General features: G+C 51.1%; 3 protein-coding genes and 1 long non-coding RNA gene across 10 annotated transcripts; 1 reads left to right on the top strand and 3 right to left on the bottom strand.

Moving 5' to 3' along the window:
• Positions 1–8,875: 8,875 nt before the first annotated feature.
• LOC143441541 (uncharacterized) lies at positions 8,876–14,629 on the bottom strand. Its single transcript, XR_013109089.1, has 2 exons — positions 12,124–14,629; positions 8,876–9,522 (listed from the first exon to the last, which is right to left on the bottom strand). It is a non-coding gene; the product is annotated as an uncharacterized LOC143441541 (long non-coding RNA).
• On the top strand, positions 14,529–15,660 carry Rps21 (ribosomal protein S21). Its single transcript, XM_034495502.2, has 6 exons — positions 14,529–14,672; positions 14,838–14,899; positions 15,003–15,066; positions 15,217–15,288; positions 15,451–15,506; positions 15,598–15,660. The coding sequence occupies exons 2-6, from the start codon at positions 14,850–14,852 to the stop codon at positions 15,605–15,607; spliced, it is 252 nt and encodes an 83-aa protein (XP_034351393.1). The 5' UTR covers positions 14,529–14,672; positions 14,838–14,849; the 3' UTR covers positions 15,608–15,660.
• Positions 15,661–15,736: 76 nt separating this feature from the next.
• On the bottom strand, positions 15,737–30,207 carry Cables2 (Cdk5 and Abl enzyme substrate 2). Of its 5 annotated transcripts, none has more exons than XM_034495501.2 (10): positions 29,832–30,207; positions 21,726–21,797; positions 21,522–21,614; positions 20,388–20,465; positions 19,305–19,413; positions 18,759–18,924; positions 18,280–18,383; positions 17,811–17,917; positions 17,440–17,644; positions 15,737–17,332 (listed from the first exon to the last, which is right to left on the bottom strand). In XM_034495501.2, exons 1-10 carry the CDS (start codon positions 30,188–30,190, stop codon positions 17,192–17,194), a joined length of 1,434 nt encoding a protein of 477 aa, XP_034351392.1. In that variant the 5' UTR covers positions 30,191–30,207; the 3' UTR covers positions 15,737–17,191. The 5 variants fall into 5 exon arrangements, with proteins under 5 accessions (XP_034351392.1, XP_076786477.1, XP_076786476.1 ...); XM_076930362.1 differs by having other exon boundaries at positions 18,750–18,924; XM_076930361.1 differs by having other exon boundaries at positions 17,429–17,644; positions 18,750–18,924.
• A 1,861-nt stretch (positions 30,208–32,068) lies between these two features.
• On the bottom strand, positions 32,069–47,399 carry Rbbp8nl (RBBP8 N-terminal like). 3 transcript variants are annotated; one of them, XM_076930365.1, is made up of 14 exons: positions 47,278–47,399; positions 42,097–42,231; positions 40,584–40,626; positions 39,768–39,863; positions 39,387–39,499; positions 38,966–39,038; positions 38,688–38,758; positions 38,498–38,580; positions 38,115–38,281; positions 36,375–37,101; positions 35,683–35,809; positions 35,303–35,373; positions 35,103–35,220; positions 32,069–33,430 (listed from the first exon to the last, which is right to left on the bottom strand). In XM_076930365.1, exons 2-14 carry the CDS (start codon positions 42,155–42,157, stop codon positions 33,303–33,305), a joined length of 1,878 nt encoding a protein of 625 aa, XP_076786480.1. In that variant the 5' UTR covers positions 42,158–42,231; positions 47,278–47,399; the 3' UTR covers positions 32,069–33,302. The 3 variants fall into 3 exon arrangements, with proteins under 3 accessions (XP_076786480.1, XP_034351384.1, XP_076786482.1); XM_034495493.2 differs by having other exon boundaries at positions 38,688–38,830; XM_076930367.1 differs by lacking the exons at positions 42,097–42,231; positions 47,278–47,399 and having other exon boundaries at positions 38,688–38,830; positions 40,452–40,586.
• Positions 47,400–68,828: the final 21,429 nt, after the last annotated feature.

The following is a 68,828-nucleotide window of genomic DNA, read 5'->3' on the forward strand; positions in this document are numbered from 1 at the left end:
TCACTGTCTTCCTCACACAGGAACTCCACCTTTTCCAGCTAAAGTCTTGTTAATACAGAGCACTTTCTTAGGATTAAGTTGCTAATCCATTCCCTGGACAGCGTTCCAATCAAAAAGGAATCTTTTCTGCTTGTAATGGGTTACTTTTACTTGCTACAATCTACAGTTTTATTAACCATTGACCACCAGAACAAGACTCAGTTGATATTGGTTGCTATTTGGTTTCGAGGTTTGAATTAACCTGGGGCTCCCTGAGACACTTATATACCATTTATATAAATATGGGAGTCAGATGAGTCTCCTGGAGTTAACGGATCCCTCTTCTTGCAGGAGGGACCTTTAGGCAGGCGGGGCATCTGAATGCTGTAATGAAAGAGGTAGCCAATGGGACTAAAGGACTAGTCACTGGCAGGATTTCAAATAAGGATCTTCCACACTACACTAGACATCTCATTGTGTGATTGGTCATCTCTTCAATAGATTGCTCGATACTAAACCCATTACACTGCCCACAGGACTCAAAGTCTAGGAGTCTCTCCACCTAAAGATGCCTGAGATGCAACTACTCCTGGGGGTGGGGGCTCTGTGGCAGCCAGGGCCTCACAGGAGACAACAAGACCCCTCAGGCTTGGAAAAGGAACATCATGCAGTGCATACCACTTGGATCGAAGGACCGCCCCAACAGGAAGGGGACTGTCTGAGTCTTGGGCCACCCAGTCACACACAAATAATAACCACTCTTTATCAAGTGTATGGACTGAGTGTTTTATCCATTCTAACCAGGCATCTGTGTCTCTGCATCCTGTCTCAGTGGCAAAGGTCTGTCTTCAGTCTTGGGCTTCCGTTATGGCTAGGTGGGGATATTGGTCAGTAGCAGATAATTTTGGGATCTAAGTGATGGAAAATTGGGAGCGGGTTTGGACTTTAGCAAGGGGGTAGTAAGGACATGATTTAAAGATTTGTTAGAAATGGTCTGAGGCAGGTGACCTCCCCTTTACCTGTTTTCAGTAGATTTCCCTATGGGCTCTCCTCCTACATCTGCCTCAAGTCCCTAAGGTCTGAATACTGAGGATTCCTGGCACGGGGACTTAGTGTTACGGTGCATTATAGGAGACACTGTGGATGCTGACAGTTTGGGGTAGCGGGCATGTTTCTTACCTGTAACTCCTCCATTAGGGCTTTCATAGTGGATGCGGAGAGTGGGTTGTAAGTCCATCCCTAGGAGGGTGGGTTGTAAATCCATTCCTAATCCTGAGTGGTCCACCAAGTGTCACTCCAGTCACTATGGGCTCTTCAGAGCACTGTGGTTATGTACTTAACCATCCCAGAGAACTGTCTTTGGCTTTCTGTATTCCCACGGGGTTTCACCAAGCATGCATCAAACTGAACAGACAGAGTATGTCGGCTGTGGTCACATGGTTACATTAATAGTAAGAGATACTCTCTGTTATCTACATTAGAAGCAAGAGTGTCACTAATGTCTTTTTAAAGTGAGCCTGCGACAAGAAATTAATAGGTTTGCCTTTTGGAGTATCCTGAGTTAAAAACCACCTCAGAGAGTTAAGGCCCAAGAGAGGAGCAGGAACACAAGGCTTTTCTGCATGATCCTGGCAAACACACCACCAAGGCACATGATAGCAGGCTGAGATGTCATGGGATGAAAGTGTAGGGTGGTTTAGTAGGGGGTGTCGAGAACCGCACTAGCCCCATGTTTGGGCGACAAAAAAAATGTTGCGGCCCGAGCAAAATGTTGAGGCCTGGGCTCCCCCCCGTTTGGCAGCCACTGTATCCTGGCTCAAGCTGCCGCTCTGGCCCGTGGGTCGGGGTTCAGCAAGAGAGTGAGGATGGACTTGAAGAATGGAGACCAGACAGAGTGTGTTTCAATCCTGTTTATTCTTCAGTCTCTCTTTCTAGTCCAAGTCCCAAGTCTTGAGTTCCTAGTTCCTAGTTGTACTCCTTGAAATATCTGATTCTCTGTTACTCCAAATTGTTCTCCTGTACTGTCCTAATTGTTCTGACTAGAGCCAAGTGTCTTCTATCTAATGTCAAGTAATCTGTTGCTTTCTCTGTCTGCCTCTAGCCTTTTATTTTATTTTATTTTATTTTATTTTATTTTATTTTCGAGACAGGGTTTCTCTGTGTAGTCCTGGCTGTCCTGGAACTCACTTTGTAGACCAGGCTGGCCTTGAACTCAGAAATCCACCTGCCTCTGCCTCCCAAGTGCTGGGATTAAAGGCGTGCGCCACCACCGCCTGGCTTGCCTCTAGCCTTTTATATGTCTCACTTCTAAGCCACAACTTCAGGTCACGCCTTTAATCATGCCCTTAGGTCTTGTCTCTAAATCTGATCTCTACACTTCTAAATTATACTCTTAAATTACACACCTTTAATCTCACACACCTTTAATCTCAAGGTATCTAAACCAAGATTATGGGAGTGTGCTCAGCTGTTGTAGGCTATTGTAATCCAAGTCTCATGTCAGGGTATATGGCTCAAGATGGCTGCAAAGCTGATAGCTGCTTTCTGCTAAAAGTTGGCCCCCAACAAAGGGGTGTTGAATATTTCCTGGGAATTGGCTTTAAAGACTGGTCCAGTGCTTCCTTCATGTTCAGATGAGATTTGGTAGGCATCTCTTCAATTGCAGGTCACTTCTTGGTCTGAGTGTATGTTCCCAGACCCTTCAGGCAGTGTGTGGCCAAGTAGGACTTGGTAAGGTCCTACCGAGAGGGTTCAATTCTCATAAGGATTTGACACTATTTGAGAAGGATTAGGAGGTGCGGCTTTGTTGATAGAAGTGTGTCACTGGGTAAGCTTACAAATGAGGATGTAGCTCTCAACTACCACTTCAGTGCCGTGTCTGCCTTCATGCTGCCATGCTCCCTCTCATGATGGTAACTAACTAAACCTCTGAAACTGTAAACAACTTAGATGCTTTCTCTTATAAGAGTGGTCTTGGTCGTGATGTGTCTTTGCAGCAAAAGAAGAGCGACTAAGAGTGTCCTCTATCAGAGGAAGGCAGGGTGCCAGGGGAAATGATGGTCCCAACGCGGCATTTCAAGAGTCTGGGTGAACCTTCTGACAAAAGGCTGTGATCCAATGGCTCCCATTGTCTGAGTTGGTTATTCAAACCTAGGAAATTTACTTTCGAAGCACATTTTGATTACATTATTAAGGGTAGCCCCAGGTAGAGGTGTAGCCTCATCCTAGTAAGTTAAGTGGTCAGCTATTATAGTATCTCAACTGGCCTGCTTTCGGCATCTCCATGCAGACAACCTACACTCTCTGAAAAGGCTTAACCCCTGGGTTCCCCTGCAGAAGGTTGTGGTGTCAGGCTTGCTTATTTATTTTAGAACAAGGGAGACATCCTTGCTATGGTATAAAGGCCATGTACCCATAAATTCTAAGGTAGCAACATACACTTGGAGTCTCAGTGACTGTGTATATGATGTAATAACTCACACATGGGGCTTAAGCTGCAAGTTCTGTCTGTCTGGGTAAAAGCCATTTCCTGTCTTTTCTTTAAAAAAAAAAAAAAAAAAAAGATTTACTTTTAAATTATATGCCCATGAAAACCAGGACTTACAGGCGGTTGTGGGAACTGGGAATTGGGCTTACGCTTTCTGTAAGAGCAGTTGGTGCTGTTACCCACTGAGCCCTCTCTCTAGAACCTCTCCCCGACCCTTCTCTTTGGAGGTCCTACGTTGTTTTACCTTGGGGGTAAACGCAGGACAGGAGAGAGGTGTGGGTGAGATAGAAAAGGACAATTTCTACTATTGCCTCCTTAGCAAAGTCACCTGCCAGATCTGTCCCCTTGACCTCAGGAGTTTGTCCCTCTGGGAGCCCAGGGACATATCTTGCTGCAATGTCTTCAGGCAGCATAGGATACCGAGGTCCTGAGTTCAATTCCCAGCAACCACATGGTGGCTCACAACCATCTGTAATAGGATCAGATGCTCTCTTCTGGTGTGTCTGAAGACAGCTACAGTGTACTCATATACATTAAATAAATAATATTTTAAAAAGTGAAAATAAAAAAATAAAAGATATCTGGAATCTGAATGGTAATTTCCTGTAGACAAGGCAACCTTCCTGTCAGTTATACCCTGTGATCCCAGATCTCACCAAATGTGTGCTACACTAAAGACTTATTTAGAATCAGAGTCAAGGTTTAAAGCACACAGTTCACAGATCTGGGCTAACCAGTTACCTGGTACTCTCCTTACTTGATGGTGCTGCTGTATTTGTCAATACACCCATCAACTGCAGCACCTAAGCATCTACTGTTCAATTGTTCGTCTATAAAGAATGTAAGCCCAGTCATTCGTGTGAGTGTGTGTGTGTGTGTGTGTGTGTGTGTGTGTGTAGTATGTTGTATGAATGCTTTGCCTTGCATGGATGTTCATTCACCATGTTTGTTCCTGGACTCTGTGGCAGTCAAAAGACACCAAATCCTCTGGAACAGGAATTAAAGGCAGCTGTAAGGTATTGTGGGACTGACAGGCATTGAACCTAGGTCCTCTGCAAGAGGCTCTCAACCACTGAGCGGTCTCTGTAGCTCCCACTCCAAGTCCAATCTTAAAGTCAGTTTCTCTTATGCCAGCTGAGACCTCAGCTTGATATTCTATGTTGTCCAAACAATGTGCTCAATATAGGCTTAGAACAGCCAACAAAAATTGGGCTGCATTAAAGGACTTGTCAGAATCAAGTAATCTCTTTGTATTATGATAGCTCCATACCTCAGGATCAATGAGCCATCTCCCTGGTTTCTTTCTTTTGTTAAAAGAAGGGTGGCTATGACCTAGTGGATACATTTGGCCAGTCCAGAGTAATGGTGTGAGTACTTTGGGCAGTGTGCCACAGGTGGTTGTCAGTGTCCTCTGTTCTTGTGTGGGGACACCAAGTGCTGTCCTTTTATTAGCACTGATAAGTAAATGAAATGGTCTTTCTAAGTATGGCAGGACTAATACACTAATATAAGGCTGTAATAGGGTTGCTGCTGCCTCTTCTTCTTTCTTCAGTTTCTCTTCTTCCTCCTCCTCCTCTTCCTCCTCCTCCTCCTCCACTTCTTTTTGGTTTTTGAGATAGGGTTTCTCTGTGTAGCCTTGGCTACCCTAGAACTTATTCTGTAGATCAGGATAGCCTCAAATTCAGAGATCCCCGTGCCTCTGCCTCCTGAGTGCTGAGATTAAAGGTGTGTACCACCACCACCACCAGGCTTCAGTGAGGCCTTTTTAATGTCCTCTACTAACCTAGTTTCTCCTGGTTTCCGAGATGAGGGATCTGGTTCTTATAGTTGTCTCTGACTTCATCATGAACATGATAACTTCAGTGTTCATGTTCAATGTCCTGACTTCATCATGAGTGGAACATTCACAAACCCAATCCCTGCCCCCTTCCTAGGAGAGCTTTGCTAAGTGGGTACAGCAGTTGAAAGACGGTCTCAGGTTGTTGGGGTCATATTTCTTGGTAACCCAGAATGGAAGAGTCTTAATTTCCCTCTCATGTTGTTCCCCTGAGGCCAATGTTTGTTGAGCTCTTGGGTCCAGGAACAGGAGCTTGACTTTTACATTTGTTGTGTCTTCTTGCATTTACTGTGGGTGTTTTCTGCTCAATATTTAAGCACAAGCTTCAAAGAGCTATTTGGGGAAGTTACAGGCCACCATGCCCAAGTTATGGTCACCCTTTCCTATGGAGATTTCTTCTTCCTTCAATTCCTCTTCCTCCTCCTCCACTTCTTTTTGGTTTTTGAGACAGGGTTTCTCTGTGTATGGAGGCTTCTTACACTCTCGTAGTTGATGAGAGGTTCAACAGTCACCTCTTCTATGTAGGTTTCTTGTACCCCAATTCTGAATGCTTAGTCTCCAACTGATTCTTTTTTTTTTCCAAAAGATTTATTTATTTTATGTGTATGAGAACACTGCCACTCTCTTCAGACACACCAGAAGAGAACATCAGATCCCATTACAGATGGTTGTGAGCCACCATGTGGTTGCTGGGAATTGAACTCAAGATCTCTGGAAGAGCAGTCAGTGCTCTTAACTGCTGAGGCACCTCTCCAGCTCCAACTGATTCTTTATGGGATAGTTTTCTGTGTTTGGTGCTTCTTAGCAATGGGCATGTTGGCATAAAGTCCTGAGAAGATCCAAAGGGACAGCCAAAAGGCTGGAGTCACCAGGATACCCATGGAACTTCAGACTAGGCTCCACACTCAGCACCATCTTCCTCTCAGTCTCCAGGATGACCCAGCACACACACCACCACACCACAGATTTTGTATATATATATATATATATATATATATATATTTGTATATATATACAAATATATATATATATATTTGTATATATATACAAATATATATATATTTATGTATATATAATATATAAAAATATATTTTATAAAATATATATAAATATATAAAATATAAAATATATATAATATATATATAACATATTATATATATTATATAATATACATATATATAGTGTGTGCATGTGTGCTGTGTGTGTGTGTGTGTGCGTGTGTGTGTGTGTGTGCATGTGAATGCCTATAGAAGTCAAAAGACAGTAGTGCTGTTTTCCCTGGCTCTGGAATTCTGGGTGGTTGTGAGCCACTGTGTGGGTGGTGGATAATCCAAACCTGGATTATCTAGAAGAGCCATCTTTCCAGATTCCAGTCCTGGGTTTGTTTCTTCACTAGCCAAGAGAGTACTAAAGACTTAGGGCCCAAGGACCACTGCAAACAGGCCTGGGATACACTTCCCTGAGAAGGGAACTGTGCACCCCCTCAGGAAGGCTAGAATCCTGACTAAGCCCTCATGTTATTACAGACAAGAATGGAGTCACAATTTAAGAAATTATCACTGAGCGGAGTGGTGGTGGCACATGCCTTTGATCCCAGCACTTATGTGGCAGAGGCAGGCAGATCTCTATGAATTCCAGGCCAAGACTGGTCTACAGAATGAATTCCAAGACAGCCAAGGCTACATAGAGACCCTATCTTGAAAAGACCAAAACCAAAAACATTCCCTGCAAAATAAATAAATAAATAAATAAATAAATAACCAACCACTCAAATTAAGGGTCACAGCAAGGACAACTTCACTTGTGGGCAAGAGTAAGTATCCCTCAAACGCTGGAGAACAAGAGCATCCATTCTAAACTGGCTATGGCTGCCCCTCACTGGCTGAGACTCAGCCTCACAATCTACACACATTAGCTAAGTTGAAAACTGTCAATAAAGGAGACAGACAGGGTACAAGGACAGGGTACAAGGAAAGAGGTGTATGTTAACCATTCCAGGAAATTGTGTCAGTGAGTCAGGGTGTCAGACATATGGACATTCCAAGAAGCAGATTACATCTGAGTGAACATGCAGTCCTTGACATGAGAGCCAAGGGGGAGAACCTGAGAGGAAACAGGCACACAACTACTAAACTTGTTTGATAGAAAAGATTAAGTCTCTCAGAACACTGGGGATATATTCTTGAGGGGCCCTGTGGGGGCAGGTCCCCGCTCTTCCCGATGCCTAAATCTGCCTGCTAGCTCCTACATGCTGTTCCTGTACCCAAGGGAAGACCTGGGGGTGGTGACAGTCCAGAAATGAGCCCTGGGCTTCACATTCTGCTCTACCTGGGGACAAGGAGATCTAAAGTCTGGGGCCATCTGTGCTGGGGGTGAGCCTGGGGTTGGGTACGACTCGGGATCTGATTGCTTTCTTCCCTTCAGCCTGACGTGCACCTTGGTTGGAGGGAGTTGTTGGCCATTGTTGGAGATAGTGGACTGCTGGGCTGCAAAGGTTCTTTTCCTGTTGCTTGGCTCACAGCTGGGTACCCAGTTCCTTGAGACCTAGACAGTGGGGCCAACTCTCTGTTGGCACTGCCTAATGGGGCCTTGCTTGAGCTCTGTGTACCTAGGGAAGAGAGAGAGTTATATGCCTGTCTGTGTGATGCAGACCATGGCTGGGAAGCAGAGGCACCAGGAGCTGCTCTCTGAGTTGACTGTCAGAGCCTTTACCTAGGGGGGCCCTGAGGGAGAGGGGTCTGAAGCTCCTGGTCAGACCTGTTCTAGAAGAAGGCCTGCCCCTTCATCCTGTCATTCATCCTGACCAAAGCTCAGGCCTGTGAGGAAGGTCTCCTTGCCCTGAACTGAATCCTCTTCTCACTGGCTCTTTTGATGCTGGCCTAGCTCTATCCCTTGGCCTGCACACAGGTGCTCCATCAAACTACACAGTCTCAGTTTACATGTATGGGAGCTGGGCCTTCAGGAGCTATAGAGAGCCCAGTGGGGTGTGCTGTACACAGAGACCCAGACAATTCAGATTGGAGCTGTACAGGACGGAGGCTTCCAGAGTAAACAACCCAGGACTGAAGATCTATCCACCCAGTTTTTGAATTAGAAAATCGATGATGGTGATCATAATGATGGTAATGATAATGGTGGTGATGATAATGGTGATGGTGGTGAGAGCTGGTACACAAGGACCCTCTGAATGCACACCTTACCTGAGGTACTGTGTGTATGCTGACCAACTGAATATAGATAACTCCAGGCCTTAAATATAATCGCTCTGCATTGTAGTTAGAAGAAATGACAACATGATTTGTCCTAGGTCACACAATTAAAGCAAAGGTGAGGGTCTGGAGAGATGGCTAGGCAGCTGAGTGCACAAGCTGTTTTTATAGAGGACCCAGGTTCGATTCCCAGCACCTGTATGATGGCTCACAATTCTTTGTAGCTCTAGTTCCAGGGGGTCTGGTGCTTTCTTCTCATCTCTGTGGGTACTGGATGTGCACATGGTACGCATACCCACATGGCAAAACATGTGAACTAAAAATGAGTGATTCTTTAAAAATAAGATGAAGATGAGGCAGGCATACAAAGCTGACCAACAATTCTTATGTGATATTAGCTGCCAAGATAATACAGGGTTCTGATGAAGAGTCTGTGTTAGTCAGGGTTCTCCAGAGTCACAGAACTTATGGAATGTCTCTATATTGAGGGAATTTATTGTGATGACTTACAGTCTGTAGTTCAACTGACCCAACAATGGGAAGTCCAGGAATCTAGTAGTTGCTCAGGCCCATGAGGCTAGTTGTTTCAGCTGCTCTTCTGTAGACGTGGGTTCCAACAGATGTGCTGGCAAGTAAGTGCAAGCAGACAAAGAGTGACTCTTCCTTCTTCCAATGTCCTTATGTGTGGCCTCCAGCAGAAGGTGTGGCCCAGATTAAAGGTGTGTACCACCATGCCTGGAACTGTCAGATCAGAAACTTGTGTCTTCCAGCCTCGAGGTCTAGAATCACGAGCTCTCCACTTCTAGATTATAGTTCATTCCAGATGTAGTCAAGTTGACAAGCAGGAAGAGCCGTCCATTACAGTCAGAAGAAATCCAGCAAAATGGCTCAGCGGATGGATGACGACATCTGCCACCAACACTGATGTCCTGATTCAGATCCCTGGCCCCACATGGTGGAAGGAGAGAACTGACTCTTCAAGTTGTCCCCCAGCCTTCACAGGCACACCACTGTGCTCCACATGTGTGCACATGCCCACCAAGGAATGAAAAGCAAAATGAAATAAATCAGAATAAAAAAAGCATCCTCTTTACAACAACTAAAAAGCAACAGTGAATACAAGACAGTTCACACTCCCTACATGGTGTGAGCGGTCGACATCATATAAGACACATGGGGTACACTGAGGCAGAGCAGGTGTGACCATGTTCTTGGGGAAGAGACCCAGGGCCCTTCAGGAACCCTGACAAGACTGCCTTGCAGAAGCAGTTTGAACTCTGAGGCCTGAGATTCTGCAGGAAAGCATCTGCCTAACAATGTCTAAAGTTTGGGGTCCTTACTTGGCCTCTGACCCCATTCCCACTCTAGAGGTCTTACGAGGTTCTGTCCAGAGGTGACTGCATGATTTGGGGTGGGGGGGTTCAGCTAGCCTGGAAGCAGCCAAGCTGAACCCTGTAAGCTTGCTCTTGTTCCAGAATGGTTCTTGGATGCCCCCCAGTGGCAACTAGGAACAGTACCAGGGGATGTGAGGTGACCTTTCAGGATGGCGCCTGCTCTGAGCAGTTTCCTCTCCTGCAGATCCTTGGGGTCTTGAGGAAACTGTGGCTTCTCCAGTGGGGGTACTCACTTCTTTACTTTGGGGGTCTTGAATTTTGTGCATAAAATTATTTTACAGAAAGGGTCACCCAGATCTCATGAGCCCTGAAGGTGGGATTGCAATCCCATGCTGGGGTGCTGGAGAGGTGGAGACAGATGAACCCCTGGGGTTCACTGGCTAAATCAGCTGAGACACAGACTAATGAGAGACTCTGTCTCAACAACACCCAGAGCTGACCTCTGGCCTACATGTGTTTGTGTATGTGTATGTATAGGCCAGAGGTGTGTGTTTGTGTGTATAGGCCAATGTGTGTGTGTATAAGTGTGTATATAGGCCAGAGAGGTGTGTGTGTATGTATGTATGTGTAGGTCAGAGGTGTGTGTGTGTTTGTGTGTGTAGGCCAGAGGTTGGTGGCTTTTTTCAATCACTTTCCAACTCGCTTTTTGAGACAAAGCCTCCTGCTAAACCTGGAATGTGCTGATTCACTAGATTAATTTACTAGAAAGCTGCAGGAATTCTCCTGTCTCTGCCTCTGGGCCCTTAGCCCTGGTATTACAAGTATGTGTTGCCACACGTGGCTTCTAAGGATTGAACTCGGGTCCCCATGCTTGCACAGAAAGCATTTTGCTGACGCAGTCTTCTTCCTGGCACCACCTTCAACCCTCAGCAATTAATTAATTAATTAATTAATTGAGACAGGATTTCACTATGTAGGCTTGTTTAGTCTGGAACTCACTATGTTCAAGGCAGGCCTTGAACTCACAAAGATCCACCTGCATCTTATCGTTGAGTGCTGGGATTAAAGATATGTGTCTCCACTCCTAGACTCCCCCCACACACTTTTTTTTTTTTTTTTCGAGACAGGGTTTCTCTGTGTAGCCCTGGCTGTCCTGAAACTTACTCTGGCCGGGCGGTGGTGGCGCACGCCTTTAATCCCAGCACTTGGGAGGAAGAGGCAGGCGGATTTCTGAGTTCAAGGCCAGCCTGGTCTACAAAGTGAGTTCCAGGACAGCCAGGACTACACAGAGAAACCCTGTCTCGAAAAACAAAACAAACAAACAAAAAAAGAAACTCACTCTGTAGACCAGGCTGGCCTCGAACTCAGAAATCCACCTGACTCTGCCTCCCAAGGGCTGGGATTAAAGACATGTGGTACCACTGCCCTGCTCCTCTTCTTCTTTTTTTTTTAAAAAAACAAAAACAAAACAAAAAACAAACAAAAACCCCACCAAGTCTGTTTTGCTAGCCTGGTGTCGAGGACCTATGATCCCAACTACCTGGGAGGCTGAGGGAGTAGAATGTCAAGTTTGAGACTGGCCTTGGCTGCAGAATTGAGTTCAAAGCCAGTCTGGGAAACTTAAGTGAGACGCTGTCTCAAAATGAAAAGCAAAGTAGGGGCTGTGGGTGTGTGGTGAGCTGGCTCAGGTTAAGAGTGCTTCCCAGAGGACCACGCTGGGCAGCTTACAACTGCTTGTAACTCCAGCTCCAGGGGATTCAGCTCCTTCTGGCCTCTGTGGGTTACAGCACTCACATACACACAATACACATCCGGGTCGCAGGTGTGCCCACCATTTCTGGACTGCAGTTTATTCCAGATGTAGTCAAGCTGACAACTGAGAACAGTCATCACCATATGGATGCAGTTATGCAATCATTATGAGATATCCATTTTTGTGTTTGCCTTTTGAAAACAGGGTCTCACCAGATAGTGCTGGTGTCCTGGAATGCTACTAGACCAGGCTTGAACTCACAGAAACCAGCCTGACCCCACCTCTGGAGTGGGAGTGCTGGGATCAAAGGCATGCACGCCACCTCCTGACCGGTGCATATGCCTTTTATCCTTGGCTCTGACTTTCCTCAGACTTTCTTTTAAGATTTGTTTTCACTGTCTTCAGACAGTTTTTTCTCAGCGAGGTCAGGGTGGGAACCCTGCTGTACCAGGAACAAAACAGCATGGTGAGCTAGGATGACTCAGCCTTTACACTGTTTTACTTAATGAGAGCATTGTGCTTACCTGTGAGTGACTTCACTGTCATTGGACTAGGACTTGGTAAGTGCTGGCAGCCACATGTGGCCCAGTATGGGTGATGCTGAGAAAGGTACAGGGTCTCCCTGTGCAGCCCTGGCTGTCCTGGAACTCATTCTGTACACTGGGCTGAACTCAGAGATCTATCTGCCTGCTTCTGTGTCTTAAGTGCTGGGATCAAAGGTGTGTGCTGCCCCGCAGCCTGCACTGCTAAGGATGCTTATTCAATACTTTAGACTTTTTCCTACTAAAGTTTGAGCTCTCCTACTCACTTCTTATAGCTTTTTGAGACAAGGTCTTACTTTGTGTCCTAAGCTCAAACTCTTGGTCTTCCTGCCTATACCTGCCTAGTGCGAGCTGCTTTTCTGTCTCTCCCAAAGGTCTGGGACAGATGGTGTGCATTCTGTGAAAGCCCTTATCACAACCCTGTCTGCTAATTCTAGCATCTGAGTGAGTTCTGGATCGATGTCTTTCTCTCAGACATCAGAGTGACTGTCTGGCAGTCATTGAGTGGACACCAGACGAGATGTGAATTTTCATTGTTGTGGGCTTCATGCAGCCTTCCTGCTCCATTTTTTTCTTTTTTGAGGTGCAGTGGAGTTATTTACTACTACTTTGATCCTTGCAAGTCCTGCTTTTATTATGTTAGGTGGGCCCAAGGCATTGTTTTGGGCAGTTACCAGAAGCTACACCTTTCTGAATGTTCTGCCCAGCCCTATGTGCATCAAGCTTTTCTACTTGATTCCAGTCCCTACCCTTTCTAGGACTGCTGAACTTGCCAAGTGGAGTCTACTGCACATTTCTGGGGTTTCCCTTTGGCTATGGTCTCCTTCCTGGAACACTGGCTGCTTTATCTGTGGCCACTAAGGAGGCCTTAAGAGATCCACGTGGGAAGAAACATACACATACAACATACACAGATGTAGCCAGAGCTGCTGCAGATCTCAAAACCGAAACAAATAGACCACCCTGTCCACGTGCCTTATGGAATATATGTATAATATATATGTATGCCTTATGGATATTTTCCTTAGGGTTGGTGGCTCTGGTGTCCTCACTTCTGATACACAGAAAAGATCTAGTGCAAATTCCAGCCGCAATGCGGGAAAGGACTCTGGACAGCTTGAACGTGGCAAATGTGACTCTGGCAGGCTTTGCCCTTCTCCCCAATTCCCTCTGCCTTGCTAAAACCCGCTGGATTCCATTCCTAAAGCTAGTCACCAAGGTCTATTCCCTTATTTGGCCACTTCCTCCTCCTGAGGCTGACTACCAAGGTCCAGCTATTAAAAGCCATATCCAATCAAAACATACCACCGTGTCCTAGCCCATTCTAACACAGAACTCCCCCTTTTCTCTTATTAAAAGTTACACCTGCAAGGTCATTTGCTGGTATTTTTCTGCCCGAGTCAGAAAGCAGCCACTTTTAACTTTTCTTTCCCCCACTTAATAAAGGATCTCTCTGTGAAAACTGTTGCTTGGGTGTGGTTTGTGCCTGACAAGAGAACCACTGCTGCTCGGGGAATCCTAATGCATATGTGACTACTTGACTACTTGCTTTCTAGGCGTGTGGAGTAAAGTGTAGCGTCGGCTTCACCAGACCCCGTGCCTGGAAGGTGATCACCGCTCAGGGTGCACATGACAGAGAGGCTCTCTCCAAGACCATGTAACTGGGTGTATGTCCCAGCTCCAGACTGCAGCTCCTGTCCCAGAGAGATGACATCAGGCATGCAATTCTACAGATGAGTGAGAAACGTGGATCCACATGGGAAGAAATGTAATCGTAGGAAAGTTGTCAACAGCGTAGACAGTCTTCTGTCCGGGCTCTGTAGCCTCGTCAACGAGGGGCTTACTGCGCATTATGGTGGCTGTGGTCATGGGAACTTTCTTTTTTGGAAGCAGAAAATAACTGTGTAGGCCAGAGTGGCCTCAAACAGATATCCACCTGCCTCGGTATCCCGAATGCTGAGATTAAAGGCGTGCACTCTCTGGCCAGGCTCCCTTCCCTAGGCGTGTGGACCGCGTGGTGGCTAAAGCCGAAGTAGGGCAGGGCCTGGGGAGAGGAGCAGAGCTTCGGGGAAGGGGAGCAGGATAGGTAGGGGGTTCTTAAACATTGGGCTTCCCGTTCCCGCCTCCCTCCGCCAGGCTCGGCCGTTCCTCTCCGAGGCCCTGGCGGCGGCTTCCCGGAAACGCTTCAGGTCTGTGGCATCAACGTTCCAGAAGAGCGACCCGGCTCCGTCCGACACCTTTCCAATCCTCGAGGGGAGCGGGATTACGTATAAAGGCGGAGTCTGAGGAAAGAGGCGTGTCTTTGTTGGAGGCGGAGCCAGAGACCTATGCTTGTGCTTTGTGTGAAAGAACCAGGGCTTTTTTTTTTTTTGCACCGGAAGCGGAAGTAAAACTTACAAGCAGGCCCTCGGGATGGTGGATACAGGCAGCCTGACCCGGAAGCATTTACGGATGACCCGCCCCTCCTGCCCAATAGTGCTGCGGAGGAACGCGCCACTTCCTTTCCGCGCTCTCACTAGACCGGTGAGCAGGTAGGCCGCGCGGCGGGCAGTGGGCGCGAGCTGGGCTGGGCCGGGAGCGGTTGGGCAGGTCGCGGTCGCATGGCCGGGAGAGCTCGGGGGACATGGGTCTGGCTGGGGCCACAGGCTCGGAGTGCGGGCCCGACCTGACTCATGACCCGCGTGGTGACTCCGTAGGACGGCCTCAGAATGCAGAACGACGCCGGCGAGTTTGTGGACTTGTACGTGCCGCGGAAATGGTGAGCATCTGCCGCCCCATCCTTCCTGCGCCCGTTTTCCCCGTTCCCTTTCACCCGCTGTTCTCCCGTGACCTGTTACACGCACTGTGCTTTTCTTACCCAGCTCCGCGAGCAACCGCATCATTGCTGCCAAGGACCACGCGTCCATCCAGATGAATGTGGCCGAGGTGAGCTGGGCACCCGACGGTGAGGCTGGTCCTCGAGGGAAGGAAGGGCTTATGAGGCAGCTAGGCCCGAGTGCCTGGTTCTTCCCACTGGTGTTTTCTAATAGCATCGGGGGTGGGGTCAAATCTCCCATCCTCTTTTTATTTTTCCAGGTTGACAGGACCACAGGCCGGTTTAACGGCCAGTTTAAAACCTACGGCATCTGCGGGGCCATTCGCAGGATGGTGAGTTTTACCACACCGGCCTCTGCCTTGTAGTTCTGTTTATGTTGTGGTGGTGTCCATTTCTTCCTGTGGGTATAGATTTGGGTCTGATAGTGCATGCTCTGCCTTGCTAAGCAGGAAGCCAACTCTGGGATACTCAGGTATTTATTTTTAATTTTAAAGGGCGAGTCAGATGATTCTATTCTCCGATTGGCTAAGGCTGATGGAATCGTATCAAAGTAAGTGGGGGTAAATCTGACATCTGGTTTGAGTTGGCTTGGGACTTTCCAAGAGATCGAGCTTTTAATACTACTTTTTTTCCTTCATTAGGAACTTTTGAGCAGAAGAAATCGGAAATAATTTGTTAAAAATAAAAGTGATAAGTTCCTGTAACAGTTGAGTCTGCTTTTACTGTGTTTTTATTATGTAGGGCTGGTGTTACTTACCTGAAAGGAGACAAGCAAGGAACTATGTTGCAAAAACAAGTTTTACTTTAACAAAAAAAATTTAACACCTTCCATTCAAAACCTACTTGGACACACCATTCTGGTCAGCCACTCTGAGACAGTGGTGTCCTGTTCAGTGCTGAGGGTACAGCACCAGGTCTGTGGCGTTGGGTCACAGTCCAGCTGGACACCATGGGTATACCTCAAGTTTCTGGGCTTGGTCTGTGGGGACTCTGGTTTAAGAGATGGCTTTGCTGTGACAGTGCTCACTCAGTACCACACAGCAGCAGCTCCTGGCCTTGTTGAGGGCATGGAGGGAAGGACTAAGAGACCAGCTTGGTAAAATGAATACACCTTACCACATAACATAAATATAAAAGCTTAAATTATTACTGTTTGCCATTCAGCCGTATCTACGTTCATTTTAAACAAGGTGATGGGGCTGCCCCAAAGATGGCCTATCTGCAGGAGCCACTGTCTTGTACCCAAAGGTGCTCTGAGGACTGGCATGCTTACACCAGCATAAGCATGGACAGGATAAAAGACTATTTACTATCCTTCAAGGTTCCTGTTTAAGCTATTAGTGATTCACTAGGCCTAGGTGGTTGAATGGTGTCAGGTGATGAGGCTGTGGAACCAAGCACTTGGGAGCAGTGGGACTGGTGTCTGTCAGGCTGGTGACCAGTTTCTAGGGAAGGTGGAAGGTGGCTCTTGTCTGTTGTCAGCAGGGAGAGGTGGCACAGGCAAGTTGGCCTAGATGGTATCTACTCACTGTGCTGTTTGTCAGTTCCTTCCTGCTTGGGGATCAGGTGTGGTTCAGAGTCAGCAGTAGGCCTTAATGGGCCACTTTGTTCCCATAGAGACCAAGTCTCAAGTTATAATACCTTTTCTCCATCATGATATTGCTTAGTAAAGTCAAGAGCCCGCAGTCAGCGGTTGTCTTAAAACAGTCCAGTAACACGGGGAAAAGTTGTGCTGGCAGGGGTTGGGTGGTGTTGGCCAAACACTGCTGTGCGTGTGATGGCACAGGGGTTTCACAGTGGCAGATACTTTAACAAGGTCCAGTGTGAGCAGACTCAGAATGGTCAAGGTGTCTGCCCTTTTCTGTATTTCAAAAAACAAAAAATGTGCTGATGGGGTCTCTGCTGGCAATTGGGTCTGGACACCTAGGTCTCTACAGGAATCGTTTCATGGCTAGGCAAAATGAAGGCTGGACCTCAGAGTTCACAACATAAACCAGGCTGGTCTCAGGCACATGAAAAGCAAGCCAAGCCCCACACTTCATTTGCTTCAGGAAAATCCTCAACAGGGCCTCAAGGTGGAGGTGTGGTACACCCCAAAATAAAAGCAGTGTCTTTTCCCAAGGAAGCCAAGAGCTGCCGTGGGCCGTGAGGGGCAAGTGCAGTTACTGGAGGAGGGACAGGGACACTTGTCAGTGCTCTAGCCAAAGCAGCCTCCCTGTGGGTTGCAGCGTTGGGCTAGAACTGCTGGGTGAGGCGTCTGTAGTGAGGTAATACTTGGTTCTCGGGGAGGTACAGGGCCAGTTCCAAAGCCACAAGCACTGTGAACTCAAATCCAATGAGGTCTCTCCTGTTGAACCGGAACCTTTCCTCCAGCTTCTGCAGTGAAGGAAGCAAAGGGTCAGTGGGGAAGCTCCATCTGTGTCCCCATCTAAGGCCCAGTGCCAAGCACTGGGTGGCTCGTGCTGTGCACACCTCGCACTCACGTCAATGAGCTGCTTCACTTCACTCTTGCGGAGGTCACTGCTGATCTTGGCAGCCAGCAGAACACAGGCGCCAGCACACAGTTTGCGGTTCTGTTTGTTGAGCTTGCCCTGCAGTACGAGCTTCTCAAAGTACACATAGGCCATGGACACGGTCACAGGCTCCAAGCTGCATTCTTCAGAAAGGTTCCGCATCTCCCGCTTTAAACTGTGGGTGGGATGGGAGCCATGTCCCTGGGGCAAATCTATGTCATGAGACTATGACGAAGCAGCAGCCACCCTTCCATGGCTATGCCATGGGCTGTCAGCACACACAGAAAGCTCAGAGCCAGGTTAGGTGGCTGGGTACGGGTATCTGCCTAGCCCGCCCTTACCTCCTAATCTTGCTCAAGGTCAGTTTGATATGAGGAAACTTCTCCCTGAAGGTCTCGTTCATGTCCTTCTTGAGGTCCGCAGGCTTCACGTACTCTATAACAGTGGTCTATAACAGAAGCAGAGGTAAGTGGAGGAGATGCTTGGGAGTAGATGCCCTGTAGCCTGGATTTACAGACATGAGCATGTGGGGCTTCAGAGAGATGCCTGCATTTCTGAGGATAACATGGCTCAGTTTGTCCTCTGTGGATAGGCCCAGCCTGCCAGGCATTCGGAATTGACCTCAGGAGATGTCCAGCATGGCTGGCTATCCTGCTTTGGCACACTACCCTTGGCTATGACCCTTCCCACTACTTGTTAGTGCTGGGTGGGGACAAGGCACGCTGGAATGGCTGTTCTGAGTTTCTGTTGTGGAGGGGTTCTCACTCAGTGTATTCCCTGAATCCTGAACGTTGGGGTTATGGAACTCACCATGTATGAAGCAAAGATGAGTACACGCTTGTGCTTCCCACATGGCCACTGTGGGTCGTCCAGGAGGTTGGGGTTGTATTCTACTGCATCTCCCCCGTCGCTTCCTGTAGGCAGAAGCAGCTATTGACACCCTAAATCCTGATCAAAACCCACACCACTCCTTTCCCACTGCAGCCAATGAAGAGGCATGACAGCAAGGCTCCCTGGTCTGAGAGTGGCTCCAGGTCAAAGGCCAGGGAAGTCCTTTTCCAGGTAGTCCTGGGAAGTGATGTCTGGACAAAGCCCTCTTCCACACTGACCCTCTCTTCTGTCTGACTCAGGCAGAACCTAGGGCCACATTATCTGGAATCCTTTCCTCTGAGAAGCCTCAGTGCAGAGGCATTGAGTGTAGCTTATATGCTGTCTGCCCCATCACTGTGCCACGTGCCTAGCCCAGTGCTACTGCCTCCCTTGTGCCACGGTGAAGTCACCTCGGCTACCTAGTTCTGTGCCAGCTGGTGTTGACTTGGTAGGCACAGGTTTGTGTCTTGAACCTGGTGGAGCCCGGGAGATGCTGGACCGAGGCTGGGGCAGCAAGCCATGGCTGTCATTCTTGTGTATAACCAGGGCATTAGTAGGGTACAGGAACTTTGCATAAGACACGACCTGGAAAAGCAATCACATTAGAGCTCAGTCCCGCTCCCCATTCCCTCTGCCCTCCAGTGAGGAGCCTGGAGCCATGCTGCCACCCAGCTGGAGTGAGTACTCTCAGGTCAGAGTACTAGCTTCCATCCTAATCTGTGGTCTGTAGTCGGGCTAGTCTGTTTTCTACTGGTCCAGAAGCAAGGCTGTACGTGAAGAACCCAAGGGGAAACAGTTCGGTTACCCACAGCTGGCAGTGGCCATGTATGGTGTACTCTTAGGCCCTTTCTTGGGGTGGCATGAGCCAGCTAGTGACAGGTGTAATGGGGGGTGTGGCTTGCTCTTAATGTGCAGCACCTGTCTGCCTAACTCTGCTGGCCACTGGCTGGCCACGGGGCTCTTGCCTTTCCATCTGCTCCCAGCTCAACGCCTTCCAATTCAAAGACCATCTCAGAAGAAACAGAAACGCCGCCGGATGGGTGCCTCTGCTTCTGGCTGTCCACCCTCAGGTCACTGCAATGTAGGAGAGGGAGGCTGTAGTCCCTCTGCCTGTAGTCAGTGGGTGAACGCAGCTTAGTCTGCTCATCCACCCACAGAGTACTCCTGCCACAAGTCCTCAGCACAGGAGACGGAGGTGGGCATGACCTTGGAGGTACATGACAGAAGGTTTAACCTGAGGGCAGCCTGTATTTCACTCCTGCCCTGTGGATGACAGGGCAGATGTCATCTGTCATAGCACCTGGGAGCCACCACTCTGGAACATCCCTGAACACTTACCTGAACTTTGGCATAAATTTGCTTCCCAGGTGCCTCAATCCCTTCAACTGCAGTCACACAGCTCAGCAGCTGGCCTGAGATCCTGAGAACTGGCTATCTCCCACTCTGGACAGGAGGTTTCTCTGTGCCGACTATTGTTCTGTGGGGTCACACACAACACTGCCCCACCCCAACAGCTGTTTCCTTCTTCCCTGAATTACACTCAGGACACAATTGCCTGGGCTGGTCACAAGGTTTTAGGAGCTTATTTGAGAGAGGTTCAAGAATATTTCAGTCAACCTATATATAGTTTGGCTTTATATAGCCTACCTATACATACCTGTATTCAGCCAACCTATATGTAGCCAGACTGCTGTCTGTCTGTCTGTCTGTCTGTCTGTCTATCTATCTATCTATCTATCTATCTATCTATCTATCTATCTATCTATCTATCTACACACATATAGATAGTTTGAACAGATCTATCTATCTATCTATCTATCTATCTATCTATCTATCTATCTATCTATCTATCTACACACATATAGATAGTTTGAACAGAACCCGTGGCTCTGGAGAATAAGAGCCTGGAATGCACATTCCTGGCTGTGGTGGGAGATGATGTGCTGAGCCCATGAGTCTAAGGCCCCAGCCTACACTCAGAGGCAGGCTGCACTGACTGCGCTCAGCAGAACCAGGGCTTACCCATGTCCGCAGCATGGGTCTCTTACCTGATCCGCAGGCCCTCTCCGTAGGGCAGGACTGAGAATGCCGCACACAGGGACCGCTTGGCACAGATGAGCACAATCCTGTGGGAGGCTCAGGTCAAGAGCGGGCAGCAACTCTGTCTTGTCTACATGTGGCTGAGGGGAAACTGCCAGAGCCACTGAGGGGACTTGGAGTCCAGAAGCCAGGCCTGGCATCTTAGCACTTAGGCCAGATTCACTGGAGTTGCTTAGGAAGCTCCCTGTTCCCAGGCGCAGGGCCACAGAGCTCATATTTTTTGGGAGCATAGGTTACCTAGGAAAGGGCAGACTCATTTGCACTAAGAGAGGGCACAGGAATGTGCCAAAGGTCATCAGCAACAGGCTGCAGAGTCCAGACAAACCAAGGCCTACTGCTACTAGAGAGCACCTGGGTCTAATCCAGAACTCAGCTATCCAGGGGGTTAGGCCTCTGGATGCTCAAAGCTGTAACTCTACTGTCTCAGTGCTCAGGATTTGCAGGGAGCTACTTCTGGCCAGAACCTGCAGCATTTCCTGGGGACACTTACTAGGGTGACCTACAGTGGGGAAGGGGGACTCAGATCAGAGTGCCAGGTAATGTGTTACCAAGGGACAGGCCCGAAGCACTGCTCCTGCACCAGCGCAGGCATATGCAGCTGCTAGATTCTGGCCTAGTACTGTTCTGGGGAGCCAAATACCAGTTTGAGTTAAGCCTCCCATATGTCCCCCAATATACCACATCTCCTGTGTATCCCCAATGTGACTCTTAGTGCTGTCAAGTATAAGTGCATATATGCTCCCCAAAAATGGCCGTACCTTCTATCCTGGGCACATTTGGGGGTGGGGAGGCATCTTTGTCTTTCCTGTTCTTTTTCTGAAGACTTATGTCCAGCTGGTGGCCCTTCCCTGGGATTATACAGTGGTGGCTTGCTGGCCTGGCTGTGCTAGCCAGTGTTCAACTAATACAGAGGGTTGGGAACAGGATATGGGCAATGGAGCAGGAGGCCCATGAACAGAAGGTGCTGCTGCCAACAAGGGCAGGGCCTGGATCTCATATTTTTGGGCTCTGGAGATATGGCCTGGTCCCACGGTGTAGAGAGCACAGTGGGCAGTCCCAGGCCAGGCCCTACACACTCTTACCTGCTGTTCTTTGTATCGTACTGCCTCATGTTCTTGATGAAGTGGGTTTTCTTCAGGCCTTTGTGTCTTGGTGATCCAGATGCATGCTTGGTTCTGTAAGGTAAAAAGTAGGTCGTTCTTGCCCTTCTTGGACCTTCTTGTGGCTCCTGGGGTCAGAGGCAACTGGAGCTCAGGGCCTGGAGCAGGGGCAGGCAGGGTGTATACCTCTGCACAGAGGCACATCCCACTGCATCTTCTAGAAACTCAAGGGAACAGCGCTGAGATGTGACTCGTCTCCTGCAGGAAGACATCATGGCCTCAGAAGAGACAACATACAGACTCCAGGAAGCCTTTGCGGCTGGTCCCTGAGCAGAATTGAACTAGTATGGAAATGTGTAGGAGGCTGCCATGAAACCAAGAGACTTTAAGACTGTGAACCAAGACAGCAGCATAGGGAAGTAAGTCCCTTTCCTTATTACAAGGTCGCCAGCCTTTCCTAAGGGAACGCATATAGTGCATGGCAATTCCAACACACACACACACACACACACAAATACACACACACACACATACACACATACAAATACACACACACAAATACACACACACACATACAAATACACACACACACACATACACACACACAAATACACACACACACACACACACACATACAAATACACACACACACACATACACACACACACACACACACACACACACTCATATATACTGATACATACACAGACAGAAATACACATAGATACACACACACAGGCACCCCTCCCAGTGGCTGCTCCTATGTCTAGAACATTCTTTTCCAAATGTGCAACTAAGAGTTCCTTGTGGACTTTGGGTTCTAGTTCCATGCTGCCCCTTAGGAAGACTTATTGGTGCCTGTCACTAAAGGAAGGTAAGAGCTCTGCCTTGGGAACACTGATCCCTGTGGGTCATGCTGGCTCCTGGATGCCCTGGGCCTGAGGGAGGCCATCTCCTAGCACCGTGTACCAGGACAGGCTTCTTCAGGCTGAGGAATGAGACCCCACCTTCACACCAGGACAACAAACCCAAGCCTTTATCCCCATGGCTGAATGACTCGTCAGTTACAGGCCGTCTGGTTCTTACAGTACAGTTAGTGAAGGCAACAGCAAAGCTCCAGGCTCACAGTGTGGGAAGGGAAGAGGTGGCCTATGGCTCTGAGCTTGAAGCTTGTCCCGAGACTGCCATTGACAAATTTGTGCCAGGGCCCCTGAAGGCATAGAGTCACGGGAGCCTCAAGCTGAGGCTGAGGTGTGCCAAACACTGTGACTCCCTTGCACAGCCCTTAAGAATGAGGGCCTGTATTCAGACGGAGCGGGCTGCAGCTCCCATCTCTGTCCTCCTATTGTTAGCCGTGTGGTACATGTGGTTAAAGGAAAGTAAGGGACAACTGGGCATGGGAGTGTGGGGGATGGTGAGTCTGAGGCTAGCCTGGGACAACTAGGCATGGGACTGTGGGGGATGGTGAGTCTGAGGCTAGCCTGAGACAACTGGGCATGGGAGTGTGGGGGATGGTGAGTCTGAGGCTAGCCTGGGACAACTAGGCATGGGAGTGTTGGGGATGGTGAGTCTGAGGCTAGCCTGGGACAACTAGGCATGGGAGTGTGGGGGATGGTGAGTCTGAGGCTAGCCTGGGACAACTAGGCATGGGAGTGTGGGGGATGGTGAGTCTGAGGCTAGCCTGGGACAACTAGGCATGGGAGTGTGGGGGATGGTGAGTCTGAGGCTAGCCTGGGACAACTAGGCATGGGAGTGTGGGGGATGCTGAGTCTGAGGCTAGCCTGGGCTATTTGAGACCTTATCTCTTTTTGTCTTGTTATTATTTAATTTTAAAAACAGGGTCTCATGTACTCCAGACTGGCCCAAACTCAATAGGTAGCTGCAAATGGCCTTGAACTCCTAATCCCCTAGCCTGCACTGCTGCCTGTTGGGATTACATAGAGAAGCAACTCCTTCAAAAGCCATTTACCTACGTATCATAATTTCTTGTAAGTCACCAGGAGTACTGTGGCATGAATCATTGTGACAAAGGGTCACAAAATGCCATGATTCAGTCACTTCTTGCCACAGCACCTGTGCGGGTACATCCATGTGCGTGCATCTGAGCACATGCATCTGGTGGTGAGGCTCGAGTTTCACATGGTAGGCACGCTGCTTTACCACCAAGTTAGACTCCAGCCCCAATCACTTACCCGTCAAACACACCTGACTCAGCTTGTTCTTGTGTGCAGGCAGGATGCCCAGGCCATTAAAGATTAGTGATATATGTCAAACACGCTCACTAGTCCTCACTCTAAGAGAGTCCTGAAAGTAGATATCTGGCAAAGGAATTCACCAGGACATACAGTCTGAGGCTTCCCAGACAGAAGCTGGAACACATATGAGCCACCGTCTTCCTGCCTGGACCTCAGCCACTGTGCAGGTATTTTCAAATAGGGTTGAGCCATGTGCTTGTGGGATGACTGCACGAGAGGCAGACTCAGTTCTGCTAACTAACAGTCTGCCCCATGCAACATATGTGGCCCTTCTGACAAGCTCAAAGCAGCCAAAGGGCTCTCCAGGCCACACAGCTGTCGAGGCACAGACACTGGTTCTCCTCTCTTCCCTGTAGCAGGGTCCATGGGTAATCATGCCCTGCACCAAAGACATCCTGAGAGCACAGCAGATGAGGGCAAGCACTGCCACACAGCACTGTTAAGAAAACCACCCCTCCGAACAGTGAGGACGGAGAAGGTGCCGATGCTGTTGGTGGTGGTACTATAATGTGGGTCTGACAGTGTTGTTGGTGGGGATGGTGTCTGGTGAAAACAGCTAAGGTGCCTCAGTTGCACTAACTGCTGCTGCGAATAAGCATGGTCTCCTCGTGCCTCACTTGGTGCCAAGTTCCTCTCACCCAACGGGCACAAAACACAAACTGGCTATGTCATAGTTAAGAAGCCTCCAGTGGCATAACAACAAGGACTCAAGACCAGGACTTCTCTACAACTTCCTTCAGGGGTCGGCGGCCGGCGGGTGCAGAGGGATTCCCAGACAGGGGAGACTCAGTCAGTCTCCAGTGCAGTATTTTCCCTGAGAGCTTCCAATCACACCTGCCTGTCCATCCATCCTTCCAGATTCATGGGTGGGGAGCCCTTTTCCAACATCAAAGGCTTCACTGACTTGTGGGTGTGTCTGATGCGAGTCCTCTAGCTGGGAATCCAGCCACGAGCCTCTGATGTGCCAAAGGTCTAAGGTACAGCAACTCAGAAATGTTTATCCTCGAGGACAAGAAAAATATTTCCACGTCAGGTATGGGGATGTGGAAAAAAAGGCCCATATGGAGAAGCTGAACTATCTACCACACAGGCTGAACTTCAGGTGTTACCAGAAACTTCTAAAAGAAAGAGCCCCTGGGCCTTTAGTATAGGCACCTGCAGATCTGATCATGCCCCATAAGAAACAGGTCCTTCACACTGGGATGCTGGTGAGATTATGTGCTCCACCCCCATATTCGTACATTAACCCTGGGGCCTCAGAACATAACAGCTTGGAAATATGGTCTTTAAAGAGATTACCTAGGGTGGCCCTTAATCCAGTGTGACTGGTGTCCTTAAGATTAGGCACAAACACACAGAGGGAGGACCGTGTGATGACAAGGGAGGACAAGTCTATGAGGCCAAGGGTGAGGCCTCAAAGGGAGCCTGCCACACCTTCTTGGGCTTCTGGCTTCCAGAATGTGAGAGATAAAAGTCTGCTGTTTAGGGCTGGAGAGACAGATCAGTGGTTAAGAACCCTCTTTGCTCTTCCAGAAAACCTAGATTCAATTCCTAGCACCCACATGGTGGCTCAATACCATCTGTAACTCCAGTTCTAAGGGTTCAAACACTCTATTTTGACTCCTGTGGGTATTAAGCAAACACATGGTACACAGACACACACACAAGTAAAACATCTGTACATATAATTTACCAGCCTACTGTCTGCAGGGTCTTTGGAATGGTTCTAGACTTCATTTATGCAGGAAGGTGCTCCCAGGGTGCCCTGCAGGACTGCTGTGTGCTTACTGTACACAGGTCCTTAGCCTATGCCAAGTGTCTGACAGTAGCCACTTCCTGAGCATGAACATTGGGGAGCTGCATCTGGTTAACACCAGACCCATACTGTCCCTGCAACACTATTAACTGAGGTCCCCTTCCAGGAGGGCAGCTGGCTTACATGAGGTATGGCATGGTCAGGACCTACCTGCCAGGCAGGGCCGTGGAGATACCTGAACCATGCCCTTGCCTGTGCTCGTTGCCGAAACAGGAATAGAGCCACTATCTCACACCAATACTCCAGAGGCTGACACTCATACATGAGTGGTGGTGGCATAGAGCCCAGGCTGCCCAAATGCACACAAACAGTGCAATTCGGTCCAGGTCCTGGTGGGCTCCAAGACTGTCACAGTGACCCCGGTCCATGGTTTTCCCTTCTTTATTATATGGTCACTTAAATCCATTAAATGACCAAATCCACAGGAGTTGCAGAAAACCAGCCAGCGTAAACTGACTAACGCATTGGTGCTTTGATGCCACCTCCAGAGGACCCCACAGCTACCAGCTGGGCCTGCGTGAGGAACAAGACACCATCCAGAGGCTCTGGAGCAGAGTGGGCCAGGTACCTTGTCTAGATGCATGGCCAGAGGGAAAGGCTAAGGGCCTAGGGCAGGATTAGACCAGTCAGAATGGCAGGCTCAGAAAACCACGAGTGCTCATTGTGTGTTGGGTGGTGGGGGCAGACCTGCCCAGAGAGGAGTAGCCAAGGGCTAGAAGCATAGGATGGGAAAAAGCAGCTGGCCTGAGGTGGAACAGAATGTGGGACCTGAGGGAAGAGTCTGTTCTGATGCCCTTAGGGATGCCTGGCATGGCATTCCCTGAGGTAATTATCTAGGCAAAACTAGGTGGCCCTGGGATCTCATTTGCAAGTCCTCAGAGACAGTATGAGACAGCTGTCCTCAGGAGCCTGGCTTGCTCTTCCTGCTATTTTCTGGTCCCTTTAGGGATGGCATGCTCCCTTGGGAGTTTGTGGAATGTTCCCAGTTGGTCCAACATCTTGTTCCCTGTGGTTTTCTCCTCCCTCACAAGCATATTATTTGTAAACCCAATCATCAGAACTGTACCAGGTAGACACCACTCTTATTCAGTTTCAGATAGGGAAACTGAGGTTCAGAGCCATTCAACTTGTCTGAAATCAAACAGCTGGCAAGACAGAAGTAGAGGCCCATGTGTATGCTCAGCTACTCTGAGGAAGGGCCAGGTCCTTCTGGTGCTCCATAGATAAGACAGGATCACAACCTAGTGTGCCCTGAACTGACCCCACTGAGAGCCAACTGTGCTAGCCAGCACAGTTGACATACAGGATGTCTGTGTATAAGATGCTTGATATGACTCTATGTAACGCAGGTGTCTTGGTGAGGAGACGCTGAGGAGGGCATGAGGAAACCCAGAGGATGTTCTCTGGAGTTGTGACAGGCTTCCTTACTTGGTAACTTGGGAGATGGGTAGAGGTCGAGGCAGGACCACCTCCCCGTGGCTTTGAATTTGAGCACATTAGGGATCCAGGAAGAGTGGATGAGCTGTGAAGGCTCAAGGCAGACTCAGGAGCCCCTGCCACATGACAGGCTGCAGAGAAGCACCAGTGCAGAGCCCACCCTGGCTGGCATGCTGGGGCCGAGGAGCCTCCCCTGCTAAGGAAGCACAGGCCACAACAGCATTCACAGTGGCCCCAGCACTCCAGGTAGAGTCCTGTGGTCTAGCAGCTTCATAGAGAAAGAGTGGGCTCTCAGAGGTAGGGTCAACAACTGGGCTGTCCTACAGAACTGCCTACTCCACTGGTTTCCAGCTCCTAGTGAGTGGATTCTGGGCAGAGACTAATACCTGGGTGCCAAGTGGCTCAATGGTTCCTCTAAGTGGCTCAGGTCTAGGCCCCTCTTCCAGATCAAAGCAGAACACAGCCTCCTGCCTCTAGGCTATGCCCAGCTCTTTGACAGTGGGTGAAATTAGGTTGCAATTTGCAAAGTCATTTGCCTGTGGGGACGTTCCCTTCCTCCTCATTTCTCCACAATAAGCAGGGCTGTTGTGAGCTGAAGTAGTTCCTCAAAGAGATTCATCAAAAGCCCTGGTTAGGGGCCTGAGCTACAGTCAGTCTGGGAAGGGATCAAGGGAAAGGAGGACAACACTCCGGGAAGAGCCCCACATGGAGACAAGGAGAGTGATCAACACAGCATAAGCCACCAGCACCCAAGGCCTGTAGACGCTGCACAGGGCCAGAGGCATCCCCAGGTTACAGCCTGACCTTCAGTAACTGGCATCCAGGGCTGGGGGGAAACACAGGCTTTCTACGCAGAAGGCAGCAGTGGGCAAGTGGCTGGAATACACACTTTACACCTGACCATAGATCCTGAGATGAGCCTACTCCCAGGCATGCAGTAAAAAAGACAATAAACAGTCTAAAAGCCCTATGTAGAAAACCAGCAGTGACTCTGTCTCTTGCTAGAAAACACTCATGAGAGCCCAAGGTGTAACAAACTGTCGACTTTACTGAGTCCTTAGGATCACGGGACCTCAAGGAGAAAGAGCTTCTTGTCAGCCTATTCCACAGAGCAGGGGATTGAGGTTGTAAGAGACCCATTAGCTGCTCAAGGTCACACAGCCACTGGATGGAGGAAGGCTGGTCCGCACTCACAGTGACACAGCCTTCAGGAAGCCAGCTACTCTTGTCTCTCCTACCCACAGGCCAGGAGCTGAGGGCCTGTGACCACAGAAAGATGACAACTCTCTAATATCAGGGCAGAGCCAAGAACTCGGAAGCAGAGCCCCAGAAGATGACTGTATTGTGGGTAACAGCATGTGGATCAGAAGGAAGTGGGGCAGAACTAGGAAGCAAGGCAAGGATGGCTGGATGGAAGACCTAGGGCGGCGGGGGTACCAAAGGGAGCCTCACCCACAAACATTTCAGTCTGCTCTCCACAAGGGGTCCAGCTGACACTCGGACAAACTGACCCCTTGTCCCCAGTGGATCCCTCTATGTCCTGTGGAGAAACATGACCTAGCCCTACCTGTAGGCTGAGGTGGTAGCTACAGAAAGTTGAAGCCCTTCTGGCCATAGACACGTGATGCAGGGTCAGATGTCAGACAACTTTTCCTATCATAGACCTGCCCAGAGTCTCCCACACCTTGGAGCCAGCCACCGTGCAGGAGCTGGGATACATAGCAGCGGGACCTGCCGGTAAGGGATCCCAGTGTCCAGTTCTGGCTCTTGTCGTCACTCTTTAGGTGAAGACTGAGCAGGCTGAGACAGACATGGTGCCTGGTAGCTGGGGCCATCTGGGAAATGGGCACGGCCTGGGGTCAGAGAGTCCTTAGGAATAAGAGCTGTCCTGGGCTGGGCTGAGGGATCCTAGAAATGATCCAGGTAGGGAAGGAAGAACAGTTCCATGTTGCAGGCCCTGAGGTCGGCAGGTGTGGGACAGTGGGCAGGGAGGTCTGGCCAGGTGTACAAGGCTGAGAATAGATGAGACCTTGTAGGTAAAACCCTGGCACACAAGCTGAGTTGGACACACAGCCTGTAAAAAGTGTTTGTGAGTCCCGGTGTTTAGGGTAGCCAGGGGAGGGATGGGTCTAGAGTCAGTTAGGCTGAGGAAACTCCGAAGTCCATGTTCAGGGGAGAACTGACCTCATATCCAGAAGCTAACAGCTTTAATGGAACTATTCCCTATATCTGGAGGCTGACCAGCTTCCATTAATCCCAAATTTGTCCCCTGTATTCTGGACTGATGCTGCCATATCACCTCAGCCCCAGTCAAGGGCAGATGGGACTACAAGCCACTCTGACTCCTCTTGCACTCTGCCGTGATGGGCCCTTAGGTACTAGAATGAAGGACCCTTGGACCATCCTAGCCCCTGCATCATCATGGGCTATAGAATCCCCTTCCCTAGTCACCCAATACCTTGATCTTGGGCTGGTCATCTTAACCCTATGTCCCGGGCTGACCAGTCCGGTTCACCCAAACCTCTGAGTGCTAGCTGGTGGGTCCCAGGTCCTGTGTGCAGGGTGAATGGACCCGCCTCATCCCTACTACGTCTAGTCTGCTGAGCTTGTTGTGGCTTACCCGAACCCACAGGTCAACTACCCTGCGTGCTGGGAGGAGGGACCCGGCTCACCACCATCGGTGCTCCGGGCTGCCAAGGCTATAGGTCACACAGCCGGCTTGCTGGTTAGGCCTCTAGGCCACCCTGACCCCAGCGTGCAGCCGCCCCCGTCCAGTCCACTCACCTTTGGCGCTGCCCGTCCAGCCCAAGGCCGGCGGGCGCCGTCGTGGGGCTGAGGAGGCCCTGGGGCGCGGGCCTGGCTGGCAGCCCCGGGAGACCTCCGGGTGGAGCGGGCGGTGGCGCGGGCGCCTCGCGGGCCTCGGTGGGCGGCGGCGGCGGCGGCGGAGGTGGCTTCTCGCCTTCGGGACCCAGGCTCGGGGGCCGTCCGTCCAAGGAGATGTTGTTGAGAAAGAAGAGGGCGGCCTGGCGGCGCCGGGAGTCCCCGCGCCTCCGCGGCACGGCCGGCGGGTTCCGGGCGGCCGGCGCGGGCCTGGCGGGGCCGGGGGCCGGACCCGGGGCTCCTCCCGCCGCGGCCGCGGCCATGCTCGAGTGCGCCGCCGCGCCGCGCCGCGCCGCCGCGCAGCTGCCCATTGGCCGCGGCGCGCCTGCATGCAAATACCACTTCGTCACTCCCGCCCATTGGCCGCGGCGCGCCCATATGTAAATGTAGTTCCGCGGTCTCCGTCTATTGGCCGCGGCGCGCCTGCATGCAAATGAATCCCGTCACTATCGCCCATTGGCCGCGGCGCGTCTATATGCAAATATAGTTCCGGGGTTCTTGCCCATTGGCCGTGGGGCGCCTGCATGCAAATGAGGCTCCTCTGAGCCCTTCCATTGGCTAGAGAAGTCCGCCGCTCCTCTGGGTCCTAGAAGTAGTTACGGTCGGTTGTAATGTTTGGCGTGGCCAAGAAATGCTAAACACCGCTAGGTCGGTGGGTGCATTGGACCTGTGTCCTCTTCTCTTGTCCAAGATGCAGTGTACAGGGCACCCTGCAGCGAATGCCCATGGGCTGCGGACTCGGGGTGCGGGCCAGGCGTGGCCACTTGCTTCAGGGTGTTTCTTCAGCGCTGAGGCTCTTCTGGGCAGGCATCCATCCACTCATTCGCCACCAGAGCCCACAACTTTTGGGCTGTGCCAGCGGGGCCACTTGGCCTCCTTCACTGACTGCTTAAAACTCCCATCTATGGCCTGAGGACAGTTTGCACCTTCCTGGGTTGCATGGATGTGGTCTTGAGTCTGCATTATACTGGGATTTCAGTTTCCTCCGCGGAGGGTGGCCAGGACTTGATTATACAAACCCTTCTGGCTCTGTATCGTGTGTGTGTGTGTGTGTGTGTGTGTGTGTGTGTGTGTGTGTGTGTGTGTGTGTGTGTTTGTGCGTGTCGGTCCTCACTTGTAGAGAGTCTGATGAAGCCTGCCTTCACCCTACTACCACCTGCTCTTTTCAGCTCCCAACCTACGCGGACTTCTTGTCTTTAAAGTGGGACCTTTGTGTTCTGTGGATCACTGAGGAATACAAAGGAAAATCTCCCCGATGTTCTTTCTGGTCTGTGGTCACTGCCTGCTCTGGCCCTGTGGCTGCTTGCAGTGGGTGCTGGAGTGGGGTTGGTTGAGGGACAGGGATCCCGGGGAAGTGGCTTCTTTGCATGAGAGAAGCCATCGGTGCTGTGACCAATAGGAGTCCTCACTGCCATTTCCCTCCCTCCTTTCAAGGCTTAGGCAGGCTGATTCTGTCAGACACCCCCTTCTATCCATGGCATCTCCCTTTCATCCCTGCACTAGTAGGCTTACCCTTACTCTGCTCTGCCCTTTTCCCTTCTCCACTGCCTTTTCCAAGCTGCCCTCTACCGGGAACGAATGACAGGGTGGGCAGTTTTCTTTTCTAGTAGAATGCAGGGCTTGGTCCAAGTGAGTGGTGGGCACTTCCAGAGAGTCATTTCTGTTGGGGGGTGGGGGGAATGGTGTCTGCTGACCTGGTGTGGTGTCCTTCACACTTAGGCTGCTGTTAGCAGCCACTGTCTGCAAGTGACCATGGGAGCAGCTCTCCTTTCTGAGTTATAACGTGCTAGCTGTACGCCTAAGCTGCTTTGGGATGGTGATTGAGAGGTGATAGTGTTGGGCCTGTGGTACAGCAGCTTTAGTCCTTGCTGCTAACGCAAACAGGAGGGACAACAAACTCATGGCTAACAGAAGCCCCTGTCCAACAGCAATGACAAGGAGGAGCGTTCCCAGGAGGGTACCACAAGTGTGGGCATAGCCCTAGAGCTAGACCCCAAGGTTAGCAGGCACTGTGGGACCTGTAATGTCCCTTGAGGGACATTTAGGCAGAAACCATTTAGGGCCTCTTCCTGGGTGTGGTGCTGTGGTTTGTTCCCTCACAGACCAAACGTGACCAGGAGGTCAGAGTAGATAGAACACACAGCTTGTGTTTTATTCAATTTTGAAAAAGCTCAAGAAATTTGTAACCATTTGAACACACACACACACTCATGCACTCGCCTGCACACCCATGTATATACACATACACCCTTGGCTGTCCCTTGGAATTTGGTCCTTCTGACCTCTCAAGTGTCAGGTAGAGAGGTCACTGTGTAGTCAGTGGAGAATGGTACTTAGTCAAGCCCAGACCTCATCCAGCCACAGTGACAGCTTCTCCAATGCTGGAAGTTTCAGATTCTTACAATTGCACCCCTGGTACCCTTTTATGCTGTAGTCCCTTCTACCTGGTTTGGCCAGCTCCGGCCTACCTCACTCATGGTCAAGTGAGTTCTCCTTGGCCTTCACCCTGACCTTTTGGCACACATCTAGATACTTATAAGATATTCATCCCTCAAAACCCAAATTTAAGCTTCAGGTGCCACCTTCCTTGACCTCCACAAAGCAGCTTCTTTCTTCCTTATTACCCCACACTAGATCCTGACTGGGTGCTTTGCGGCTACTGCCTGTATTTGCCCTGGAAATGGCAGCTCCTAAACTTCATACACATAGGGATTTCCCTACATTTCTTCAATCCTGTCAGAATCCAGTGGCCCAGGGCTGATTTTTAAGGTCAGAGACACTGAGACACCTGCTTCACTAGTACCAGCTTAACAGCAGGGAGTCTGCAGATCATAGGGGCTAATTTTGCTCTGTCTTCCTGTCCTTGGATCCAGCTAATCCTGGATCACCTGCCTAAATGGGTCAATACATCTGACCTCAGCCTGGTCAGCTGCATGTAATGCCATTCATATTCATATTTTTCTCTGAACTCTTTTTCCCTCTTTGCAGGCTGCATTTGCCAAAACTCCACGAGGGGGCGCCTGAGACCACTGACTGAAGCTTCCTTCCTGGCCTGGAAAAGTCGGCTTGGTCTGGGACCTCCGATCACATCAGGAGGTGGGGGCGTTGCCCAGGAAAAGAAGCAGAGCTAGGCTGGGGCTCCCCCATTCCCTGCCCTGCATCCAGGTGTAGTGCCATCTTTCTACGGGGTTGGAAATGGGAGGAGCTGCCCAGAGAACAGAGAGGAGGAATGGCTCACCATCCCCTCTGGATATAGGTGGAGCGTATGTGCATTGATCGTTCTGAGTTATCTTCAGGTTGCGTGGCTTGACTTATGCAAGCAATAGTCTGTGACAGCTACCTCAGGGCAAATGCAGTGTCCTTCAGTCTGGCGAGTTAGGACTCCTGACAGCTGTTAATGGGGGAGAGGCTGAAGTCCTCCGTGTCCCTTGGGCTCCTGGGACCTTCTGCCGGTGTCAGGGGTTCCTTTGGTTTCCTCTTCCCTTGGGACGGCTTCTTGGGGGCTGTGGAGAAGACGAAGTTAGAACAGACATGGCAGCAGCTGGGTTTTCCAGCTTTCTACTTCAAAGCCCTCAGGAAAGCTCAACTCTGTGAAGTCTGTCGTCCACTTTTGTTCCTAACAAGGTAATGAATGGCTGGAACATGGGAGGACCACAAGAGTGTGACCAAACGGCCAACCCTCTCACAGAGCCTAACCCCAGAGTCTCTCTCACTGCCACAGTGTGGCTGGGTCTATGACTACAAGGGACGGGCATCTGGTCTGGGCAAGTAATACCTAGGACCTTCTGAGATGCTGGGTCTACACAGGAGACCCGTGGCTTTGGGTCAATAACTCATTGAGCCTCAGTTCCCCCATGTGTCAAGCAGCGGCAGAGTTATAAAGCCCAAGGCAGAGACAACTACAGACTCCTCCCACTCTGCGTGACTCAAGTTAATCCTGGGATGTATGACATCCTATTGGGCAGAGTGGGAACATGACCCTCACAGGACATGAGCCTGTTCTCACTGGCTGCCAGACAGTGTTCTGGAATGGAGAAGTGTCCACCCAGTTCTAGCTGGGAGGACAAGGTGGGCTGTGTTACTCAGTGTGAAAGGTGGAAGGTGAGACATGGGTAACTCAGTGGACCACACCCCAGCCCATGTGCACATAGCAGGAAGTGCTTGGAAGTGACACAGGAACCCTGGCCTCCACTCGGAGCAAACACAGGCTGCGGTCAGTCCCTTTCCGGCAACAATGGCTTATTGTGGTGGCCCCAGCCCAGCCTGCTGAGCTGTAGCCTGGGCAAACATAGGGTACATGCATATTAGCTTAGGTGTTCAAAGACTCACCATTGTGCATTGGAGCAGGAAGTATCCTGATATTCTTACCCAGGACCAGGCTAAGATTCCTGCTATCTTATCAGGCAGAGTTGAGCTCAAAGACACCGCCCTGGGCAAACATGTGAGCAACTCTAACACTGAAGGAACACGGACCCCAGAGCCAGCTGGATGTGGCTGCCCAGAGGTACACAAGAGGGTCCAAAGATGCCGTCCCAGGGAACTGCTTACAGGGGACAGTAACTGTCCTCGGTTCTCCCATCTCTCTTTTTGAGGCAGGGCTCATGTAGCCTTCGGTTGGCCTTCAGGCAGTTGATGACCATAATGTAATTTACATTGTTCCCTGTGACTGGGTGTGGTAGCACACACCTTTAATCCCAGCATTCAGGAGGCAGAGGCAGGCCAGTCTGAATGTGAGGATAGCCTGGTCTACAGAGTAAGTTCCAGGCCATTCAGGGCTACATAGTGAGACCCTGTCTCAGAACAAAACAAAAGAACAAAACAAACAAAACATTGTTCTGTGTGGAAGAGGTCATTTCTTTAAGTGTCGGCATGAGTTCCAGAGCCTCATGCATGCTAGGCAAGCCTTCTGCCAGCCGAGCTGCGCCTCAGCCCCTCTCAGCCGCACTCTTAGCCCACTCAAGTTTATGGATCTCTGGTGTTGGTCCTCTTGAGGGAAGGAAGCTAAGGCCCAGGATTACCTCAAGGAGGTAATTTGGCCAGGATTCACAGAGTCCTCTGCTAGGGAGGCTCAGGGCTTCTATCAGGCTCCAGCTGGAGCCCAGATGCTATTCTCCAGGTGGCTAGAGACACACCCATCACATTCCAGGCCCGTTTTCCCTTCCTGGAGGTAGGTACCTTTGTCCTGCAGGTCTGAGGCCCGCTTCCTCTTCTGTTGCTGACCCTGTCGATGGTCTTCGGCATGCCCCTCCCCTAGCGTGCTTGGCTCTGCACTTGACTCAGAAATCAGGCCCGCCTGGGTAGGAGGAGACACATTCAGGGAAAGAACACCCTCTCCTGCCTGGGCATCTGCCTTGAATGAGTGGCTGAGGACCCACCTTGGTGTCTGATGTGTCTGACTCTTGTAGTTGCTCTAGCTCTGGCCTTTGTGCTGTGATCTTCTTAGACTCTGAAAGACACAGATGAGGTCAGCCAGACTGGTGGTCTTGGGCATGCAGTCCCAGGACAAGAAAGTATAATAACTCTTCAGATGAGGACATAGAAGGGCTGCCCCAGGGATCTTGCTGGAGTTCTGAACCCAGGTACATCTACTAGGTAACCCCCTGCTTGGCTCCTACAGCCCTGTGAGTTGGAGCCTTTCCTTAGAACATCTGGACCACACAATCTCTATCCATAGTGGAAGAGACCCTGTTGGAGGCCCAGTGGCTGCCGCTCACCTTCTTTCCCACTGGACCAGTGCCCTGAGTGCTAACGTTACCCGTGGTCCCATCAGTGTCAAGCCTCTGCAGGTGAGGTCCTGGCCTTTGTCTTCCTCCAGTCTCCTCTATAGTCCTTCCAGGAGAGGTCAGGCCCCTATGGATCCCTGAGAGATGGTGTGAAGTATCCTGGGAAAGGCAAATTAATGGTTTGAGTCTGTCTCTCTCTGTTTCTGTCTCTCTGTCTATTTCTGTCTCTGTCTGTCTCTATGACTCTGTCTCTGTCTGTCTGTCTCTGTGTCTGCCTCTCTGTTTATCTCTGTCTGTCTTCTCTGTCTCTCTGTTTAATCTCTGTCTCTGTCTGTCTCAATGTCTCTATGTCTCTGTCTATCTGTCTATCACTGTCTGTCTGTGTCTGTCTGTCTCTCTGTCTCTGTCTTCTCTGTCTGTCTATCTCTGTCTGTCTCTGTCTCTCTCCCTATCACTGTCTGTCTGTCTCTGTGTCTGTCTCTCTGTCTTCTCTGTCTCTCTATGTCTGTCTCTGTCTCTCTCTCTCTGTTTGTGTATACCCAAGCCAACTCAATCTTCAGACTGTAGTAGGTGTTCAGTCCTTTCCATCTGAGTGTTAACAAGACAGTTAGGCTGCTCTTTGATATCGACTGGTGGGGCAGAAAGAAGAAGGCAGCTCAAGGAGGTGTGGTACCCTCCTGCACTGCAGCTGCATCGAGGCTGAGGACAGGGCTGGGATCCTTACCTTGGGAGTAGAGTAATCTTCAGACTCCTGAGCTCTGGTCTCTGTGCTGCCATTGCTGAGAGTCTGGGAGCTGTGAATCAGGGGTCTGAACAAGGTGGGCAGCTGGGGGCCAGGAGTGTGGGGGCTAGGAGTGTGGACAACTGTGGGGCTGAGTGGCAAAGGTTGGCCAGTTGACTTGGAGATGTCCCGACACCGTCCTCGGTCAGAGAGGTCCAGAGGCGTGTCTGGAGGGCAGTCTTGAGTGGCTACATGTGTCTCCTTCCTCTGGGAGCTACCTTGGCCTGTGGACCCAGGGTGCCACCTGTCAGGCTGGTCCTCTGTGCTCAGAGCTGGCTTGGGGGCCTCACTTTCAGAGCTCTCAGAATCCGAGCCAGCTGGTGGGGAAGATGGCATCTCTTCTGGAGTGGATGGGACCTTCAACCTGGCAGTGCTTGCCCGTGCCCGTGCCCGCAGATGCTGCTGGACCAGAAGCAGGTGCAATGCTCCTTCCAGCCGTGGGTCCTGCATGCCCACCAGGGCACCAGGCTCCTCCCATGCCTCTGCCTCTCTAGCCTTCAGGACCCGGGGCAGGGGGCTATTGGGAGCTGTAGCAGAAGCCAGGGGGCTGCTGTGGGGGCTCTGCAGGTGCAGAGACAGGTGGCGGTTCAGAAGGCAGAGGCGGTCAGTCTGAAGGGAGTGTTTCAGGGTTTCATAGACTATGGCTGACGGCCGGGAGGCCCGTAAGAAGCTAAGAGGAAGAGAAGAATGATGTTAGTGACCCTTGGTCAGTAGTGACTAGCTAAGTGAGCTCCCAGAGGGAGGACAAAGGCACTTTGTCACTTCATCGAGGAGAAAGCTGAGGCACTGGAAGGTCGGGCAAGCCACCTGAGATCACATGGCCATGGGAGAGAGCAGGCTCTCAGGCCCTGGCTCTGGAGACCACTGGGTATAGAAAGTGGTCAATTTGGCCAAAGAGGACCCAGGACTGGGACGCTGGGTCCTAGGCCTCCTCCTGTGTCTTAGTTTTAACTGTCACTTGATACAGCCTAATGTCTCCTCAGAAGACAGTGTCAGTTGAGGGACTGGGGATGTGGTTGGCCAATGCGTGGGAGATTGCCTTGACTATTAGCTGAAGTAGGAGAGCCTAGCCCTTGGTGGGTGGGTAGATGCTCCTAGCCTGTATAAGGGAGCTGGCTGGCGCCCTCCTCCATTGTCCCTGCTGTATTTCCTTGGCTATGAGAGAGTCCCTCGACAGAGGTGATGCTGCACAGAGTAGCAGTCAGGCCTGTCTTTAAGTTCCTGCTTGAATTTCTGCCCCGACTTCCTTCAGGGACGAACCTTGACCTGTGAGCTGAAATAAACCCTTTCTTCCCCCTAAGTTGCTTTAGGTCAGGTTTTTGTTTACCACAGCAACAGAAAGTGAACTAGATCCTGTGGAGGGAGCACTAGCTCCCTGGAGCGTGTGATACTCCTGTCCATCCCCCACAACCCCACTGGCTCTGCTAGGCAATGAGACTCGGGCTTTACATAGTTCTTCTGAGGTCCTAGCCAAGGTGTATACCAGTGTCCTGACCCCCTCATGGCCCAGTCACTCAGGAGCTATGGAAGCTGTGAACCAACCCAGATGTCCAGAAAAGTCAATCCAGGAAGATGTAGGGTACCTGGAGGGATACTGAGCAGCACTTCCTGGACTGCTTGCTGCTCCTCTACTATGGAGTGCCAGCAAAGACCTGTTCCTAGTGGTGGGGGGCAATGTCTCACCTGTCCACAGGGAGGCCATGTTCATATGTTGGGCTGGACGGGCTGCTCCTCATGGATGATGGTGGGGGTGTCCCATTGGCAGTACCACTGTCTGGTGGGCAGGCCCTGGAGCCAGGCCGCACCACAGCTACCGTTGAGTGCAATTGGTTGGAGATGCACTGAGGGGTCTGTACAGGGTGGATAGGTCAGCATGGCAGGGCACCTCACCCAGGCCTGCCTTCCCCATTTCATGTGAAGCTCACTATCCCTGTCTGGCTGGGGACAGGCCTGATAGATGTGAAGCTGGTACAGAGAATCACTCATACACAGTGGGATGATATTGCCAGCCTGCTTGCCTGGAAGGCACTCAGTGTTGGGGGGTAGGTCAGGAGGTGAATCCTCACCATGTCCAGGGTCCGTGGCTCTGGCAGGTTGGCAGCTGGGGAGACTCTGGCCACTGGGGATGTCTTGTGGCTTGACAACTTATCTGTGGCGGGAGGAGTGACAGGAAGCTAGGGAGATGCTGTGGGGTTCCCCCCATCTTCTCCCACCCCCAGTGCTCAGTCTCCCAGCCCCTCTCCTAATCCCATAGACCTGTGCCCGGCTGCTCTTCCTCAGCCTCCTCTGGGCCTCCTGGGGGATTCTCGGGGGCACTCTTCCGGATACTGGGGGAGGGAAGTGGCAAGGGTGATGGGGGCTCTGAGGTGCCCTCCCAGGCCTGCAGTGTGGTCTTGTCTCTGGAGAGGAACAGGGCTGATCATGAAGATGCAGAAGCTATAGCGCCTGTGACAGCCAGGCCACTCTGCGGGGCAGGGTTCTAGGAAGATGCAGGGCTGCTGAGCAAGTATCCGGGCCTGTGCCTCCCCACTCACCCTAGATTACGAAGCTTCTTCACTTCTTCCTTCAGGATCTTGTTTTCCTCCCTGAGCCCATTCATCTCATTAGCTGCAAAGAGTGTTGGTAATGAGCATGGTGACAGTAGGGGAGGGGACAGGGGACTCCAAGAAAGCCCTCCTTGACTTGCTCTAGCCTGGCACATTGCAGGAGGGATAGTGTTAAGTAAGCCCCAGTCTGAGGTTTGCAGAAGGGGTGAAACCTGTACCCCAGCTTGTCCATAGAGCTCCCCCCAGGAAGGTCAGGACAGTGGGGATGCCCCGGCCTAGGAGAAGAGACACAGGACACTGAGGGCTTCCTTCCATGTGTCTGGGAACCAGAGTGTATCATGTCTCTTTCCCTGTGGCTCTATGTGGGCTGGGCTGGCCCTGGGGTCCCTGGACTGTGGGTGTGGCTCACTGAGGATACAGAGATGCTGCAGGCTCTGCAGGTGTGCACTTTCCAGTTCCAGCTGCTTTTTCCTGGCCAGCTCCTGGGTGACCATGCATCGATCGCACAAGCCAGCCCGCAGCCTAGGGACAGGAGAAGCCATGCTGAGGCAGACTCCCTGGTTCCTTCTGCCCCATTGCTAGGATGTGTCCTGCTTTTCCCAACTGTGTTCATGGACCCCCAGGCCTGCCTCCTGCTGAGGGCTTAGCAGCCCCCTGTAATTATGTTTGGAAAGGAATCTTGGAAAGGAGGTTCTCTTAAGGTTCTTCAAAGTCCTGCAGTGGAGACGTCTGTCTGGTTTGGTCTATGCTACAGCCGCTCAGGTCGGCTTTGGGAGGAGCCCTCCCTCACCTGTTCTCCAACACCCTCAGGTTCTCCTTCAGCGCCTTCTGCTGCTCCCGGAGCTGGTGATTCTTGGCAAAGAGCTCCTCTACTCTCTGTGCATCTCTGTGTGGCAAATAGCTGAGGTGGGTTCCTGGCCTGGGTTTGGTGCCCCTCCCTGGCAGCTCCCTGTGGGACCTGTTTGTCTTGTCCTTGTGTTACCTTAGCTATGGCATATATGGACCTTGGTCTAGTTTAGTTACTCTTAACCTGTGGGTATGATCCCTTTCGGGGGTGTGGAACGACCCTTTCACACCTAAGACCATTGGAAAACACAGATTACAATTACATTACAATTCATAATAATAATAAAAATTACAGTTATGAAGTAGCAACAAAAATAATTTTGTGGTTGGGGTCACCTCAAAATGAGGAACTGTATAAGGGCTGTGGCATTTGGAAGGTTGAGAACCACTGGTCTAGTCAGAGATGGGACACAGGAGGGTGACCTGCAGGCCAATCACAGCAATTGAGGCTGTGTTGGTGCTCACAAGTTCTGCCACTGCTGCTTTGGTCTCTTTTGGACCCCAAATGGAGGGCCACGTCAGACCTCTTGGGACTTTAATATCTCAGTGATCCAGTTCTGACTGAACCATGGGAGTAGTATGTCACCTTGGCCAAGGGACTCCCTGCCTCCTCCCTGCCTTGTTAAACCTCAGTTTCTCTTCCTTATTTGAGATGCTGGGTGGGCTGCCATCCTGGGACCTCGTGGGGAGTGTTGGTGACCATGCTTGTGGGAACAGCTGCCCTCCCGTCTGCTCCTCTGGCTCTGCTGGGCTGACTCACCGGCACCGCTCTGAGTTCAGTTCTAGAAGCTTGTTCTGCAGGCCTGGCAGAGAGGACAGGAAGGTGCATGTCAGGCCTGGCCCAGCTGCCTCCTCACAGTAGTGGTAGGGCTGAGGCATGCCGTGAAAACCCCTGGTTAGCACACAGAATCATCTCCAGACCCCTGGTATCTGCCTGACTCTTGGAAGCAGCCCCCTGGAAAGGGTGTGGAGAGGACACCCCATCCAAACCTCTGTCCAGATGTCCTGGTTTCCTGAACTGTGGCCTGGGACCCTAGCTCAGCATTTCATTAGAGGTTGGTTCTAGAAGTGGCTGGCCATCTGGGAGGAGCAGAGTATCTAAGAGGGCCTACATTTTGAAGGGTAGAGAAGGGAAGCTACATACACCCTTAACTTCTGGACCTGTCTACTGGGTGCATAGAATGGGACGAGTGGATCTGGTACCACCTGTGTTTCCCTACTAGCTACATTCTATTCAGTCCTCAAATGAACATAATCTCTGGGTGGGGCTAGCCATCCACTCTCACAGCAGCTACAAGTTCTTAGCCCCTGGGGTTCAGCAGCCTCTGCCCCTCCCCGAGTTCCTGTGTGCCCAGCCAAGTCCCTTAGGTATAATGAGGGTTGTCTGCCAGCCCGCACCCATTGCCAAAAAAGTCCACTCCTCTGCTAGGGAGTGGCCTGGTCTCTTTCTTGGTCAGTGCTGACTCCAAGACTCTCAAACCCAAATCCTATTAACCTGAGCTTGTATCCCCAAGCGCACCCGGTAGGTAGGCACTGTTTCTGTTGCTTCTGGGACATTTCCCGAAACACTAGCCGTGTGATCCACAGGCTTTCAGAGCAAGTCCCAAGAGACCCTCCTCTCACTGATACAATTCCTTGGGAGCCAGTGAAGCTGATCCCAACCTGGGTAGGCCCAGGGATTCCAGGAAAGACAGCGTGACTTCTTCCCTGAGGCTTGGGGGAGTGGCTGGCTTCTTTGACCTTCACCTGGCCCTTTCTGAAAGGCCTCCAAGGTCTGAATTGTAATCGCAGGGAAGTGAGTAGAGGGAACCCGGACCAGTGGGAAACTTAGCAGGGGCTGGAGGGAAGGAGGAGGTGTCTGTTCAGCGCCAGAGAGACTTCATATGGCCTTAGGACCCTCTGGAGTAAGAGCCTCTCCATCTAGGTTATGAGCTATAAAGCTAGATGTGTCAGCCTTCTGAGAGGACACAGCAGGGACATGCTTGGGGGCTGGATGTAGCTTGTGATCATGAGTGATAGTGACCCCTCAGTATGCCCTGGCCCACACCATAGGGTATGGTCTGAAGATATTCCTGATGCAGTGACCCTATGAGTAAAGTCTGAGCCCAGGTTGGGCATCTGAACACTTTACAACTTGCGTTCTTGAGTCAGAATTCTGTTCTCTGGTCAGACTTACTGTAAGCTAGAGAGGTGCCTTGGACGTTCCCTGACATGCTAAGACCCCCAACACCATCTTCCTATGAGCTCAGGGGAGCCTTCCACTGCTCACTCACCGAGGACCTCCTTCTCATGGGCCTCCTTCAGCCTGTTCAGCGACTCCATGAAGCTGTCCATGACTCCTTGTATGCTGGCCACTTTGCACTGGCCCTGAGGAGGCCTGGGATCTCTACTGCCCTTCTGTATTCAGCCTGCAGAGAGGGGAATGGGAAGAGGGTTGGCTTAGGTAAGGGCTGTGGGCTGAAAAGTATGTGAACTTTACATGTGTGGGGCACATCTGCTCGCTGTTAGGGGCCGCCCTGGGGGAGAGGCAGAGAGTGAAAGGCTGGAGCATGGGACTGACATGATTAATACTAGAATATGCATGGGGTCAGAGTATGGGTATAAGCTTTGGCTTCTGGATGCGGGGCTAGGAGTGGGGAGAAGGGACAGTTGAGGATCTTGGTGTGTAATGGATTCTGTTTCATTCAGTGGCTCCAGTGGCCAGCCACAGGAACTCACGGAGCAGAGACACCTATGGTGTGGGGAGAGAAACCAGGAAGATGGGCTCCCAGACTGGTTTTATAGACTCACCTGGGGTTCAATTGCCTCATAGCTGGCTATGGTGGTGGAGGTGACAGTTGGTGGCTCTGTGTTTGGTGGGGGAGGATAGGTATGGGAATGAAGAATTAGAAGGTCCCTCATCTGAAGACTGGCAGCTGAGGCCCATCTCAATGAGGGACATCCTTGTGGATTAACTAACCAGCCTGAGGCTAAGGGCCCCAGTCTTAGGTTACAGGACTCTAGCTGCCTTTTCAATCTCCTGAATTTAATATCACTTTCAACAGAACCATCTACTCTTCAAGATATCTCAAGGGATTTCTCTTCCAGTGGGAGAACTAAGGTTCAAAGAAATCCCATCTCTACCTCTTTCACTAGGGGGTTTGGAGGGGAGTTGATTTGAACTCAGACCCTGCTCATTCACCCAGTGTGAGCCTGGGATGTTTTCCATTGGGCCCGTGTGCTCAGCTGCGTAGGCCTTACCTTGCTAAAGGCCCAGAAGGTGAAACCAGCTGGCTGAGACAAACAGGGCTAGGAAGGGGCTGAGTGGAGGCACCTGTAATTCCACCCAGACTCGCCCAACGGGTGGCTCTTCCCAGGCCCCTAGCTCCTGCTCTATGGGCTGAAGCAACACTTGTAAGGGATCCTGAGGTGCCTGTAGGCTTGGGAGAGGCCTGTATGGGATCTGGGTCCATATGCTGCCTTCTTTGTGCATTGTGGGCCATCTTTACACCCCTTGGCTGTGACTCTCAAGGTCCCAAGGGCAATCCTGTATTTTCTGCTGTTCACTGGCTCAGGTCCCTCAGATGTAGATGGTGCGTCCTATCCAGGGACTCATGACCATGACAAGACCAAGCAAGGTGGTCCTGATATCTATTAGGTAACAGTGCTATAGACATGATGTGACTCCCCTGGTAGGCAGGTGGCAGAGATACATATGACTGAGATAAAGTGGATCCTACTCCTACCATGCCTGGGGTGTCCCTGTGTCAAGCTCCCACCATTCTGGAGTGTTGCCTGGAAGCCTTGTGCCACAGGTCAGCAGAGCAGCTGTCCCCAGGATGCCTGCTCTGTGAGTCTAGGCTAGTGAAGGTGGCTAGCAGCTTGGGAATGCAGGGAACTCTGCAGGTGAGTGTTGGTCTTTTCAGAAGCCAAGACTGTATTTTGCATCCAGGTGTAGAGACCTATGAAGGGGACCAAGCCTGCAAGAGTAAGGTGCCACCTTAAACCCAGAAGGGTGATGCCCAGAGTGTGAGGCTTTGAGCCTGCGAGGCGATGGGAGTGGGCTGAGACCAGAACTCTGTGCCTCAGGGTCCCTGGACAGGGGCAAGGGGACCCTTCACTCTCGACATCCAGGCTGGGAGGTCTGTGAGGCACTGCATCCTCGGGAAGGAGCGGCTAGGGGGGTCAAGGCTGCTGGATCAGCCTCTGCTTCATTTGTTGCTGCTACCTGGGCAGTTGGGGAGGCAAGTACAAAGTTGGGAGCAGCTGCCACCTACACAGACATTAGACACCGGCAGGCCTATTGTGCCTCCCTTTGTCTGTGAGGATTCAGGGACAGAGGTAGGGTTTGTTTAGAAGCAAAGCAAGAGGAAGGAGGCTGGATGTGAGGCATGGCTTCTGTGTGGACAGGTTGAGTGCTACTCAAACCAACTCAGCACAGTTCTCCAGAACCAAATAGAGCATGTCCCCAGGCTGAATGCTTCCCCTGTCAGAGCCTAGGAGAGCACAGCGAGGAAGCCAGAGGGACAGCAGAAGCCTTCTATCATAGGTCCTCACAAGAAAGGCACACAGTAAGCTCTGCCTGCCTCCCAGGAAGCCTACTTGAATCTCATGTTTCCTCCCCTCCCCCCCCCCGCCCCTCCCAGCCCCTCCCAGCTGCAGCTCCCAATAAGACTAGATGCCATCTGGCCCAGTGGCAAAGCCCAGAGGTGGATCAGTTGCTCTAAGGATCTCCATCCACTCCACAGGACCCCTACATAGCTCAAGAGCCCCTATCCACAACTTTAGGTCCCCATCTACCTCCTAAGGCACCCATGTGCTTTGTGGGGCCTCCAGTACCCCAAGGTCCCTTACTGCCCTCTCAGGAGCCCTACCTGAACCTCATACCCTCCCACCTGTTCTATAGAGTCCCTACCTGTTCTGTAGATCTCCCACATGCTCCTCAGTCTCACCTGTCTCCAAGGAGCCCCACCTGAACCTCAGACCCTTCACCTGCCCCTCACAGCCCTCCTTGAGTGGCTTCTGAGAAGAGGCAGGGATTTTCCATAGTCAGTCAGCAGGCCAGCAGGCTGATGTCCGAGAAGAGAGCTAGCCTGGGCTTCGAATGTGGTTCTTGTCCTCCCTGTACATAGTCTTGGGTAAGTGGCTTTATCCCCTGAGCCCAGGTTTTCTCATCTGGAGGTAATGACACACCCTGTCCTATACTGAGTTTCTGTGAGACTCCCACCAGTTATTAAACGTTCCAGGCAGAAGGCAGGTGGCACGTATTCTGTGTGTGACAAAGAGAGAACCCTGAACCTCTTATCTCCCTTTGTGTAGCCCCCAGACAGCTAACAGAGCCCTCCCTCATTGTGACAAGCTTGAGTCTCACAAACAAAAAGACCTTTTGTAGGAAGACAGATCCCTCCCCAAGTTCAGAGAAGAGGCCTGTCATCAACAGTGGTCACAAAGTGCTTACTAGTCCATGGGTTTTGGTGACCATTCCCAGGGAAGGTGCCATCCATTCCCTATAGATAAAGGCTCATGGTCCCAGCTGCAGTTTCCTATAAGACTAGAGCCATCTGGCCCAGTGGCAAAGCCCAAGTGGTGGGTCAGTAGCCATATCTGGGTGTTCTCTGGGGCAGCTGGAGCCCCTGGACTCCTCCTGCTGCCTGGCCTTGTAGTGACAAGGTGGGTAATGGCAACTGGCTTTGTTCCCTCTCAGGAGTGCTAAGTCAGAGGAGACCAACGACACTCACCCTGTCTGGCTGTCCTTAATGCCTGGCCCCCTGTCTTTTATCAGGCCCTTAAGGGAAAAGGACTCTTCAGTGGACCCTTGTTCTGTTGGTCTATTCATCTGATACCCACCTAGCCACAAAAATCAGTACTGACCACAGCGTTGGTAATGGCAGTAGTTGCTGTTGCACACAGCTCCTCTGCATCTGTATCTCACTAGGGATTTTCTGTCTCAGGCAAGTTAATATCCTCCCAGTGTTTAGCCGAAGAAGCCAAGCTACTACCTGGCCTACCTTGGCAGGCCACTCCAGGCCAGTAACACCACCAGAACGTGGCTGGAGCCCGCTTGGCTTTGGCAGAAGTGCCAAGCATCTCATGCTATGGAATTAGCCTACAAGGCATGGGGCAGACCAGAGGCTAGAAGGCAGAAACTGGATTTGAACCAAAGTCTAGCTGGTTCATTCTTCTCATTTTCTGTGTGGGACACTGCTGTGATGGACAAAGCATCCCATAGTGGCTTCAGACAAACTACGTGTCTGGCTGTGCCTCTTTTTCCCCATTCATAAATCTAGTAGTGGTGACTGGGGAGGTGGGAGGAGCCTGGTATGTAGTGGGAGCTTGCTTCCATGTGTGCTCCAGAGTGTCAGGCAGGGAACAGAGTGCTTCTAACCCATGTGTTCCCACATCTCCTCATGGTCACCCATGGTCATGGCAGCTCCTATTTGATAGAAACTTGAGATCAGAAATGTTGTCTCTCTACAATCATCAGCTCACAAGAGATATGGCCTAGACACAGACAGGCCTCCTGGCAAGCTTTGGTCAGTCGGGTGGTGGGCTTTATCAAGAGAGGTTTCCCGGTGGCTTTGGATCTGACACATAGGCCCTGATAGAAAGGCAGCCACCACAGACAGAGCAATACCTTCAGGTTGAGAAACCCACATCTGAGTCCGTGCCCAAAGTAGATGCCTTTGCACAACTTCAACCCATCTCCTGCCACATACACCACATGGCGTTTAGGGTTAGGGATGGCTGTGTGCACACAGCCAGGTGTGCACAGACATTTGCATGTCCCATGCTTGTGTGCACACTGACTCCCTGGGCACAAGTAATAGAATAAGGCAGATTAGGTAACAGGTCAGGTAACAGAGGGCCATGCAACCTGACTCCAACCTCCCAGGTCTGGGGGCAGGGGACAGAATAGGGGAGTGATTGATTCTACTGTCTCCCACTGCCTGCTGAAGTATTGCAGCCACTGCCCCATGTTAGGGCCTGACAATGTCCCCGGGCAAGCTCCGAGCTGTGGGTGCTTCACCCTGCCTTGTGCTTCCTTCATTTCCATGGCTGCAAAGTCTCCAGACCCACAAGGAAGGGGACAGTAAGTGAGTGGTCCAGGACACAGTGCTGGCCACCAGCCTATTTCTAGGCCCTGGAACCCCCTACAGAGATCTGACCACAGTGTCCCACCAGGCTTTGCTTTTGCTGCATCCAAACCTCTGCCCAGGAAATCCTTGAGTCCTCCTCCTCCTTGCTTGGTCCCCAGGGCCAGGCATCAGGCAGTCGTCCATACCATACACAGGTGAAGGCAGGCCAGCCTGCCTGTCCCTGCCTCCTGCCTCCCGCCTCCCAGGCCTTCTGCTTCCTGTCTCCGGCCTCCTGCTCTGAAGCCTGAGTTGGGTCTCTAGCCCCCATGGTGAGCACCCCAACGACTCCAGTCCACCCAGCTTCTGGAAGGGCCCTGCCTTCTGTAACCCTGTACTCACATGGCCACTTGGCCAGCCTTGGACCTCCAGGGCCTCGGTCCTCAGTGATCCCCACCTGGGAGAGATAGAAGCAAGCAGTATGAACTTGCAAGACAGAATTTTGACCAAACCCGCCTGACAGGTTTCCGATTCTCCCAGCCGGGAGCTGCAAGGAGGCAGGGACTGCCTAAAGCCGCCAGACTGGTCTGGCCATCTCTGGGAGAGTGGAAGAACCGGCCGGCCATGTGCATAGATCTGAATTGTTTCCCCATAATCTGAGCTGCCTGGGTGCCTCGGCTTGACCAATTCCGGGAGCATCTGGACAGGAGTACTGGCTAGCCCAGAGCACAGCCAGGGTATGTGGGCCTTTATGAAGGAAGGGGAGGCGCTGCTGGCCTCACCACTGGAGGGTCAGATGTTTAGAGGATCCTATGCTATCTACATACATCCCGCTTACCTTGGGCTGACCTTGGACAGGTGAAGTTTTCCTGTCTAACCTTGGTTTTCTGGTCTGTGGCCAGAAAGAGACTGGATAGATACAGTTTAATCATCTTGACTTTGTGCCTTGTGAATTAAAAATTCCCAGCACATGAGCCTCTGGAGACACTACTCAGAGACCTCACTGAGTTTGGGGCTGTGAAGTACCCATTGTGGCTTCCCTGAGACAGATGGCTGGCTTCTGCTTATGGCAGAGGGGGTCAGGGACTAAGCTTCAGGTTGTGGGTGTCACCGTGGGTAGGTATCTCTGGGTTTCAGGATGCCCCAGACATGGGGCAGGGTCTGGCTGGTATGAGGTAGCTTGGCTCAAGATGCTCGCGAGGCCAGGCCCTGTGCTGTCATGCCGTTTTCCTCTGGACAGTGACATCATGGTTCCAGTCCTGCAGGAAACAGTGCCATCTGAGGCCGTGGATGCCCACAGCCCTGCCCCCTTCTGTCTTGCTCATGTGCCTTTCAACATCCCTTACTCCAGCTTGTCTGACTTTGCCCAGAAGCAAGGGGGCTCCCTCACTCATGGGGCCATAGAAGATAGTCTACCAGAGCAACCACATTGACTGAGAGGAGGAAGTCTTGGGTCTTGAAGGATAGAAGACTTTCTGCTGCTGGCAGCTGGCCCTGAGCTTAAGCTGAGAATGGACTGTCTCTAGCCCCAGGATGACTGTCTAGGCTCCAGGAAGGGGAAAGTTTTAGGCCATAGAGCACTAGAGACACATGTTCCTTACTGTCTGGCTGGACTTTTGTGAGAAGGGTTTACCTGCTCAGCACATGTGTGTCTGTTTGCATGGTTCCACAGGAGGGGGAGAAGACATGTTCTGTGGGGCCTCAGCCTGATATCTGGAGAAAGAAGACTTGTGTGCAAGTGGACTGATGCTTTGCTTGCCTTTGGCTAATGTCTGAAATGCCCCCACCCCCACCTCATATGTTGACTTCTTAACACTGAAGCTGTAGTTCTTGGGGACTTGAGTGGCAATCAGGACGTAAGGACAGAGCCCTTAGAATAGCACCAGTGCTCTTACAGAGAGAGCAGAGAGCGCCACCCCTTCTGCAAGGTTGAAAGGAGAAGGTTGTCATCAGGTCTGCTTTTGAACTTTCTTCATCCAGGACCACGAGAGGCACACCTTTGTCTTCTGTCAGCCTAAGACATATTGGCCAAGCCTAAGACATATAAGCCAGACCTGGTGCACAAGTCTTGACATTTGAAACTGGCTGCTTGTAGTTCTTTAGCTCGTGACTGTTTGACAGATGCTATGTTGTGCTATGTGTATAGGCTTTTTCTGGTGTGTGTGTGGCAGGGTCTACAGGCCAGAGGCTGTATGTATGTGTTTAGAGGCTTTGTATATGTCTAGAGGACTGTACATACATTCCTGGGAGCTGTGTGTGCATACCTAGAGGTTGTATGTGTGTGTCTTGGGACTATGTGTGTGCATGACTGGGGAGGTATGTATATGCTTGGAGGTTGTGTGTACATGCCTGGGGGTTGTGTGCACAGGTCTGGAGGGCTCTCTGTGGGGAGGAAAAGTCACACGCTCCATACCGGTAGTGTAGGCTTTTCTTTGGGCCAAAGCTGAAGTTTGGACCCTGCAATTCTCTCCTGCTTCCTTGATCCCCAGGTCCTGTCCCAGCCAGTTGAATCCTAGCTCCTTTGTGACTTGGGTCACAGTATCTCTGGGCCAGGGACTTGTCTACACAGTACGTTTTGTAGGCATCTCAGAAGGAACCCCTAGGTGAGTTTGCAGCTAAAGCTGTTGCCAGGGTCTACCTCAGTAGACATTCAGCAGTGAGACCCCTATCCCTCTTGGGGCTGGATGGGTAGACAGGGAAGTGGCGTTAACCAGCTATGTCAGTAACTCAGCAAAGACTGCTTTCTCAGAGGTCCACACACACTGGCCCTGTAGCCCAGCAACCAGACTGAAGTCCCAGCAGCTGTATTTATAACCAATCCCAACCGGACTGTCCAGGGAATAAACAAAGGAGCTGAGCTCTGAAACGGAAAACTCCTTCCTGACCCAGAGGCAGGGTTCTGGTGTCCATGCCTCTGCTCCATATGAACAAGTGCAGACTGGGTTAGTAGAGAACAGGGTTTCCTCGGACAAGCAGCTTGTCAGTTTCTTGGTTGTGGTTGTGTGTGGGAAGACTCATCTGGGCATATTCAATCTGTACACTAAACACCGGCAGCTTAGTTTAACGCAACCGTCCTTTAATGGCTTGGTTTTTTTCTTTCTTTTTTTTTTTTTTTAATGGTGTTGGGGATAGAACCCAGGGCCTTACACATGCTGGTCCGTGGTTCTTCTTCCTCTGTTTTCTCCCCCTCAGGGTGTCCTGATGCAGCACACTGGGCTGGAAAGATGAAGTGGAGTCTGAACCAGGCAGGATCCTGGTTTGGCTGGGAGTGAGTGTGGGGTTGGGGGAGGTGGGGTAGAGGGGTGTGGGGGAGGGGTGGGATGGGGGATGGTGGTGATAGGAGTAGGGTGTGGGGGTAGGGTGTGGTGGTGGAGTAGGGGGTGGGGGTAGGGTTAAGTGTTGGGGGTAGGGCGGTGGGGGTGGGGCAAGGAGGGGAGGAGAAGGCCTTTTCCTGGGATTTTAATGTTAGAGCTCTTTTAGGCAAAGCCTTTCTCTGATGACCTTCAATGGAACAGCTGTCTGAGATGATCTTAGCTTGTACATATTCCTTTATTGGGGTGGGCGTGTACCCATGTACTTTATCTGGGGTTAGACAAGGGTTATATAGTTTTGGGGAAGGGGGTGGGTTTTCAGGGTGGGCAAAGGTCATTGAAGGCTACGGTACTGAGATGCCTCATTAGCATGGGGAGGCATTCCAGGAATCCCAGGTGCCGGACTGCACCGCACGACATTCCTCCGGTGGTGTCCAGGACCTCCAGAGAAGAGGAAGCCTGGCAGACAAAGGAAGTCTGACAGTTTGCCCAGGTCTGTCGAGCTCAGGTCTGTCCCGTAATGTTAGACTTTGACCGCGGCAGCAGGGTTTCCCTACACTGGTCCATCACTAAGCTACATTCCCAGCTCTTAAAAAAAAAAAAAAAAAAAAAAAAAAAAAATCAAGGGGCCAGGAGTGTAAAGCCCAGTTGGTAGAGTGCTTGTGTGTCGTCCATGAAGTCCCGGCTTAAGCCCCAGCACCACATAAAATCAAGCTTGTATGAATTCGAGGCCAGCCTGGGCTACAGAAGACCATGTCTCAAAAGAGATATTTTTATTTTTAAATTTGAGGCTGGGTGTCACTATGTAACTCAGGTTGGTCCTGAACTTTTCCTCTTCCACTGGGATTACAGGTGTGCACCAGGCCTAAATTGGTCTTCTTCCCTCCCTCCCTCCCTGCCTGCCTCCCTCCCTCCCTCTCTTTCTTCTTCCCTCTCTTTTCCTCTCCCTCCCCCGCTCTTTTCCTGTTTTGTTGAGATGGAGCACTGCTGTATGGTCTAAGTTGGTGTTAAACTCCTGGAATCAAGTGATCGTAAAATAGCCATGACTACAGGCATACACCACCATACCAACTAATAAAATTGGGCTTTAAAAAACTAGTAAACAGGCTAAGGAATGTAGCTCGGTTGGAAGAGCGCATGCCTAGCACACGTGAAACCCTAGATTTGATTCTCAACACTGCATAAACTGTGTGGTGGATCATGTCTCTGAACTTATCTCTTGGGAGGTGGAGGCAGGAGGATCGGAAACTCGGGGTAATCCTTGGTCGTTGTCATACCTGAGCCAGTATCTACTCACTGTGACATTGTTAGCAACTAAGAGGAGGTGATGCTTAGGGGCAGGACACGGGATTGTTTTGTTTTGTTTTCGAGACAGGGTTTCTCTGTGTAGTCCTGGCTGTAGACCAGGCTGGCCTTGAACTCAGAAATCCGCCTGCCTCTGCCTCCCAAGTGCTGGGATTAAAGGCGTGCGCCACCACCGCCCGGCCTAAAACTCCTCCCCCCCCCCCCCAGACGTGGAAGGAGACGCGCGGGAGCGAGCTTCGAACACCCGGGGTAGAGAGAAAGCGCAGAGGGACCCGCGCCCTCTGCAGGCGGACGCTTTACGGGCTGCGCCACCGCTGACACGGGATTATATGCGCCGCCCACTCCACCTGCTGGTGACAACTATCTGGATCCTAACACCACCAAGGAACCTTTGACCCCTTCTCCTGTGGTCATGTTTGGACTGTGTGTTGGGGGGCGTCATCGTGGTACACTCTGCCCTCACCGCTTTGCTGGAATGGTTGCCATGGTGACAGCGATGCCTTGGTCCAGTTTTGCTGAAGGCCAAGTGCTTTCTCCTATAAACCTTTTCTGATTTACAGGTGGGGAAACTGAGGCCAGAGAAGTGAAATGCCTTACCAAGGACCCTCCCTTATGTGAGGGGGCCCTGGAATGAATGATGAGCTCATTTGAAGGTGCACCCACCGCTCACACGCTGCAAGGAGGGGTCAGGCCTAGGACTCTGTTCTACTCTTGCTGTTCACTCAGGCCTTTGCTCAGACTTCCTCCACACTCCCTGGCTCCCGGTCTGCCTCCCAGTCTGCCTGGAGCTGAGGGTCTGGGGTCTACCAGAGGCTCTGGTGGGGCAGTCCTGTAGCCTCTGAGTGGATGAGGTTTCAGAGAGCCTCTGAGCTGGTAGGTGTACTGCTAGTCCCACCAGACCCTCTCCTTCTTCTCAATGACCAGGAACTATTTAAGGCTCAGCTCCTCCTGGTCACCTTCAGGGCAGAGGCCATTTGATGTCCAGCCTAGTTGACTGTATGGCTGATGAGGTCTCTAGCATCATGGCTATCTTAGTTAGGGTTTCTATTGCTGTGATGAGACACCATGACCAAACAAGCAAGTTGGAGAGGAAAGGGTTTATTTGGCTCACACTTCCATATCACTGTTCATCATCAAAGAAAGTCAGGACGGAAACACAGGGCGGGAACCTGGAGGCAGGAGCTGATGCTGAGGCCACAGAGGGTCCTGCTTACTGCCTTGCTTCCCCTGGCTTGCTCAGCTTTCTCTCTTTCTTTCTTTCTTCCTTTCTTTCTTTCTTTCTTTCTTTCTTTCTTTCTTTCTTTCTTTCTTTCTTTCTTCCTTCCTTTCTTTCTTTCTTCCTTCCTTCCTTCCTTTCTTCCTTCCTTCCTTCCTTCCTTCCTTCCTTCCTTCCTTCCTTTCTTTCTTAAGATTTCCTTAACATTTGTTTATTTTATTTATATGAGTACACTGTCACTCTCTTCAGACACATCAGAAGAGGGCATCAGATCCCATTATAGATGGTTGTGAGCTACTATGTGGTTGCTGGGAATTGAACTCAGGACCTCAGTGCTTTTTTTTTTTTTTTTTTTTTTCGAGACAGGGTTTCTCTGTATAGCCTTGGCTGTCCTGGAGCTCACTCAGTAGACCAGGCTAGCCTTGAACTCAGAAATCCACCTGCCTGTAGTCAGTGCTCTTAACCACTGAGCCATCTCTCCAGCCCCTCAGCCTGCTTTCTTATAGAACCCAGGACTGCCGGCCCAGGGATAGAACCATCCACAGTGGGCTGAGTCCTCCTCTATCAATAAATAATTAAAAATGCCTTACAGCCAGATATTATAAAGACATTTTCTCAATTAAGTTTCTTGTCTGATAATTCTAGCTTGTGTGTCAAATTGACATAAGACTAGCCAGCATGACTTGCTCAGTTGCCAACATGAGCCCCTCCTGTGCCTACAGGAAGAACCAACTCTCTCTGAGCGCCCAGGTTAGTGGAAGCCTCACCAGACCCTTCCCACTTCCTGGGTGACCTTGAGCAAAGCCTGAAACCTGTGGAGCCGGAAGATGCTGTGGCAGTAAAGCCTGCAGGAAGCATTCTTCGAAGTGGGCTGGTCCAGGAGACCAAGCTCTCCTTGCTGCCTTGGGACTGGAAGAGGCTTTGCTTGCTGTTTTGAGAAAGTGTGTGACTTACGATGACTCAGGGGGTCTTTTGCATTGGAAAGGGTGTGTAGGAACCCTAACCCACAGTCACTTACTCCTTTCCTTCTTTCCATATTCCGGGCAAGCTGGAGCCAGAGAAGTTGGCCTCTGGAGACTCCATGGTGCCTCCTATCCTCTGGAAAGGGGCAGAGTGTGGCCTTAAGGCCTCTTCCAGATTTATTGTGTCCACCCAAGATCTTAGCGAACTCTAGACAACTCACATGTATTCATGAGCCTATCTACTCATCCATTCATCTACCCATGTTTCAGGGGATGGCTGGTTCTAGGGTACAATGTTAGACAGTGTTGGGCAAAGCCTTGGTCCTGACAGAGCATAAGGTCAGACTACAGTGCACATGCTGTGTGTGGGGGGTGCGTGCATACTCACCACTTACCCCCTGTATCCTCTTCATGTACACACGTGTGTACACAGTCCTTGATACTTTGAATTGTCAATGACAGAGCCTGGAGCCAACTGAGAAGGGAACCTCAATTGACAGATTGCCTAGATCAGATTAGCCTGTGGGGATTGTCTTGATTGTTAATCAATATAGGAAACCTCGGATTATTGTAGGTGGCACCATTAACTGGGAAGGTGGTCCTGGGCTGTATAAGACAGCTATCATGAACATGTGAATGAGAGAGCAAGCAACATCCTTTCATAGTTTTTGCTTCAAGTTCTTGCTCTGACTTCCCTCAAGGATGGACTATGACCTGGAAGTATAAGCTAAATAAGCCCTTTCTTCCCTCAACACGAAGGAACCTAGAACATAATCAGTTACTGTCTTAGTTTGGTTTTACTGCTGTGAACAGACACCATGACCAAGAACTCTTAGAAGGACAACATTTCATTGGGGCTGGCTTACAGGTTCAGAGGTTCAGTCCATTATCATCAAGGTGGGAACATGGCAGCATCCAGGCAGGCATGGTGCAGGAGGAGCTGAGAGTTCTACATCTTCATCTAAAGGCTGCTAGCAGAATACTGGCTTCCAGGCATCTAGGATGAGGGTCTTAAAGCCCACACCCACAGTGACACACCCACTCCAACAGGGCCACACTTCCAAATAGTGCCACTCCCTGGGCCAAGCATATGCAAACCATCACAATGACCCTTGTGCATACTCATCCCCTTACCCTTGGGGGTGGTGTAAGAGGGACCACTGGGATAACAAGGAACCCCACCTTCCCAAGGTCAGGGCAGCTGTGTGTGATGTTGGTCCTCACCAGATTCCCCCTTTCTTTCCTTTCCATTTTTTTTTTTTTTTTAATTAAAACTTAAGGGGCTGGAGAGATGGCTCAGAGGTTAAGAGCACTGACTACTCTTCCAGAGGTCCTGAGTTCAATTCCCAGCAACCACATGGTGGCTCACAACCATCTGTAATGGGATCTGATGCCCTCTTCTGGTGTGTCTGAAGAGAGCAATGGTATACTCATAAATAAATAAATCTTAAAAAACAAACAAACAAACCAAACAACTTATGGTCTGGATAAATGGCTCAGCAGTTAGGACACAGGGTGCTTTTGCAGAGTACCTGCAAATAAAACTATCTTTTCTTTTGTAATTTTTTTTTGTGGTCCTGGGGATTGAACTCAGAACCTTGTGCATGTCATGCAAGGTCTGAGATACACCCCTAGGTCTTTTCTCATTTTAAGACAGAATCTTGTTAAATTGTCTGAGCTGGCCTCATTTATTTAATTTGGTTTTTGGGTTAGGTGGTGTTGGGATGGACTGCAAAGACTCTCATACCTTATGCTGAGTGCTCTACTACTGAGTCACGTTTCTAGGCCCAGCCTTGAACTTGGAATCCTCCTGCCTCAGCCTGGCAGATAGGAGAGATCTCCTATTGGTAACAATTAGGAACTAGACACTTGAGATGTCACATGCAGTGGGTCCTCCAGGGATGCTGTCCCCTCAGTGGCCATCAGCAAAAGCTGATAGAGTGCGGGGCTGTGAGGTTCAGATCCTGCAAGATTGGAGGGTTCCATGGCCTTCCTGGAGGATAAGCGAGGTGAACTGTGTCTCCTGGAGGAGACAGTGTGAGTCTTCAGGGACACAGGCCACACAGGGATACATGTGAGGAGGCCTTGAGTGTACAGATGGGAAAATCTCCATTTTCCAGGCTGAGGGAGGGTATGACCCATCTCCTCTGTGCCTAGTCAGGTCTCAGAGCCCAGGCTTGAACTAGCAGATTAGGATATTGAGGCAGGCATCATGAGTGGTCTTAATGAGTACTAATACAGGCTTCCTTCTGTCCTGTGGGTGTAGGCCAAAGAGACTGTAGCCATAGGGTCCCACTGAGTATGCTCACTGGTATCTGTTTACAGCCTGCTACTATCTGTGCTGTGTGCAGACTGGGGCAGGGGTGGGTTTTCCTCTACTGAACTCTCACTGTATACTTACTGAGGGTAGGGGTGATGTGCCCTCTCCTGACTGCCCACTGTGTAGAGACTGGGCAAGGGTAGGGTGTCCTTGCTGAGTACCCACTGTGTGCAGACTGGAGGAGAGAAATGAGGTGACATTGCTGAGTGCCCACTGTGTCCACTGTGTGCAGGTCAGGAAGGCACCATGAGATTCTTCTTTAGATGCTTATACAAAAAAAACCAACCAACCAAACAAAAAGTTGGCTGTTCTGGCCACATCAGCTACTGGAAGTGCTTGGGGAGAGAAAATGGGTATTGGTTGTGGCAGCTTCAGGGTGCCTTTGATGGGTGTAGGAGCAGATTACATTTAATCAAACGGAAGCAGAGAACAGGTATAGACATACCAAGGACCAGGGGATGATGGGAGACAGGAGTGGGACTCCAAGGTTGGAGTATACGGGTGAGGAACAGGGTAGAGGGGACAAGCAGGAAGGGGAAGGACAGAAAGGTGGCCCCTCCCTGGCCACTGTTCCTCTGCTCTGTTGGGTTGGATGTCAAACCTCCTCCTCTTTCTTGATCCCTCCCTTCTCCTCCTGTTCTTCTTCCTACCTCCTCTTGTGCTAGAGATAGAAACCTGGGCATCAAGCACGCGGGGCAAGCACACTATCAACTAAGGCACATCCACACGATTTTTATCTCTGGCTCTGGACACCGAGTGACTGCCGATACCCCTTGTATCTTCATGTTCAGGAAACTTTTTTTTCCTTTTCATTTCCTGTGCATTGGTGTTTGCCTGTATGTATGTCTGTGTGAAGCAATTAGATCCCCTGGATCTGGAGCTACAGACAGTTTTGAGCTGCCATGTGGGTGCTGGGAATTGAACCCAGGTCCTTCCGAAGAGCAGCCAGTGCTTTTAACCGCTGAGTCATCTCTCTGGCCCATCAGGAAACTTCTCTGACAGTCAGAATCAGCAGTATACTCACCTGTGACCCTCTTTAAGGCTGAGGTGAGGCAGCACGGCAGAGTCTGGGCAGCTCTGGGGCCCTGATCTGTAGCTGGAGAGAAGTCAGAGTGGGCAGGTGGTCCAAGTTTCAGAGAATGTAGGTGACCCCTGGCCCCAGCAGGGATCCTCTGGCTCCTGCTGATGCTTCAAGGCTACTCCTGAAGTCCTCACAGTCCCCACCCTGGCTTCTTGAGCCAATTGGGGGACAGAAAGCCCAGCCCAGAGGTGAGGCGGGCCTGGGTTTTTATCCCTGAGCAGGGAGGGCTGAAGATAAGGCTTCAAAGGCAGCTGCCCGTAGGCACACCTTTAAAGCTGCCCGGCCACTGATGTTTGTGTTACTGGACTAATAGATAAGAGGTTGGGTGGGCTGCCAGTGCCAAGTCAGCCTAGCCCTGAGCCCTAGCCCCCAGATAAATGTGTCACCTATTAATATGGCCCAGGGGAAGGGGTCCTGCAGAGCAGGGTTTCTTTCAGGGAAGTTTAGGGCCTCTGTCTCTATCTTCCTGAAGACAGGCTTCTGGAGGCCTGTGTGGGAGGGGGCAGGGACAGGGGCTTTCTCGTGGCAGCTGGCTACATATCTAACAGGAGACACACATCACTGGGGAGGCCACTGGAAGGGAGAGGCATCTCTCTCTCATCTGCCCTCCACATGCCTCTGTGTTAGCACCCCTTTTTATGACTACTTTTTGATAACACAGGCTTTGCAAGGATGGTCCACTTTGCCAAGCACTGGAGCTGAGTAAGACCAAAGTCTCCTTTTATTGTCTCTCTTGTCTCCTCCCAGGGTTCCCTCTGCTCGGGATGAGCTTCTTTCCAGATCCTTCTCTGCCAACATGACAGCACGAACCATTCAGAGATGTTTCCTATGGCCACAAAGTTTGCACAACTACAGTGGCTACCTGATTCCAAAATTCTCCTCTCCTGGAAGAAAGCCTTAGGTCTACCTGAAGTCACCTTTCCCTCAACAGCTAACTAGATCTTGCCTATTCGTGGATCTACCTTCTCTGAGCCTTCATCTAAATACTCTGGTCTCTTTTTGCATTCAGCAGGGCTGCCCTCCGTCTCAGGGCTAAAGATGCTGCTTGTGGGTGGCGTAATATTCTCACTCCATTATCAGTTGTTGCTGTCAGAAGGGTTGTTATGACTGGGCCTGGTGGCACACACCTTTAATCCCAGCACTCGGGAGGCAGAGCCTCATGAGTTCGAGGCCAGCCTGGTCTAGTCTTCATAGAGCACTGTAGACCAGTCAGGGTAACAAAATGAGATCTTGTCCCAGAAGAAAAAAAAAAAAAAAGAGGCTTTTGTGGACATCAGAGGACAACTAAAAAGCTTATGCTGTCATTGAACTCTTGTCTCTGCGTTCTGGGGGCTGAGGCAGCAGGTATGTGCCACCAGGTGACTTGGGGGCAGGGCTGAATATTTTTTTGGGTGAATGATTGTTTTCAGCTGTCATGGTACAAACTCAAACCTAGGTATGGATGTGATGTGTCATGGTGACTCTGTGCTTAATTTCTGAGGAACCATCAAGAGGCTAAAGTTTTATTTCTTTTCTTGTATTTGGCAATGAACTCGGGGCCTCCTGCATATTAGACCAGGGCTCCACCACTGAGCCGTATACCCAGCCCTCTTTACATAAGAAGATCTTTTAAAAAGACTTATTTTGTTATTTTTAAAAATGATGTGTATATTTGTGTGTGGGCATGTACATGCAAGAGCAAGTGCCCGCTGAGGCCAGAGGTGTCTGGTCCTCAGGCACCAAATCCAAGTCCTCTGCAAGAGCAGTATACACATCTTAACTACTATCTCTTAGCCTCTGAGCTCTCTCCAGTTCCCAGCCCTGAGGATAGTCAGACTCCTTGGGTACTTAATTGTATGTCTGAGAACCATCAGCAGTCTTTAGGAGTCACCTAGAGACCCCTGGAATGGCAGGAAAATTTGTGAACCCACACTTACCTAAAAATATTCAATTGAAATAAAAGTGTGAGCATATGCTTATAATCCAGTACTCGATAAGTGGAGGCAGGAGGATAAGGAATTTAAGGCCTGTCTCTGATACATAGTAAGTTTGAACCCAGTTTGTGCCGGGTGACACTCTGTTTCAAAAACCAAAACCAACCAAACAAAAAAAGTAAAAATATTTAAATGGCCCGTAGTTTTCTTGGTTGCTAAGGTTTTGGAATCCCAGATCTTTTATTTTTTATTTTGGTTTTTAGAGACAGGGTTTCTCTGTGCAACCCTGACTGTCCTGGAACTTGCTCTGTTGACCAGGCTGGCCTTGAACTCCACCTACCTCTGCCTCCCAAATGCTGGGATTAAAGGCGTGTACAACTACATCTGGTTGAGTCTGGCCCAAGTCTTAGCTCTGGCAAGACCTGCCAGCTGTACCCAGTCTGACCCCTCCTGTCTTGTCTTTTTTGCCCTATTTCTGGAGATCCCACTATATTGGGCTGACCTTTCTTGCCCGAGGCTCAGGGATTGAGGCAAACCATAAATGGTTCAGTCACATTTGGCCTCTGTAGTTTCAGTTGCTGGCAAGGCAGTAGAGGGAGATGCTCCTGGACAGTATGGGGGTCACCAGAAGAACATCCTGGGGCTAGGCAGACCCCTTCCCTAGCAGCTTCTGTTGTTCCTGACTAGTTGGGGCTAGACCAGCTATCTGTTATCTAACAGAGAAGGAGGGGGCTGAGGGATACCACTAGCAGGTAATATGGCAGCCTTTCTGGGTAGTTCTGGGTCTCATTGTGGACTCAACTCTGGGAAGCACAGACTTGTTTTTCTGCTCATTTGTCCCCTGGCCTGCGGCCGTGGTGGCAGGGCTCCCAGGTTGTGCGTCTGCCTGGAGTGGCCTCAGCTTCCTGGAGTTGGAGGAACTTAATGAGCTTGTGATGGGAGCTGTAAATGGCTGTCGGTCAGGATAACTTGATCTGTGACTTTGGAGGAGGGCAGACAGAGGGGACAAGGAGGTGTTAGTGACAAGCGAGCAGATCCCAGGACTGGGCCGGGCTGTCTGCTGGCACGTCACAGATAGTAAAACTGCACTGCCCTGCTGTGCACGCAGAGACGGCGTCAGACCCAGATGTTGTAACTAATGCTGCGTGGCAAGGGTCTGGTGTCAGCAGGCCAGGGTCCAGGCACCAAGGATCCCGAGCACATCATAAAGATACATTAATGGTCTGCGTGTCTTTAGAGAAATACTAATGTTATTTTATGAGAAACAAGAGTTGAAAATATTAAAGTCAGAATTTTATGGCCTAAAAACAAACAATGGAGATACAGGAAGGGAGACGTTGTCTCTGCCCTTGGGTCTCAGCGCCCTGGATGGGATGTGGGGTGTGGCCTCCCCTCTGATGACCCTCTTGGTGAAGCTCAGACTCTGATGGAAATGTCCGTCCTCCTGGGGATGTCTGGAAAGCAGAGGTGTGGGATAGCATGATAATGGGGTTGGCGTGGGCAAGCACTAGAATGTCCTCGCTCAGAAGAGTATACCACAGGAGCAGAGTACCTTAAAAGCCTGGCTTTCTTGCATTTTTCTCTTTCCAGTGGGAAGGTCTATTTGCTATATGCTCCTTGTCTGAGGAACATTTATTTTATGCTAAGGATTTATCATCAGGATTAGCTTGAGTGACCTGTGAGAAAGGAACACATTTTTCTTGGGTGGCACTGTATATGAGCAGAGTCCTGGCTGGACAGTGCAGCCATAACCTTGCCATGAGGGCCTGCCCGGAGCTCTTGGTACCCAGGTTCCAGAAGAGAGGGGTCTCTCTGCTCTGGGAACTGCTGGCTGGCTGCAGTTACTGGAGCCCCATGTCTTTGCTCTATGTGGAATCTGTACAGGAGAAAGGTGGAGCACATGAGGTCTGTTCTCAGCTCTCTCTGGGCCATGATAAGGATCCCAGGGGTGTGGGCACATGAGGGTGAGGCATTGCCAAAACTTGCAAGTCACTCGCTTATGTGTTTTATGTACATGGGTGTTTGGGCTGCACTTCCGTCACACACCAGAAGAGGGCATCGGTCGCATGAGTCTAGTTACAGCGGTTTTGGAGCATCCTTTTGAGTGCTGGGAATTGAACTCAGGACCTCAAGAAGAGCACTCAGTGGCGTTTACTACATTCTCCAGTTCTGACACCACCTCTGGCTATTTCCAAAGACTCCATCACACCAAAGAGAGACTGGAGGCCTTTCAATAGTTGCTCCCCCTCCCTCTTACACCCAGTTTACCGCACTGGGCATGTCACGTGACTGAAATTGTGCAGCGTGAGCCACTGGGGTTTGGCTTCTTTCCCCTGGCACCATGTTTCCAGGCTCACGCTTGGCCGTGTGAAGCACTGTGACCAGTCTACTCCTCTCTCCAAGGGTGTGAAGGTCAGCTCCACTTTGGTGGGGTGAACATTAGGCATGAGAGTTGAGTGGATACCTGTTTTCGGTTCTTCTGGTGTTTGGAGCAGGATCTAAGGCTTTCCTCCTCTCCCTCTTCCCAGGAGCCTCCTGTTGACTAATAGTAACCCACGCCCCGTGACGGGCATGGTAAATGATTTATATGTCATACCTGGTCTGGAGTGATCAGGTGCAAGTGTTAGGATAGGCATGTGACCCTTTTTTCCCTCTCTGTAGATGTGACCATTGCTCAGCTAATCTCTTTGGGCCTCATAGAAAACTGCACTCTCTGGCGGCTTCTTCTCCCTGATTTCTGATCAGGATGCTATTAGGTGTTGTTTCTGTTTATGGCTGAATAGTATTTCCTCTTGTCGCTCCCTCACAGTTGCTGACCTGCTTGCCTATGGGAGAATTGTGAGGATGAGCCGCGGAGCACCACCTGACTGATGGTGGCTGGACAGGTTGTTTCTTTCCAGTCATTATGAGTAGAGTTTGTATAGAAGTCTCTGGACAGGGCTTTTGCAGCTACGGGTTTTCTTTAGAGGGTGAATCTGTAGCCACAGACAGGATGGATGGCTCCCCGGAATGACATAGTGAAGTGCTTTTTCCACCTTCCTGCCAGAGAGCATGAGAGCAATGGCTGCCTTTCTGCCACCTGATGCTTCCTGCCAGCTCTTAGCCACCCCTGTGGGTGTTTGTCCCAATGTAAAGGCCAGAAAACAGACTCAGAGTGGTGAAGTGAGCTGTCTGAAACTTTACAGCAGCCAAACAACACAGTGCTCCATGTTGTGCTCCCTAGCACCTGTGTCTCAGGCCAGGCTTTCTATGCTGACCTGTGCAGTGGGGTCCCCTGTCCACCACTGCCTCCTACAGCCCTAGTGTCCCCTGCTGCCTGATGACTTCTGTGCCTTCTCCTCACTCTGATTTTTCTGTGCTGTCCTCTCCTCAGGGCCTTTGCATGTGCTGGCTGCTCCTCCTCACTCTCCAGGAATGGCACACTTGGCCCATGCGTTCCTTTGGCATTCATGAAGATAAACTCTTTCGAGGTGACAGCAAGGATCAGGAGCTAGCTTTCTGTAAGGGCTGGGTAGGACAGATGCCATGCCCATCTAATTGGCCATGAGGTCTTCCTTGGAGTCTATCTGGTGACGTGGAGCACAGCATAGGCCCCTCACTTGCCCTCAGCATCCCCTCTAGGACTGGCCGGGAAGCCAAGCATCCACTTTAAACAGAGGTGGCACTGCCAAGGTCCTCCAAAGCCCAGAGGAGCTAGACATTGACTGAGCACAGTGAAACTTTGAAACCACGAAGGTTTGGTGCCCCCAGGGAGTGAGGGGAGTATCCCTCAGGTGCTGGAGGCGGGGGTCTGCAGGACCTAGAATGTGCCCTGGTCTCAGCATCCACTCCCAAAGCTAGGGAATCTGGGCATCCTCCAGATCACAGTCTCTCCTCGGGCATGGCCAGGCTGGGCTTGGCCTGTGTGGTCTGCGGCATCTACGCTTCTTTCTCAACATGCACGGTTACATAAACGATGATAACACTTCATAAACATTTTTCTAACATGCGGAATGTTTGACATGATTTCAGCTATTTCAGAACTAATAAACAATTGTCAATGTCATGGTGGACGGGGAGCAGAAGCCACAGAGCTTATGGAAGATCAAAGGCTGGAGCAAGAGCTCTTAGGAGAGACAAGGGACAGGAAAGAAGCCCCACCTCCCTCCTGTCCGGGTGGGCAGGGCCCTTGGGGTGAGCTCTGGGCCTCTGAGGGAGTCTTGGCCAGGCCTGGCTGTGTGGTGTCCAAAGCCGCTCGGAGGACAGGCAGGAGGGAGGACTCGGGCTGGTTATGTCTGTGCCCGCCCAGTGAAGGGCATCCAGGGTGCAGGCTGTGCGTGTGTAAGTGCCAGTGAGCTGCTGAGTGTCTGGCCAGCTGCCTGGTCTCAGAGCCCACAACTGGCAGTCGAGTGCTGGCAGCCAAGCCCTGTAGCCTGCATGCTGTGCACCATGACATCCTTTTATTTTTTGGACAGGGCTTCTCTGTGTAGCTCTGGCTGTTCTGGAACTTGCTCTATAGGCCATGTTGGCCTCAAACTTACAAAGATACAACCGCCTCTGTCTCCCAAGTGCTGGAATTAAAGGTGTGTGGCACCACACCAGGCTGTGACATTCTTTTAAAATACATGCATTTTAGCTGCTGGTTGCTGGGCTGTGGGGCCAGCGGGGCTGCTGAGCCAGGGCTCCCTATAAGGAATCTTTTAGTTGTTACATAGTATCATTGGTAGGGCTGGAAGTTGCCATCTTCCTTGTCCCCTGGGAGACATAGAAACGAAGGGATGGGGTCCTGGTCTGCTCAGGGAGACTTCCTTACCCTGGACTGGACTCTGAGACATGCTTATCGAAGGGTCACAGGGATCTGGAAGAGTGGCACAGAGGATGGTGGGACTTATGTAGAAAGGCTTTGGTGCTTCTGGTTGGGGAGGTAGCACCACAGTGGCTAGGGCACAGTGGGATAGCTTAGGGCTAGGATAGAGACTCAGTGAGGGTCACTTTCACTCTCCTGGGCTGGTGTCAGGATTTCCATCTGTAGGTCTACCGAGGGCTCAGAAGGAAGACACTTCCTCAGTTACCCACTGTCTCAGAGATGGTTACACGCACTGACAAATACCAATTGTTAACCTGGCACATGCATGCTGATAAGGGGATACTTGTCTTCTTGTGTGGTCCCTCTGGGTTTTCTGCTGTGGGAGCAATTGCCTTTTCTTTTATAGAGGAAGATATGGAGGGTCTGAAAGCTGCTGGGCTCTGCCCAAAGCATCTGGAATAATGGAGCCTCTGGCCTGGTGACAGGGCAGGGGCGTGAGTAGCTGCCTAGGAAGGCCTAGACATGCACTAACAGATCAGCAGGATATAGTCTGTGGGTCACTTGTTCTCCAAAGGGAGGGAGGGAGGGAGAGAGGGAGGGGGAAGGAGGAAAGAAGGAAGGCAGGCAGGCAGGCAGAGAGGCAGGAGTGAGTAAGGTGTGTAGGGAAGAACCCCCGGCTGCTGTTCCACATGGCTCTGGCTTGGAGCATCCCTCTGAGAAGCTGGGCTTGTATGTCCACAGCTGAAAGTCCCATTTATTCATGCTTATGGTCCTATGCTCCCCCAGCTGGGTACCAGCTGTGCTCTGAGTAGGATGCTGGGTTCTTGGGGATTCAGGCTGGGAATCCTCTAGGACTTCAGGCAGCCCTGGTTACCCCAATAAGGATGACCACATCTCCTTGTGGTTTCTTGCCTCCCTGAAGTCCATTCAAATACAGTATCAGTATGTCCTGAGGGAGATCATATCTCTTGCCTCTTCCAAATCCTCTGTGGTTCCTGGGAGAAAAGAGCCAGTGTGTTCTGGACACCAGCAACCCCTCAACCCAACCCTCACTTCCCTGCCTCAACTTCCCTGGCTGTCACTTGTCTTGCTAGATCTGCTTGCTTTTGTCTTTTACCTCTTAAGCACTTCCTACCTTATTCCCTATGGCATGAACTCCAGCATGGAGGGCCTGCCTCTCTCATAGCTGTACTGAATGCCCAGAGTGTGACTGGCACCCAAGACATGGGAAAGTCCTTGCCTCTGGCACCCAAGAATGTGACCTTATTTGGAAACAGGGTCTCTGCAGATGGAGTCAAGGAAAGATGAAGTCATTGTGGGGCCTAATCAAATGTGCCCATGCTGGTAGCCCCACTGTGACAGAGGTGGAGATAGGAGTGCTACCTCATGTGTTCATGAACTAGAAGAAACAGAATGATCCTCCCTGATACCTTTGTGGACAGCATGGCTGTGCCTGGGCAAGGCCTTGCTCACACTTGGATCTGTCTCACATACACAGCAGAGAGCTCTGCTGACCTTGTTAGGACCTCAGGAACAAATGCAGTCAGCAAAGCATTTACTATTCTGTAGAGAATTCAGAACGGGGAATGCAGAATTCCTTTAATGAGTTCCCAGCAATGGTTGTTAGCATCCCAAGTGGCCCAGCGCTTCCCAAGATTTGTCTGGAAGGTCAGCTCTTGTCCCTGGCCATTCTGAGTAGGGTAGAGCCCAGACTTTCGGTATTTAATTCCTGGTATGGGTGCTGACTGGGTGATGCCATGAGACATGGACCCGGCCAGCTTATTCCACCCACGTTTGCATCTTTTACCCCACATGAGCTCCCTCCCTCCAAAATGGATGACCCTCAGCTTACCTGTGACTCTCCCTCCCCAGGTACACCTTCAAGCCAGGACCAGCCTGCTGCTGCTGAGTATTGTGTGTGTAAGCCCCCTCTGCAAGGACTCAAGATTCTGGGACTATGCCTGGGAGCCCCAGATGCTCAGGACAACATATATTGTCCTCCCTCCCCTCTCTTTCTCTCCCCCCCAACCCCGTGTGTGTGTGTGTGTGTGTGTGCGCGCGCGCGTGTGTGCGTGCGTGCACGCGCGCGCAATGGGGACACTGCTGGTCCAGTGGCTAGGAGCTGCTTGTATAAGTCTTGGTTCAGTGACGCCAAGTGGAGTGTGTAGAAGGCAGGAATGGGGTCGCTCCATGCTGTTTGGCCATTAGAGTCAGTGCTTATTGCCTAGCTGCCATCCGTAGGGGAAGAAGAGAGGGTGCAGGAGTTTTTGTGTTTGCAAGTTGCAGGGACCAGTTGCTCAGCATGTGTGAAAGTTAGCTTGGCTTGGGAGTATCAGAGAAGCTTTTGGAGGTGCAGCATCTAGTTTCTAGCCTTCAGAAGCTGTTGTTTCTGCCTATGTAGGATGGAAGGCTGGTGGTCATCCCTGGCCATTTGCAGCTAGTCCTGTTGACTGGCTGGATGATGTCCTGTGTGTCTGAGAGCTTTCTCAGCCTCCCGTAAGGCAGTGCCACACCTCCTGGGATCCCCTGAGTATATGCCCATGCTTGTGGCAGCTACACACACTACCTAGGGCCAATGGAGACACCAGACAGAGGTCAGCTTGGAGGCAGGTTATGTGTGAACATTGTGTCAGGGTCTGGGCCCTTTGTATTATGCTCACTCCCAAATTTCTCCCAGCAGGAAGCAAGGAGGTCAATGTCCTGGGTCAGGTTTGCTTGCTTTCTCTTCTAAATTAACACACAATTATCTGGGGACCCAGAGCACATTGTACTTTTTTTTTGTTGTTTGTTTGTTTGTTTGTTTGTTTGTTTTTTGTTTTTTTTCCGAGACAGGGTTTTTCTGTTAGCCTTGGCTGTCCTGGAACTCACTCTGTAGACCAGGTTGGCCTCGAACTCAGAAATCCGCCTGCCTCTGCCTCCCAAGTGCTGGGATTAAAGGCGTGCGCCACCACCGCCTGGTGCATATTGTACTTTAAAAACTAGAATCAGAAGGGGCTTGGGTGTAGTTCTGTGGCATTTTCCTGATGAGTCACAGGCACTGGATTTGAGTTACACAACAAATAACAAAAAACCTTAATAACTTCTAAGAAGATAGCTGGGCTATAGGTCCATCCCAGTTCTCTGCACCACCACAAGGAGGCCCCATCCTGGGAACCTCATCTGTGCAGCTCTCTTTAACATGGCCCTAAGAATGCAGGTCTGTCTGGGCTGCTTGGTTTCTGCAGGGCTGATGCCCAGGTCCTCCAGCTCTGCCAGTGCCTTCTGTCTTCTGCAGAAGTTAGCTGGGCCAGGGAACCCCTGTTTTCCCTACAGCTGTCTCCTGAGTTCTTTAAGCTGAAGAGCCCCCGGCCTTCTCAGAGCTGTTTAATCTAGTAGAGGCACAGAGAGGACCAGTGGCTTGCCACACAGCACTGCTGAGAGCTGGGGTTTGAACTGGTGGGTCTGGCTTGAGTCCTGGCTCCTGGCTATACTGCACAGGTCCTTCTCTGGGCACCCTGCTGTTTGAAGGATCCAAGGGGGTCAAGACCTGGGACTTAGGTCTTCCACTGTGCAGTTCTGGCCAGTGGGTGAGGCATTCTGTGGGCTACTCACTCACTATAGAATATGTCAGCTGAATGTAAGGACAGGGCAGGTCCTTTCCTCAGCGAAGAGCCTAACTTTCCTAGCTTTCTCTTCCTCCTTCCTTTCTTCCCCTCCCTTACCCTATCTCTCTCCCCTCTCTCCCTTCTTCCCCCTCCCTCCCTCCTCTCCTCTCTCCTTCCTTCCCCCTCCTTCCCTCCTTCCCCCCCTCTCTCCCCCTCCCTCTCTCCCCCTCCCTCTCCCTCCCTCCTTCCCCCTCTCTCCCTCTCTCCTTCCCCCTGTCTCCCTCCCTCCTTTCCCCTCCTTCCTTTCCCCTCCCTCCCTCCCTCTCTCCCCCTCCCTCCTTTCCCCTCTCTCCCTCCCTCCTTCCCCCTCCCTCCTTTCCCCTCCTTCCTTTCCCCTCCCTCCCTCCTTTCCCCTCCCTCCCTCCTTCCCCATCTCTCCTTTCCCTTCCCTCCCTCCCTCTCTCCCCCTCCCTCCTTTCCCCTCTCTCCCTCCCTCCTTTCCCCTCCCTCCCTCCTTTCCCCTCCCTCCCTCCTTTCCCCTCCCTCCCCCCTTTCCCCTCCCTCCCTCCTTTCCCCTCCCTCCCTCTCTCCTTTCCCCTCCCTCCCTCCTTTCCCCTCCCTCCCTCCCTCCTTCTCTTCCCCATTCCTGTCATATATACCCATCCTTTGAGTACTTGCTATGCACCTGGCATGCCTTGATGATGCCCAGCTTGCCTGCTTAGCCCAGCAGGTGGCAGGGGTAGAGAGGCAGTGGGAGCAGGGTGAAGTTTGTACTCTGGATCCTGGCTAGGGTTTCCTCTCTGCAAGTGCTCCTCTGCTCCTAACTACTGCTCAGAGAACAGGTACAAGAAAGGGCCTGGGGTTCCCTTATCAGCATGGCCTCTCAGCTGCCAGGCCAGCCTCCTCATAGGAAAATATGAGTCTCTCTTCCCCGGCTGCTGGCCAGGGCCATCAGCAGACAGCTCAGCCTGGCAGCACAGCCTGGCACAACCCTCACCCTGCCTGGGTGGCCAAAGCATTTTGGGGTACTGCCTGGAAGGCCTCATGGAAAACCCACCCCATCCATCACTGAGGCGGGGGATTGCTGTGGAGGCCTCATCTTCCCACACGCTCATGTGGTCCTTCATTGTCAGTGAAGGAATGGTATCAGTGAGGTCTGCTGGCTGCGGCTTGAGGTGAGAAGGCCCTGTCTCCTGCACCTGAGTTTCAGGGTGAGAACTGAGTTCGGCTGGCTCACCCCTTCCCTCTCCTGCTCTCTAGACCTGTTCTCTGCTTCCCAGCACAGCCTATACTCCTCATTCAGCTCCTGGACCCAGAGCCTGTTCTTTCAGCTGGACCAGCTCCATCATTGTCACAGGGATAGACCTAAAAACCCAGCTTGACTGGCTATGCCATTTGCAACTGTCCTTGGTGTGGCTCAGCTTACCTTGATCTTAGTTCTGGCCCAAACATGAAGACCGAGAAGGACCTATCCC

Source organism: Arvicanthis niloticus, chromosome 2 (genome assembly GCF_011762505.2).
Source record: "Arvicanthis niloticus isolate mArvNil1 chromosome 2, mArvNil1.pat.X, whole genome shotgun sequence".
In the NCBI taxonomy this organism is placed as follows: Eukaryota; Metazoa; Chordata; class Mammalia; order Rodentia; family Muridae; genus Arvicanthis; species Arvicanthis niloticus.

Coding starts and splice junctions, on each gene's coding strand:
- Rps21 (XM_034495502.2), top strand. CDS start 14,850: ATGCAGAACGACGCCGGCGAGTTTGTGGACTTGTACGTGCCGCGGAAA. Junction 14,900..15,002: donor TTGTACGTGCCGCGGAAATG/GTGAGCATCTGC, acceptor TTTCTTACCCAG/CTCCGCGAGCAACCGCATCA. Junction 15,067..15,216: donor TCCAGATGAATGTGGCCGAG/GTGAGCTGGGCA, acceptor TTATTTTTCCAG/GTTGACAGGACCACAGGCCG.
- Cables2 (XM_076930361.1), bottom strand. CDS start 30,190: ATGGCCGCGGCCGCGGCGGGAGGAGCCCCGGGTCCGGCCCCCGGCCCC. Junction 21,615..21,725: donor GGATGTGCCTCTGTGCAGAG/GTATACACCCTG, acceptor TTTACCTTACAG/AACCAAGCATGCATCTGGAT. Junction 19,414..20,387: donor GGAGAGGGCCTGCGGATCAG/GTAAGAGACCCA, acceptor CCTACATTGCAG/TGACCTGAGGGTGGACAGCC.
- Rbbp8nl (XM_034495493.2), bottom strand. CDS start 42,157: ATGGACAGCTTCATGGAGTCGCTGAACAGGCTGAAGGAGGCCCATGAG. Junction 38,831..38,965: donor AAGAAGCTTCGTAATCTAGG/GTGAGTGGGGAG, acceptor GTTCCTCTCCAG/AGACAAGACCACACTGCAGG. Junction 35,221..35,302: donor CAGACACATCAGACACCAAG/GTGGGTCCTCAG, acceptor CCTCCTACCCAG/GCGGGCCTGATTTCTGAGTC.